Below are 72089 nucleotides of genomic sequence, written 5' to 3'. Positions count from 1 at the left end.
CAAAAATGAACTCTTGGGATTTCATCAAGATAAAAGGCTTTTGCACAGCAAAAGAAACAGTCCACAAAACAAAATGACAACGGACAGAATGGGAGAATATATTTGCAAATGACATATCAGATAAAGGGCTAGTACCCAAAATCTATAAAGAGCTTATCAATCTCAACACCCAAAGAACAAATAATCCAGTCAAGAAATGGGCAGAAGACATGAACAGACATTTTTCCAAAGAAGACATCCAAATGGCCAACAGACACATGAAAAAGTGCTCAACATCGCTCGGCATCAGGGAAATCCAAATCAAAACCTCAATGAGATACCACCTCACACCAGTCAGAATGCCTAAAATTAACAAGTCAGGAAACGTCAGATGTTGGCGGGGATGCGGAGAAAGGGGAACCCTTCTACGCAGTTGGTGGGAGTGGATGCTGGTGCAACCACTCTGGAAAACAGTATGGAGGTTCCTCAAACAGTTGAAAATAGAGCTAACCTACGATCCAGCAATTGCACTACTGGGTATTTACTCCAAAGATACAAATGTAGGGATCCGAAGGGGTACGTGTACCCCAATGTTTATAGCAGCAATGTCCACAATAGCCAAACTGTGGAAAGAGCCAAGATGTCCATCGACAGATGAATGGATAAAGAAGATGTGGTGTATATATAGAGTGGAATATTATGCAGCCCTCAAAAGGAATGAGATCTTGCCATTTGCAAAGACGTGGATGGAACTGGAGGGTGTTATGCTGAGTGAAATAAGTCAATCAGAGAAAGACATGTATCATATGACCTCACTGATATGAGGAATTCTTAATCTCAGGAAACAAACTGAGGGTTGCTGGAGTGGGGGTGGGGTGGGAGGGATGGGGTGGCTGGGTGACACACATTGGGCAGGGTATGTGCTATGGTGAGCGCTATGAATTGTGCAGGAGCGTTGAATCTCAGATCTGTACCTCTGAAACAAATAATGCAATAAATGTTAAGAAAAAAAAAAGATTGCAGGAGGGGAAGAATGAAGAGGGGGAAATCGGAGGGGGAGACAAACTATCAGAGATGATGGACTCTGAAAGACAAACTGAGGGTTCTAGAGTGGAGGGGAATGGGGGGAGTGGTTAGCCTGGTGATGGGTATTAAAGAGGGCACATTCTGCGTGGAGCACTGGGTGTTATGCACAAACAATGAATCCTGGAACACTACATCAAAAACTAATGATGATTAAACTATGGTGATTAACATAACAATAAAAATTTAAGGAAAAAAAAGAGGTATTACAGGTGCCCAAGGGGAAAAAATAAATAAATAATTAAAAAATACACTAGAGGAAGTAAACAGCAGATTAGAGGAATCCAAAGAACAAATCAGCAACATGGGAAAAAGAGTAATGGAAAAGAACCAAGCTGAACAGCTAAAATAAATAAATAAATAAACAAACAAACAAACTAACTAACTAAAAGAATTAAAAATTGAGAATAGGTTAAGGGAATTCAGTGACATCATTAAGCATAACAACATTTGCATTATAGGGTTCCCAGAAGAAGACGACAGAGGAAAGGGTGCAGAAAATTTATTTCAAGAAATAATAACTGAAACGTCCCTAATCTATGGAAGGAAATAAACATCCACATCCAATAAGCAGGGAGCCCCCAACAAAGTCAACCCGAGGAGGTATAAATCAAGACACATAATGATTAAAATGGCAAAATCAGCAAGAGGTAACAGTTATATGCAAGGGAAACCCAATATGGCTATCAGCTGATTTGTCAGCAGAGACCTTGCAAGCCATAAGAGAGTGGCATGATATATTCAAAGCACTGACAGGAGAAAACCTGCAACCAAGAACACTCTTCCTAGCAAGATTATCATTCAGAATAGAAGGAAAGATGGAGTTTCCAGGGCAAACAAAAGTTATAGGAGTTCATCAGCACTAAGCCAGCTTTACAAAAAACATTAAAGGAAATTCTTTGAGTGGAAAGAAAAGGCCATAATCAAGAGTAAGAAAATTATAGAAGGCCAAGAAACAGACTCTTTAACTATTATAAACAAACTGATGGTTACCAGAGGGGCGAGCGGTGGGGGGGTGATGGGTGAAACAGGTGATGGGGATTAAGACGTGCCCTCGTGATGAGCACCAGGTGTTGTGTGGACGTGCTGAATCACTATACAGTACACCTGAAACTAATATAACTCTGTGTTAACTAACTGGAATTCAAATGAAAACTTAAAAAAAAATTACTGAAGGAAAACATTTCACAGGTAAATGTAAAATAAAAGTAGATTAATCACTTATAAAACCAGTATGGAGGATAAAGCGCAAAAGCAGAAAAATAAAATAAAAATGTATAAAAATCAGTCAAGGGATTCACAAATAAAAGGATATAAAGTATTACATCACATATACAAAACATGAAAGGGAGGGAGTAAAAATTTAGTGGTTTAGGATGGGTTCAAACTTAACCTAATATAGATAGCTATATGCATAAGATCTCCAAATGGACCTACTGGCAACCATAAATCAAAAGGAATCCAAGTATATCACTAACGGAAATCATCAAACCACAAGGGAAGGGAGCAAGGTAAGGAAAAAGTACAGAAAAGAACTAAAAAAACAAATGTAAAACAACTAAATGGCAATAAGTACATATCTATCAATAATTGCTTTCAATGTAGATGGACTAAATGCTCCAATTAAAAGACCTAGGGTGACAGAATGGGTAAGAAAGCAAGATGCCTCTATATGCTGCCTACAAGAGACTCATTGCAGACCTAAAGGCACATGCAGGCTGAAAGTGAAGGGATGAAAAAAACATTTATCATGCAAATGGAAGTGAAAAGAATGCTGGGGTAGCAATTCTTACATCATGCAAAATAGACTTTAAAACAGACTGTAACGAACAAAGAAGGACACTACATAATGATAAAGGGAACAATTCAATAAGAGTATCTAACAACTGTATATATTTATGCAACCAACACTGGGGCACCTAAATACATAAAGCAACTATTAACAAACATAAAGGAAAAAACTGACAGTAATACGATAAAAGTAGGGAACTTTAGCACCCCCTTACATCAATGGATAGATAATCCAGACAGAAAATCAATAAGGAAACTGTGGCTTTCAATGACTTACTGAACCAGATGGATCTAACAGCTATATTTAGAACATTTCATCTGGAAACCGCAGAACATTCTTTTCAAGAGCACATGGAACATTCTCCAGAATAGATCGCATGTTAGGCCATAAAACAAGTCTCAACAAATTCAAAAAGATTATCATATCATGTATATTCTCTGACCACAACTTTATCAAACTAGAGATCAATCACAAGAAAAACCTGGAAAGAACACGATACATGGAAAGCTAAATAACATACTACTAAACAATGAATGGGTAAACCAAGAAATCAAAGAGGAAATTAAAAAAATACATGAAGACAAATGAAAAATGACACCACAATGTTTTAAAATCTTTGGGATGCAGCAAAAAACTGTTCTAAGAGGGAAGATTATAGCAGTGCAGGCCTACCTGAAGAAACAAACAAAAATCTCAAATGAACAAACTAACCTCACACCTAAAGGAGCTACAAAAAGAAGAACAAAGCCCCAAACTAATAGAAAGAAGGAAATAATGAAGATTAGAGCAGAAAGAAATGAAAAAATGACTTAAAAAACAATAGAACAGATCCATGAAACCAGGAACTGGTTCTCTGAAAAGATTAGTAAAAATGACATGCCTTTAGCCACACTCATCATCAAAAAGAGAGGCGGGGGGGGGGACTCAAATAAAATTAGAAATGGAGGAGGAGAAATAACAACCATCACCAAAGAAATAAAAAGGATTATAAAACAATATTATGAAAAATTACATGCTAATAGATTGGACAAACTAGAAAAAATACATTCCCAGACACACATAACCTTCTAAAAATGAATCAGGAAGAAAGAGAGAATTTGAACAGACTGATCAGTAGCTCTGCAACTCAATCAGTAATCAAACAATTAACAAAAATCCCAGAACAGATTGCATCACAGGTGAATTCTACCAAACATTTAAAGAAGACGTAATACCTATTCTTCTGAAACTATTCCAAAAAAATAGAAGAGGAAGGAAAGCTTTCAAAATCATTCTATGAGGCCAGCATTATCCTGATACTAAAACCAGATAAAGACATTACAACAAAAAACTTACAAGCTGATATCTCTGATGAAAATCCACGCAAAAATTCTCAACAAAATGCTAGTAAACCAAGTTCAACAATACATTAAAAATATCATTCATCATGATGAAGTGGGATTTATTCCTGGGATGCCAGGGTGGTTCAATATTGGCAAATGAATTAAAGTGATACATCATATCAATAAGAGTAAAGGATACAAAACATATGATCATTTCAAGAGATGAAGAAAAAGCATTTGACAAAGTACAACATGCGCTTATGATAAAAGGTCTCAACAAAGTAGTTTTAAAGGGAACAGACCTCAACTGAAAAAAGCTATCTATGAAAAGCCCACAGGTATCATGGTACTCAATGGTGAAAAACTTGAGAGCTATTCATTTAAGATCAGGAACAAGACAAGGATGTCCACTCTCACCACTTTTATTCAACATAATACTGGAAGTCCTAGCCACAGCGACTGGACAACAAAAAGAAATCAAAGGCATTCAAATCGGTAAGGGAAAAGTAAAACCTACATTATTTGCAGATGACATGATATTATATATAGAAAACCCAAAAGACTCCACCAAAAACCCGCTAACTGATGACTTCAGTAAAGTCACAGGATACAAAATAAATTTATAGAAATCTGTTGATTTCTATAAACTAATAATGAATTAGTAGAAAGAGAAGTTAAGAAAACAATCCTATTTAAAATTGCCGCAAAAGGAATAAAATGCCTAGGAATAAACTTAACCAAGGAGATGAAAGACCGGTACTCTGAAAACTAAAAAAACAACGATGAAAGAAATGGAAGAGAACACAAACAAATGGAAAGATACTCCATGTGCATGGATTGGAGGAACCAATGTTGTTAAAATATCCATACTACATAAAGCAATATGTAGATTCAATGCAATCCCTATAAAGGTAGCAATGGCATTTTTCACAGAACTACAAAAAATAATACCCAAATTTTTATGGAATCACAGAAAACCCCAAACAGGCACAGCAATCTTGAGAAAGAATAACAAAACTGGAGGTATCACAATCCCAGATTTCAAGATAGACTACAAAGCTGTAGTAATCCAAACAGTATGGTATGGGCACACAAATAGACATGTAGATCAATGGAACAGGATAGAGAGCCCAGAAATAAACCCACACTTACATGGCCAATCAGTCTATGACAAAGAAGGCAAGAATATACAACGGGGAAAGGACAACCTCTTCAACAAATGGTGCTGGGAAAACTGGACAGCTACATGCAAAAGAATGAAATTGGACGACCTTCTTACATCATACACAAAAGTAAACTCAAAATGTGAGACTTGAAACCACAAAATTCCCAGAAGAAAACATCAGCAGTAATTTCTTTGACGTTCGCCATAAAAACATCTTTCTAGACTTGCCTCCTCAGGCAAGGGAAACAAAAGCAAAATTAAACTGTTGGGACTACATCAAAATAAGCTTTTGCAGCATAGTACAGGAAACCAGCAACAAAACGAAAAGGCAACCAACTGAAAGGGAGAAGATATCTGCAAATGATACATCTGATAAGGGGTTAATACTGAAAATATGCAAAGAATTTAACCACACACACAAAAAAACAAACAATCTGGTTAAGAAATGGGCAGAGGATCTGCATACACATTTTCTCAGAAAAGACATTCAGACGGCTGACACATGAAAAGATGCTCAACATCACTGATCAGCAGAGAAATGCAAATTAAAATCACAATGAGATATCACTTTACACCTGTCAGAATGGCTTAAATAAAAAACACAAGAAATAAGTGTTGACGAGGATGTAGAGAAAAAGGAACCCTCGTGCACTACTGGTGGGAATGCAAATTCCTGCATCCAACGTGGAAAAAGTTTCCTCCAAAAATTAAAAATATACGGGGCGCCTGGATGGCTCAATCGGCTGAGCATCAGACTCTTGATTTTGGCTCAGGTCATGATTTCAGGGTCATGGGATCGAGCCCCATGTCAGGCTCCAGGCTCAGTGGGGAGTCTGCTTGAGGATTCTCTCTCCTCTGTCCCCCTCCCCCCCAGCCTCTCTCTCTCAAATAAGTAAATAAATCTTAGAAAAAAAACAACCAAAAAACGGAAATACCATAGGATCCAATAATTCCACTACTGCATATTTACCCAAAGAAAACGAAAACACTAATTTGAAAACATATATTGACCCCTATGTTTACTGCAGCATTATTTACAATAGCCAAGATATGGAAGCAACTCAAGTGTCCACTGATAGCTGAATGGGTAAAGATGTGGCACGCATATATATATATATGATATATATATATATGTGCAAACACACACACACACACACACACACACACATAAATTACTCAGCCACAAAAAAGAATATCTTGCCTCTGCGACAACATGGATGGACCTAGAGGGTGTAATGCTAAGTGAAATAACTCAAAGAAAACACCATATGATTTCACTCATATGTAGAATTTAAGAAACAAAACAAAGAAAGAGACCAAAAAAAGAGACTCATCTACAGAGTACTGGTGGTTGCCAGAGGGTAGATGGATAGGGGGATGGGGGAAATAGATAAAAGGGATTAAGAAGACACTTTTCTTAACGAACACTGAGAAATGTACAGAACTGTTGAATCATTATATTGTCTATCTGAAAATAGAAGTGTGTTAATTATATATCAATAAAAATCTTTTAAATGTTAAAAAAATAGAAGCTATGCTGTTTTGTAAATCAAACTAAGAATGCTTACATCTTATTTTATGATTAGTAACGTGATAATGTGGGGTGCCTCAGTGGCTCAGTCATTAAGCGTCTGCCTTCAGCTCAGGTCATGATCCCAGGGTCCTGGGATTGAGCCCCAACTGGAATTGGGCTCCCTGCTCAGCGGGGAGCCTGCTTCTCCCTCTCCAGCTCGCCCTGCTTGTGTTCCCTCTCTCGCTGTTTCTCTCTGTCGAATAAATAAAGAAAAGCTTTAAAGAAAAAAAAGGAATGTGATAATGTGGCCTTCTAATAGAAATACTAAACTCAGCAGTAAAACTATCGCGCTCATAAAATAGAGAAAAATAAAATCAAAGATTGTCAACTCATCGATTCCCTAATACTTTGTCATTCTGTAAAATTTCAAAATGCATACTTGGATTTGTCTAACTTACCCAAGAATGTAGGCTACCGTAAATCTTAATAAATGGCATACCATATTCACTGGTTCATTTATTCCCTTAACATCAATTGAGTATCTATTTGGAAAACACCACGGTATTGCTGATGTTAGGATTTAGGATAGGAGCAATTTCCAGTTGGTGGCATATCATGGTAGCCCAGAGGGACAACGAACAAAAAGGACTGAGGAAGTGGATTTCTAGTGTAAACACCCTGAGACACGTCTATTTGGGCATTTGGAAAACTACATTTCTTTAGTGGTACCAAAGTTCAAGAGTAGCTAGCTATACAGTGGTTGGTAAGGTTGTGGGAGGGGTAGACAGGTGAAAGAACCTTAGATGATGGCGCTTGCATATTTGAGAGACTAGAGCCTGGAATATAAAAGTGAATCTTAGCAGTTACTAAGGAATTCCAGATAAACTAGAAAGGAAGTTTCCATTGGAGAAGGCAAGGGAGGTGTTTTGAGTACGAATCCCAGTGCATTTGATCACTATCTGCAAAGTAATTGCTTTACAATGAACACATGTTACTTTTCATTAAAAAAGAAGGATAACACAGAAGTTGAAACTAGGAACCCACAGAATGAAGCTGACAGCCAGAATTATTCTCGAGCTTCAAATCTTATCAAGAAACCGACAACTTTTGCCTAGTCGAATTTCAAAACAACTATTTGACTCTTCTGTACCTCCCAAGACACCTGTTTTACACAGGAATTTCTGTAGCTGTTATCCCATTCCTGTCCTAGCATTGTACACTGAGTATGTTAGAACACGTGACTTTTTGTTTAACAGGTTCACCAACTCGAGAGATATGGTGTTGAGTTGGTGAGTAGATAAACTACACAGCAAAAGCTTCATCATCTGCAGCTGGACTTTATTTATACACTGAGGTTTGAATATTGAATTCATGTTGTCATGGGATCAGGCCTTTTGGGGTCTTGGGATGGTGTGGAATAATTCTGTATAAGGCAGGGATATGAAATAATGGGGCCTAGGAGATAGAACGCGGCAGACACAACTGTACTGGGCCCTCATCAAGTACATCTCCTATAGTCATAGCTTTGTGTACTTCTAAGCTGAAGCGGGGCTAGGGCCTGGTGGCTTGTTTCTAATCAACAGATGATGTTGAGGTGATGGGTGTCATTCCACTTACTACATTACAGTATATGCTAAAGGTATGACATCACTCCTTTAATTACAGGCATTACATAAGATACTGTTTTGCTAGCAAATAAATTCTTGCTTCCCTACCTGCCTTGAATAAAGAAACCTGCCAAGTTTTAAGCTGCTTATGGACAGGGTTATGTGGCATGGAGTTGGAGAGTTTGGGAACCAAGTACTGCAAAAACTGCTGGCATGAATGACTGTCTAAACCCCTGCACTAAGAAACTTGACTGAACTAAAGCATGGCTTTTAGCAGCCTAAGGCTACATCTTAGTATATGTGCTGCCGAAGCGAGCACGAGCCTAAGGCTACATCTTAGGACAACCCAGCTGCCCTTGAGTTCCTATTTGGAAAATATCAAGTCTACCAGAAGAATTACCATTTGTTCCAGCCAACATCTGATGATAGGCCCCCCGATCTTCCTTTAGAGAATCTATTTAAAAAACAAAGGAACAACAACAATAAAACTTTTAATTATAAATCCATCCTTCATCCCGTTGAGGTGTACATGTATCTCAAACAACCCAGGAGTATCTTTCTCAAAGATCCGAAAGGCTTTCCATTGAAATGTAAAAAACAAAACAAAACAAAACAAACAAAAACTAATGATATAATGTATGGTGATTAACATAATAAAATAAAATTAAAAAAAAAAAAGAAGAAATGTAGTCGACAGGAAGGATAGGGCATGTCTCTCAGTCACTGTGGGAGGAAAAAAGCCAAAAAACAAAGACCAACAACTCAGCTAAAAAAAAAAAAAGCAAAGAAACTGAATACACATTTCTCCAAAGAAGATCTACAAATGGCTAACATGAAAAGATGCTCAATACCATTAGTCATTAGGAAAATGTGAAACAAAGACACAATGGGATAGCATTTTACTAGGGTGGTTACAAAAATGGGGAAAAAAAAAGTGCTCGCAAAAATGTGGAGAAATTGGGGCCCACATACGATGCTGGTCGGAATATAAAATAGTTCAGGCTCTTTGCAAAACAGTTTGGCAGTCTCTCAAATTTAAACAAAGAATTACCAGATGACTCAGTAATTCTACTCCTAGGTATATAAATAACCAACATAACTTTCAGAGTATTCAAAGAAATATTTGTGTACAAATATTCATAGAAGCATTATTCATAAAGCCCCAAAATGCAGACAACCCCAAATTTCCATCAAAAGATGAATAAACAAAACAGAGTATATCCTTGCAATGTAATATTATTTGGTCATTAAAAGGAATGAAATACCAATACATGATAGACCATGGATGAACCTTGAAAATTTTAGGATGGGTGAAAGAAGCCAGACAAAAAAGGTCACATACTGTATGACAACACGTATAGGACTTACCCAGTCTAAGCAAATTTACAGAGAGGGAAAACAGAATGATGACTGCCAGGGGCTAGGGAGAGCAGTGAACAGAAAGTAACTTTTTGAAGGTTAAGAAGTTACTTTTTGGAATGATGATTGTGTTTGGAACTAGACAGAGGTGGTAGTTGCACAATGTTATGAATGTACCAATGTCACTGAATTGTTCACTTTAAATGTTATACACACACACACACACACACACACGCACACATATATATAAAATACACACACAATCAGTGGAATGATAGAGGATACCATTCTGTATCCCCTAATGGATTTATAGAAAAGGATGAAGATCTCAACAACTGTCAACATCACCACAAAGCAGAAAACAGACATTAGGTATCTTTGAATGGTATAGCTTTGTCTCAGAAATGGCCATGCCAATAAACTGATAAATAAATAAATCTTAATTTGAACAATATTTGTCCTGTAACTATTGAGGATTATTAATGCTACGTTTCAGGTACATTGGGTTCATTATTCTCCTGTAATGTTGTGCATGATTGCTTTAATTATAAGTATCATGCCTTTAAATTTGATAATCTGCATAAAACAAAACAAATTCTACAAAACATAAATCACTATACTGAAGATAGAGTCAAAACCTATAGCACATCGAAATTTTCCAGGACAAGTCAGGTTTGGAGACCAATTATGCCAAATGGTTAGGGAAAAACTAATCACCATCTTATTTAAATTCTTCCAAATCATACAAAATGATGGGAAATGGATCAACCATTTTAACAGAGTAGCTCTCCTTGATACAAATGCCAGGTAAGAATGCCCAATAAAAGAATACTTGAGCAAAGATCACTCACATGGAGACAAATAATCTTTAAATTTACAGATATTCAATATAAGCATGAATTAAATGAATAAACAGGGTGACTAAGAAACACAATGATTATATCATAGAAGAAAATACTGACAAATGGAAATCACTACATTCACAGAAAAAGAAAATGCATTTGTAAAAGTAAAGAATATTTTTCTCTACACTTCTACAATCAGCACTGCTGACACCAAACGTATGGGTTTTTAGGTTTTTATCCCCCACACCAGCTAGGTATCCTATGATTCAATTCCATTCTGACAATATTTACCTGATATTAGCATCAAATCTCACGAGTTAAGGGCTCATTCCCATAAGACTATCCTTACTTAATCACAAATCTGGGCCTCCCAATACTTCTGACTGGGTATAAATCAGGGGTTCCCACAAACCCCTCCTTGGGTTTCAAAATTTTCTAAAATGGCTCATAGAACTCAGGAAAATGATTTACTTACTAAGTTACTAACTTATTATAAAAATGGAATGACCCAGTGACACCCAAACGTAAGAAATTCATAAAGCATGGTGTGGGGAAGGGGCACAGAGCTTCCCTGCCCTCTTTACAGTGGCACCACCCTCCCAGTACCTCCACGAGTTCAGCAAACTGGAAGCTCTCCAAAACACTTTGGTTAGGTTGCCTTTTTTTTTTTTTTAAAGAGAGAGAGAGAATGCGGCGGCGGGGGGGGGGGGGGGGGGGGGGGGGGGGGGGGGGGGGCAGAGGGAGAGAGGGAATCTTAAACTGGCTCCAAGCTCAGCACGGAGCCCAGTGCCGGCTTGATCTCACGACCCCGAGATCACAACCTCAGCAGAAATCAAGAGTCTGAGGCTTAACCGACTTAGCCACCCAGGTGCCCCCGGTTAGGGTTTTTGTTGAGAATTCATTACATAAGCACAATTAATTAAATCACGGGCCACTAGTGATTAAGTCAATCCCCAGCCTTTCTCCCCTCCCTGGAGGTCAGGAGGTGGGGCTGAAGCTTCCAACCCTTTAAACATGCAGCTCGTTCCCCTGGCAGCCAATGCCGGTATTTAGTGGCTTTCCAAAGTTACCTCATTAACATAAAGTCAGGTATGGTTGAAAGGCACTTGTTTTGATGATACAAAAAACACTCCTGTCACCTTTACTGCTCTTATTACTTAGGAAATTTCAAGAATTTAGATGCTCTGTGTCAGGAAAGGGGACGAAGACACAACACGTATTTCCTATAATAAATCACGATGTCACAATTTATTTATATGCAGGAGTAAGGAAAAGGCCTTTGATAAAAATTCAGCACCAGTTCAGGTTAGGGAGTTTTAGCAAACTTACATTAGAAGGTAATTTCCACTTTGTATAATCTATAGTAAACATACGTAAATGTGGCATGCTATAAAAATTTCCAATAAAGAATCAAGATATGGATGTTTGGTACCAACTCTACTATTTGAAATTAAACAATTTTCCTGCTCTGACATGTAAAGATGTTAGAAGTCATCACTACCATCCTCACAAGAAAAAAAGCTGAACTGAAAAGTCAGTAATTCTTCTTAGACCTATTAAGAGAATTGAAGTTACAGGGCAAACTAATGCCCCCCAAACTGAAGAGACAGGCAAATACAGGGAATCACAGCTTCCTGGGAGCAGAAGCCCCTGGATTCAGGAAGGGGTAGGAAAACTTAAACTGTATACATCACCTGGCATCAGGGAAATACAAATCAAAACCACAATGAGATACCACCTCACACCTGTCAGAATGACTAAAATGAACAAGTCAGGAAATGACAGATGTTGGTGAGGATGCGGAGAAAGGGGAACCCTCTTACCCTGTTGATGGGAATGCAAGCTGGTATAGCCACTCTGGAAAACAGTATGGAGTTTCCTCAAAAAGTTGAAAATAGAGCTACCCTACGACCCAGCAATTGTACTACTAGGTATTTATCCAAAGGATACAAAAACAGTGATTCGAAGGGGCACATGCACCCCAATGTTTATAGCAGCAATGTCCCCAACAGCCAAACTATGGAAAGAGCCCAGATGTCCACTGACAGATGAATGGATAAAGACGATGTGGTATATATATACAATGGAACTCAGCCACCAAAAAGAATGAAATCTTGCCATTTGCAATGATGTGGATGGAGCGAGGGGGTATTATGCTAAGTGAAATAGTCAATCAGAGAAAGACAATTATCATATGATCTCACTCGTTTGTGAAATTTAAGAAACAAAACAGAGAAGCACAGGGGAAGGGAGGGAAAAATAAAATAAGACGAAATCAGAGAGGAAGACAAACCATAAGAGACTCTTAAGTATAGGAAACAAACTGAGGGTCGCTGGAGGGGAGGGGTGTGGGGGGATGGGGTAACTGGGTGATGGGCATTAGGGAGGGCACGTGATGTAATGAGCACCGGGTGTTATATGCAACTGATGAATCACTAAATTCTACCCTTGAAACTAGTAATACACTATATGTTAACTAAATTAAATTTACAGAAAAAAATTGAAATTAAAAATAACTTAAACTGTAATTGAGGCAATACTAGAAGGAAGCTGTACATGGCAAGCTTCAGAACTAAAAACTCCTAGGTACCTAATCATAGGGGATCCCCCACACTTTTCTAAGTTTTACCTTCTAGAGCTACACCAAGTTCTCATAGTAAAGATCCGTGAAAAATTTCCTCATGTTTCTGACAGGAAGAGGGGGAAAACCCTTTTGAAATACACCTAGGAAAAAGTTACCATTTTCAAAGACGGGCACAGACAGTTTTTTTCTACTTTCTGAAACCAACAAATCTGGGTCAAGTAAAAATCCTAAGTCCAGCCCCCTCTTGCCACCCTGTCTCATATAAGAGGGGGGTGGAGGGAGAGCTGAGAAGCATTTGTGACGCTAACAGCCCAGGGGCACAGAATCAGTAAAATATGACGAACTAATAATAGGAATACAGAACACTTCTCCCCGCACACCTTAGCACCACATCAGCAAGGTTCCAATATAATACAAGAGAATTATGGCTAAAAACTGCAAGGCTCAGACTATTTACGAAGGAGTTTCTAGAGAGAACCAAACACAACACTCATGGAAATGGAAACCTCAGATACCAACAGTAACAGCAAACAGTAAACACAGTGTAACTCTTATTCAGATAAACGTATACTCTCACACTAAGGACCAATTTCACTCAGTTCCTATTATCTAATAAATCATGTCTAGTTTCAACAAAAAATTACAAGGTATGCTAAGTGGCAGGAAAAACAAGTCTGATGAGACAAAGCAAGCAAATTAACCACACTGAGATATGGAAGATAATTTGGAATTATCAGACTAGAATCTTAGACTAGCTATAATTGAGATGCTAGGTCTCTAATGGTAAAAATGAGCGACATTCAATAAGAGTGGGTAATGTAAGTACAGAGATGGAAACTCTAGGAAAGCATCAACAGGAAAGGTGAGAAACCAAAACCAGTGTAACAGAAATGAAGAATGCCTATGATAGGCTCACCAGTGGACTAGACATGACCAAGGAAAGTACCAGGAAAATTAAAGGTATGTCAAGGTAAACTCCCCAAAGTAAGAGTCAAAGAGAAAATAGGGGAAAAAAGAAAAGCAGAAGAAAATAATCAAGAATAGTGGGACGATTATAAAAGACATAACCTTTGCCTAGCAGTAATAAGACAAGGAGAAGAAACAATATTTAAACAAATAATGAATGAGAATTTTCCAAAATTAATGAGAGAAAATAAGCCACAGAACTAAGAAGATCAGAGAAAACCATGCAGGATAAATACCAACCAACCAACCAACCAACCAACAAAAAACAGAAAACTACACCCAGATATATCAAACACTGCAGAAAATCAAAGAGAAAGAATTCTTGGGAGAAGCTGGGCACCGATGGGACTTAAAGACACAAAGGTAACAGTTACATCCTATTTCTCTTCACAAACCACGCAAGCCAAAAGAGAGTAAGTTTTTAAAACATCAAAAACAAAACAAAAAACCTAATACCTACCGCCCAACTAGAATTCTGTAGCCAGTGAAAAAACCTTAGAAGTTAATGAGAAACAAAGACCGTTTCGGCCAAACAAAAACCAAGGGAATTTGTCACAAGTAGATGTACTATATAAGAAATGTTAAAAGAAGTTCTCAGAGAAAAAAAATGATATAGATCAGAAGTTTGGAAGGAGCTGGGGAAGGAAAACATGAAGATAATAAAAAGCCTTTAGTTTTCTCCTTTTTTCATTTGTTCAAAACCATATCTATGAGTTCAAAATAACATTAAAACAACAATGCAACCAGTGACTATACCTTATGGATAAGCAAAATAAATGGCATCAATGGTATGACCTATAGGAAGGGAGAAATTGGGAATACTCTGCTATGAGACACATGTACTAAGAATGACAGTATGGTGTTATTTGAACAGGACTTGAATAAGGTGTAAATGTCTAATAAAAGCTCTGGAAGGAGTGGCCAGATGAGGAGTACCTGCACTATTTATCAGGAGGAGTCTCAGGGAGTTTAAGTCATTGGAGTGAGGCCTTAAGTCAGCACAGGGGAGGTATCACAACTCCTACAAAGAGTCAAGGAAAGACACTGAGAGACGATGGAGGGAGTTGAGGTTGGGGGTCGACGTCCCAGGAGTCCCGGGTTACAACCGTGGGGACAAGCCCCCGACAGCCCCCCAGCCCCCCAGCCCCATCTCCCCTGGAAAGAGGGGCCCAACAGACCCTGTCCCGCTCCGCCCCTGCACTCGCGGCTCGGAGGCCCCAATATGGCCGTTAAGCCCCAAGGCCCTTCACTTACCTCGCGGGGTCTCGGGGATCGCAGGCCTTGGCCGGGGGATGCGGGACTCTGGCTCGGCTCAGCACAGGCAGAGATCCCAGGCCGACTGGCGGGAAGGAGAGGTCCTTCGTGAGGACTGGGGAGACTCCCTACCCCAGAACAGGGGCCACGCAGGGTCCCCGCTCCTGGCCTTGGCCTGGGAGGGTCCGGGCGGCTCTGAGGACTGAGGTGCTCCCTCACGTTGTGCTGCGGAGACTCGGAGAGGTAGGGGCCTTGGTCTAAGGGGCTGGCAGCAGGTGAGCTGAGGGAGGATTTCCAGGTCCTGCCGGACTCAGGCTGAGGACTGTCAGGCTCCTAAGGAGTCTCCAGGCCCTGCTGCCATTAGCGTGAGTGGCCAGCCGCAGGGCAAGAGACAGCAGCTCCGGGCTCTGCCAGCAGTCAAGGGAGGACCCTGGGTGAGGACCGGGGGAACCACCCCCCTGAAGGGAGGGGGACCAGAGACAATATGGCCTGTCCCCTCCTGCGGACCCTTAAGATCCCAAGAAAGGAATGTCAGGCTGACACATCCCATCATTTCTCCTATCAGGTCTCAGGCAGGTTAGAGCTTTGATCTGCAGGTGCAGCCCCAGTCAGAGGAAGGGAGGGTCCCAGGTCCTACACGGAGTCCAAGTGGGGATTCTGCATCACTCTGAGGACCCCACGAACTCTGGGCAGAGAGGCCCTCCCATAAGTGTTCATCAGTAGGTGCCCCCGGACTCGAGGGGTGGGCTGAAGTGCTCCCTGCTTTCCTCCTCCAGGGTACCCTGGAAGATCACAGCGTCTCCTTCAGAGCAGGGGAGGGGGGTGGGGGCGCGGGTCTTGCCAACAGTTATTAACAGGACGATCTTGAATGTGAACTGCGAGGACCCCCCACCCGGACACTGGGATCTTCCCTGTCAGGAACACTGGCGTCACCCCAGTAACCCCGGGGCAGGGCTGTCTGCCTGGGGACCCGAGGCTCACACCCCCTTCCTCCACCGGGTGCTCAGGGCCCAGGCTGACCAGGGTAAAGAGAGGCCTGTGGGGGTCCTAGAGCAGTGCCCTGGGGGACCCTGCAGGGGCGGCCGTGGTCAAAGCCAGGGCGGGATCTCTCCGCTGAAGGGGCTCCCCCACCTCACCGTCCCCCTCTCCAGGTGCCCTCGCCACCTACCAGCCCTGCCCAGTGTCGCCATGCCTCGGGGCCAGAAGAGCAAGGTCCCTGCCCGGGAGAAACGCCACCAGAGCCGTGGTGAGGCTCAGAGTGTCGGGGGTGCTCCTGCTGCGGCAGCACCAGCCGCCGCAGCAGAGGAGCCCCCCCGCTGCCCCCCACCCGATGTGGGGGCGATGCCCCCGGGCTCCCCCGAGGCGGGTCCCGCCCCGCAGCCCCAGGGCGCCCCCGCCCCTGGGTCTCCTGGCGCGGGCCCTCCAGGCCCGCCACGTGACCAGGGCGCTGAGAACGCGGCCGCCCCCGCGGCCCCCCCGGCCACCCGCAAAGACCCCCTCACCCGCAAGGCCAGCTTGCTGGTGCAGTTCCTGCTGGAGAAGCACAGCAGCGGGGAGCCCATCACGCGGGCCGCGATGCTGAAGATGGTCAGCAGGAAGTACCGCGAGCACTTCCCCGAGATCTTCAGGCTCGCCTCGGAGCGCATGGATCTGGTCTTCGGGCTCGAGCTCAGGGAGGTCGACGCCTGCAGCCAGTCCTACACCCTGGTCAGCAAGCTGGCCCTCCCGAGCGACGGCAACAAGGGGCTGCCCAAGACCGGCCTCCTGATGGCGCTCCTGGGCCTGATCTTCATGAAGGGCAACCGCGCCACCGAGGAGGAGGTCTGGGAGTTCCTCAACATGCTGGGCATGCACCAGGGCAGGAGGCACCTGATCATCGGCGAGCCCCAGAAGCTCATCACCCAAGACCTGGTGCGCCAGGGCTACCTGGAGTACCGCGCGGTGCCCGCCAGCGACCCTCCGCGCCACGAGTTCCTGTGGGGCCCGCGAGCCCGCGCGGAGACCAGCAAGATGCAGGTGCTGCAGGTGCTGGCCAAGATCAACGACACCGTGCCCAGCAGCTTCCCCGCGTTGTACGAGGAGGCGCTGCAAGAGCAGCAGGAGCGCGCAGCGGCCCCTGGCTGGCGCCGCGTCTAGTCAAATCAGCTGGGGCGGCTGCTTTTCCTTGCGGTGGAAGAGGGCAGTCGACCTTCCAGGTCGTGCAGAGTCCTAGGGGTTGGAGGGGACAAAGCACAGGTCTTCTTCCTATTTGTTCGAAACGGCTAGCTTCTATAAACACATACACAGTTATATTTATTTAGGTGTTTTCCAATGTTTTTTCTTGGAATAGCTCATTTAGTTCGAGTATAAACTTAAGAATGACATGGCTCTCATTTATCGCTGTTTCACAAATGAGAGTTACAGCGTTGGTGTCTATCACAAAGAAAGTCACAAACCATCTATATTGTATTCGTGATCCAAAAGCAGGTAACATGGCACTGCAATAGGGATTTTCATGGAAATGTGGAAGAACCACACAGTAAAAGAGTTAGGAACACATAATGGAGAACAAAATAGTTAAAAAAAAATAAAAGGTGTTTAATTCATGGTTTGCCTTTTCCTTTTAGTCTTAGTAAAAATATAAGATACTTTAATTTTTTTTAGCTTTAGAACATTTGTTTTTGTCCCTGTGCACTGTATATTCTCTGCTATCTACTGGAGTAAAAATGAACTTAAATGGGAGGGTGGTATTTTGGGGGGTTCATAATAATAACTGCCATTCATTCAGACCCAATATTTCTTAATGAGTATGCCAAGTGCTTTACATAGTACATAAATGCCAACGTTCCTATAGGATAGAGCTTAGCGAAGTTCACTTACAGATAAACGGCTTGTAAATATCTCAAGTTCACACGAGTGGTGAGTGACCTCCCTGGGACTGGATCCCTGGTCTGGATTGGTCCGGATCAGTCTAGAGACCCATGCTCTTCCTTTCTTCCCAGCCTGAGCCAGACCTTGTAGCTTCTATTTCGTTTTTCTTCTCATTACTCCAAGATATATGTCATGGGATAAACAAAACCCTGACCCAAAGCAGTGTTTTGGAATACACAGCCGCAGTAATAGTAATGCTGAGTAAATGTGTGAAGAAAGAAAAGAAAAAAATTATATTCAGTGACAATATGATCATCTATATAGGCAATATCAGATAAGCTGAAAAGATCGGGGGCTCTCCAATTTATCCTGCTCTGCCCTTTCTGTGTAGGAAGGAAATCTGTCAGGAGTGAAACTGTGTAAGATGCTGTCTAGCTGGCGCAGAGAAGGAAGAGATCAGGGTGAATCCTCTCTGACAGCTTAACACCCGGGCAGCCCCCGGCCTTGTGTCACAGCTTCCCCATCTCACATCTTCCTAGGGACAGTGTCCCAGTGTCTGCAAGGTTTGCAGTCAGGAACCTGCTCAAGTGTTTGCAGGGATGAGGATTTGCCAGCAGCCTTTCATCAAAGAGACAGAAGACAAAATGAGAACCCTGTATGAATGGGGGGCTAGGCACCAACGGCACAGAATACAGGGAGTGCTGAGAGACCATGCCTTAGCTACTCTCAGACCTAGAGGGCCTCAGGTAGAGCTGCAGCCCGAGCATCCCCTAACTCATTCTTCAAGGTTCTCAGGGATATAAGAACCATGGTTTAAGGGTTGTGTCCTCGGGTCAGTGGGCGGGGGGGGGGGGGGGGGGGGGGGGGGGGGGGGGGCCCCGCCCAACAGGTATCATGGTGAGGACCCTGAATGAGGAATGAGGAACTGCCCATCCCAGAACAGTCGGGGCTCCACAACACATACCCTACTTTCTGCCTTGTGTGGCTATGGTCACCCCTCATTTCCTCTGGTGGGGAGCAGAGGAAGTGACTTCAGAGGGAGGTGAGGTCCTTGGGCCTGTGCAGCAGCTCTGATTCTGCCCACGTACGAGACCCTCATAGGCCTTCATTGTATTTAAGGTGAGGACAATGAGTGCTGGTGAGTGGACCCCCGTAACAGAGCAGGGCACACAGAGGCCTCGGGCAGGGGTAAGCCAGCGAACCGCAGCCTGACTTCTCCCTCCAGTGTCCCCGGAAGGTGACGACCTCGGTGTAAGGCTGGCTGACTTAGTGGAGGAAGGAGCCCCACATGCCACCCAGAGTCAAGGTCAAAAACCTGAGCAAGGACTGAGGGGCTACTAGCTCCAGACGAGTGGGATGTCACAAAATTCTGCCCCTACTATCATCTTTCAGAAGATCCCAACAGCCCTGGACAGACAGGATTCATCCTGACACTTCCAGTCTGGAGCTTCCAGGCAAGTAAAGGCCTTAGTCTGAGGAGCACGGGTTTTTTAGGGGAGTGGAGGGTAGATTCCCAGGTCCGGTCATGAGTCAAGATGAGGACCGTGAATGAGGAGCAAGGGGACCACTCACCCCAGAATCGAGGAGAATGCCCAGAGTCCCACCCTTGCTGTCAGCCCTAGGAGGCCCAGGGCAAAGCTCCCCAGCTGAGGTGTCCCTCTTTCCACAGGAAGTGGTCTCCCGGAGGAGAGGGCCTTTGTCTAATGGGAGCAGCCTCACTCAGTAGAGGGAGGAAACCTACTTCCTAACTGGTGTCAAGCTGATCATTCTAAAGGAGGATAAGGGGACCCCAACCAGAACAGAAGGGGCCACACAGAGCCCTGCCACTGGTGTCTTCCCTCAGTAAAGCCAGGAATGGGGGCATGATGAGTCCCACTCATTTCCTTCTAGGGCCATCTCAGGGAGGTGAGGCACTTGGTCTAAAGAGGAAGCGTCAGGTTAGCAGAGGGAGAAATTCCAGGTCATGCCACAAATGAAGCACAGGGCCCTAAGCACAGAGGGAACCACCCAGATCATAAAAGTGGAGATGCCACAGAATACGTCTCCTACTGTCAGCCACGTGACCACAGGAAGTTTTGCCACGTAAGGCAATCCTAGGTGGTCGGAGGGAATTAATAGGAGTTAGTGTGAGAGAACAGGCCTCCAGGTCATAGAAAGGACCAGAGTGAAGCCTGAGGACTAAGGAAAACACCCAACGGAAAAGAGAGGAATAAACAGTCTCACCATCCTCTCAGACCTGAGAGACCCAGGTGTGGTAACAGGATGAATCATACTCACTTCATCCCATGGTGTCTCATGGAGGTGAGGGACCTCGTCAAAGGCGGTGACCTCAAGTATGCAGAGGGAGAATTTCTAGATTGTATTAGGAGTCAGGGTGAAGACCCTGAAGACTGAGGCAACCACCAACCCCTTAACAGTGGGGGCTGAGGCAACCGTCCAGATTCCAACCAAGTGAGATCTGAGGGGGCCACCAACCTCCGAACAATGCAGTTCCACAGGGCCTCACCCCTTCCACCAGTCTGGAGAGAATATGGATGGGGGGGGCAGATGTGGCTCTTGCTTGCTTCAGCTTCTGAAGTCTGGAGTGTGAGCTTCTTAATGTGATGTGAAGTATCTCAGGGGTAGCATTAGCAAGTTGTACAAGGAGTCCAGTTTTTTTTTTAACCTTCTATATTTTCTATTAAGCAGAACATGATAACATGTTATTGGCATAGGGACTGTCAGAAATGTGTAATAACTCCACGGGAAAATTACTTGGGAATTACGAAAAAGAGAAACAGGACAGTAAATGGTTAAATTCTCGGTGAGGCTGATTCTTTTAGTCTTTAATATGTATCTGTATCTATATATCTGTCTATATCTGTATAGAAGATGTATATGCAGATATTATATGTATATATATCTGGATTTTTCTCTGCTTATTCAGGAATGTGGGAGAAATGAAATCATAATACATTAGAAATCCCGCTTACTGTCTAATGCCCAAGCACTAATTCAGCATCTGCTCTTTGGAAGACTCCATGGTAGTATGAGGGAGTAGTAAGAAAAAGAAGACTGAGCCACTGCCCATAGAATTACAAGTCTAGGAGCAGCTACCATCAAAGGAAGATGGTGAGATACACTCTAAGACCTAAAGGTCAACAAAAAAGAAGGGCTGAGGAAGTTCCAGCTGAGAGCAGTCAAGTGTAAATTACCTGAGGCCAGGCGGTTCGGGGCTGGGACTGTGCAAGCCCTCAGAGGCAGAATACTGGGTTAAGTGAGGCTAAGCAAATCATAAAAAAAGGGGCAGACATCAGATTGTGTGTCTGGGAGTGGACAGACTGAAGCCTGGAATGAAACCTGCTCTAAACAGCTACCTTGGGAGTGTGGGAAAACCAGAGACCTCTCCACCTGAAGCAGGAACAGATGGGGTCCTACGCTCCTATCCTACTGCAGGTGAGCACAGGGTACAAACTAGGCGTTTCATGTACATCATAGCTAAGAAACCTCAAAGAAGCAGGGTGATACTCCCTTGAAGTGTGGTCAAGACGCCACCAAGTTCACACTCTGCTTTGGATGAGGAGAGCCAGAGCCCACTCCATTGAAATGGCATTGTAATTAGGTTTTCTTGAGTACAATTCTGTAAATTCTAAGCTGGGCACCACTGAGTTACCTCTAACTGGGTAAGACTCATAGTGAAATTAAACAACATATGCTCAAATAGGGACAATTTTCTTGCCAGGCAACATATTGGCTATTTTGGTGTTCTCTGTCCTGCAGTGCATATTCCCTGACATATGCTGGATCAAAGCAAACAAACAAAAATATTACAAAGGTGTGGGTGGTATCATCTGGGACCAAAATGATCAGAGTAATAATTGTCATTCATAAGAGACCCAATGTTTGCTAATCACTGTACTAGGTGCTTTATATACATTTCATACAGTTCCAAAAGTCCTGTAGGCTGGAGCTTATCCAATGCATTTAACAGAGGAAGAACTTGAAATACTCTCAAGTTCAGATGGTTAATGAAGTGACCAAACCAGGAATAGAGCCTGGTCTGATCTCTCTGGAGCCCACACTGTGCTACTTCTCCCAGCCTGAGACTGATCTTGTGTCTCTTGATTCATTTCTCTTCTCACTGTTCCACAATGGCTCCTAGGTGGTAAGTATGAGGACCCTGCAGCCAAAACATTACAAGCAGGGCCTAGGGAAGGAAGGTGAGTGTGATAATAAACCGCAACTGGGGGATTATCTGTGGGATTCTTCTACTTAGGATCCTGCTGTCCCTCACCCCAGGGTTTCTTGAGAGCCCAGTGCTGGCTTTTGTTCAATTCCAGCATTTTCCCACATTACAGTATCCTTCCCCCAGGTCATTCCTACTGTGACCTACTATCCAACTCTGGAAGCTCACCTGCTGGCCAATTCTTCACCGTCTTTTTCTCTGAAGGACATTCCTTGTTGCCAATGTAAAGACAGTCCAGAATCACCTGCCTTCCTCCCGACTTAGAACATTCCAGCTCCCTGGCAATCATTTTCTTCATGTGGAATGTCTATGACAGCAACAGGCCCTGGGATATAAAAGGTGGTTAAAGACAGGTTTGACACATCCATGTAAAAGATCACTTCAGAAACAGAAGTTTAGAACCCATGTATGTTTTCACTACATTCTCAAAATATGTCCCAAGTGGGCTCATAAGTAGAGTTTGCTTTGGCACAGCTACTAGTTTGGGGATATGATCCTGCAAGCAGAGAAGGTTTTTGAAATCATCCTGAGGTATGCAGTATAATTTTAACAGTGTGGTATTTGAGACTGGCCTCTGAACAAATACACTGATGAGTGAGCTTAACTAAGTGGTCAGTAACCAAAGCCTCCCTCGCAATTTGGGGATGAGGAATGACCAGGGATTTCACTATGAAGCAAACATCTAGTGAGGCTGAAATCCTCAAAACCCAAAGTACTTCTATGAGAGGAAAATGGTTCCTTGGTAGACATGCTATCTTTGAACAGCAAAGATTAAAATAGTTCCCCATCTTTCTGCTTCCTCTTACCTCAGTCCTTGCCACAGAATACCTTGGTTTTTCCTTGGGCCTAATGGCACTTGTAAACTGTCCTGCACATTCAATCATGCTGAGGGTTGCCTGGACTCATAAGTTAAGGTTTTGACCATGCTTCAGTAGAAAGAGAACATTCTTTTCCTATTGAGAATCTGGAATCTACTGCAATGGTTAGTCCAGAAAGAAGCTTTCATGAGAAGAAAATGATCCCTCCCTGCTGAAGTTTTATAGAATCCTTTGGATAAACCTCATGTGATCTTGTATTGTGAAGCTCACCTATCACAGGGTAGGCTCTCAAAAACGTAGAATTTCAAGGCAGACTTAGCCTTGCCAGAAACTCCACCAGGAATAGAGGAGATTGTTTTCATAACAATTTCATTTTTTCTTTTTAGATTTATTTGAGAGAGAGAGAGAGAGGGTGAGCAAGGCAAGGGGCAGAGGGAGAGGGAGAGAGACTTAAGCAGATCCCCAGCTGAGTGTGGAGTCAACATGGGGCTCAGTCTCACGGCCCTGAGATCATGACCTGAGCTGAAATCAGGAGTCTGGGTGCTTAATCGACTGAGCCCCCCAGGTATCCTGTGTTTTCATAAATTCTAATAATAGCTCTTTCCCTGAGTATCTACTATGTAAGTTTGTGGGACAGACTAGAGCTACTCACCCACAGGTGCCTTGCCCTCCTCTTTGACACACCAGTAGACTCTTCAGCCCAGTTCGCTTGTAGTTAGAAAGGGTCATGGGACGACCCTTGCCACTGAAAAGTAAGTGGAAGCATTTTTTCTCATTTCTGAGCCTACTGACAGACAGTATTCCACCTCCACACTTCCTTCTTCTGCTCTATAGCAAACACTGAAACCCGCGTTTAGATGATGGATGGAGCCTGAATCCCTGAGTCACGTGACAGCACAGACCCCCTTCCAACCCACATCCAGAAATGAGTCTTCATTCTGTGAAGCTGTTCAGATTTCACATTGGGTCTATTGCATCAGCTAGCAGTTACTTTAAAACACAGCTGCTATTTCTGTTGTTAGACTTATTTAAATATTTTAATTACCAAGATAATGGTGCATATATTCTTGCAGCGAAATAATTCAAACAATACAGAGAAATCACAACTGTCTGTTTAAATCATGCCTAATAAATTCAGCAACATCTTCTGTGGTGAATAAAATTAGCCCATGACAGGTATTATTTTAAAACTGATTCCGTAATTTTCTTTTTCTACCAGGACTTACTTTATAAACTGGGAGTTTGTACCTTTTGACCACATTCACCCATTTCACCCACCCCACTTTCTACCTCTGGCAACAACCAATCGGTTCTCTGTATTTATTCACTGGGAATTTTTTTTTTTTTTTTTTTTGGTGGTGGTGGTGTTTTTTAAAGATTCTCACATATTAGTGAGATCATATGGTGTTTGTCTTTGAATTATTTCACTTACCACAATGCCCTCAAGGTCCATCCACGTTGTTGCAAATGGCAGGATTTCCTTCTTTTTATGAGTGTATAATACTTTATAGGTATTACATTTAATTTATCCATTCATCCATCAATGGAAACTTAGGTTGCTTCCATGTCTTGCTTACTGAAAGAACGCTGCAATGATGGTGGAAGTACAGATATATTTTTGGCTTAGTGTTTTCATTTCCTTTGGATACACAGGTGTACTATAAAAATTTACTGTGACTTCAACATAGACTAATCTTTTCTTCTGTCATATCTAATCTGTCATTAGTCCAAAAGAGTGTGTATTTTTATCTCAGACATTGCACTTGGTACCACAAAGTTCATTTGTGTTTCTTTATATCTTAGGTGTCTCTATTTAACATGTTTTATTTTTATTCTTATTTTTTCAAAAAAATCAGATAGTTATAACTCTTTTGAGGTCATTGTCTACTCATCCTATTATATCATTTCTAGATAAATTTTGATCAGTTAATTTTTATTCCTACTAGTGGACATATTCTTCTGCTTCTTTGCATGCTTGGCAATTTTTTTAAATTAATTTTATTTTATTATGTTATGTTGGTAATCATACATTACAACATTAGTTTTTGATGTAGTGATCCATGATTCATTGTTTGCATATAACACCCAGTGCTCCATGCAGTACATGCCCTCTTTAATACCCATCACCGGGCTAACCCATCCCCCCACCCCCTCCCCTCTAAAACCCTCAGTTTGTTTCTCAGAGTCCATAGTCTCTCATGGTTCATCTCCCCCTCTGATTCCCCCCTCATTTTTCCCTTCCTATTACCTTTTTCTTTTTTTAACATATAATGTATTATTTGTTTCAGAGGTACAGGTCTGTGATTCAACAGTCTTGCACAATTCACAGCGCTCACCATAGCACATACCCTCCCCAATGTCCATCATCCAGCCCCCCCATCCCTCCCACCCCCCACCACTCCAACAAACCTCAGTTTGTTTCATGAGATTAATAGTCTCTTATGGTTTGTCTCCCTCTCTGGTTTCATCCTGTTTCATTTTTTCCTCCCTTCCCCTATGATCCTCTGTCTTGTTTCTCAAATTCCTCATATCAGTGAGATCATATGATACTTGTCTTTCTCTGATTGACATATTTGGCTTAGCATGATACCCTCTAGTTCCAACCATGTCGTTGCAAATGGCAAGATTTCGGTTTTTTTCTGATGTGCATGCCTGGCAATTTTTGATTGGATGCCAAACATTGTGAATTTGGCCTTGTTCACACTTATCAAGCCCAAGTGTGTCAGATACTGTTTCTCTCTCTCTCTCTCTCTCCACACACACACACATATATATTTAATACCTATATGTTCTTGGGCTTTATTGTGTAACTCAGGTAAGATTCTTAGAAACACTGTGTTTTTTCAATTTTTGTTTTAAAGGTTTGTTGGGTGTTGCCAAACCCAGATAAATATAGGACTAAGCCTGCATCATGACAGAAACAACTTTCTGAGTACTCTCTCTGATGCCCTGGGCATGGTATGGTTTTCCACTCTGACTTGTGCAAGTAGGAAATGCCCCATGTGGAGTCTGAAATTCTCCCCCCTGTGCAGCTCTCTCACTCTGGTACTTTGTCCTGTGAATTCTTAACTTCCTGGTCCTCCTCTGACCCTCAGTTTCATCTTCTCAACTCCTGAGCTGCAGGTTTTATGTTGACTACCAGTCTCTGCACTATGGACTCAAGGCAACAAGCTGGTGCAATTCTAGGCTTACTTTTTTTCTTTTCAATGCTTTGGGAGTCACTGTCTTTCCTTGCTTGATGGCCAATATATTGAAAATGGTTGTCATATATATTTTGGCACTTTTCCTGTTTTCTTAGTTGCTTCTGGCAGGTGGCTAGATCCATTTCCTATTATTCCATCTTCTCCAGAAGTGTAAGTAGTATAATCCAAATTTAAAACCTAAATTTTTATGACAAATAAATGCTTTCAAACTGCAAGCCATCCAACATTTGAAACACATTAGAATAAAAACTTGGATGGAAAGACTATGGAACACACACAAGTATGTTTGTGTGTGTATATATGTATGTGTATACATATATATATATTCATAGATACACATTTATAAATAAGTATTAGAGTATAAACATGCAGGGCAAAATATCAAAAATGTTCCTCTCCTCCTTGTGGAAAGGTATATGATTACTTAATTATTTATGGTTTCTATATTTTCCAACACTGATAAAACACATATGCATTTCTTTTATGTTTATAAAATTCTATAAATATTTAAAATATGATTTACATACCCTGCAGAGAAACTGAACCAATAGGATGCTTGTGTGTGTGTGTGTGTGTGTGTGTGTGTGTGTGTGTGTGTGTATACATCTTCATGTATCTATGTACCTATTGATCGATCTAGAGAGATTTATTGTAAGTAATTGACTCACATGATTATGGAGGCTGACAACTGCCAAGATCTGCAGAATGAGTTGACAAGCTGGAGACCCAGGACAGCTGAAGGTTTAGTTCCGGTATGAAGGCCAGCAGACTTGAAACCCCAGAAGAGCTAATACTTCGAGTCTAAAGATAGGGGAAAAAAATGTCCGATCTCAAAGGCAATTAGGCGGGAGGAATTCTCTCTTAGACCTTGTTCTATTCAGGTCTTCAAGTGATTATAAGAGGAGTACCCACCTTAGGGAGGACAATCTATGAATTTAAATGTTAATCTCATACAAAAACACCCTCACAGAAGCACCCAGAATCATGTTTGACCATGGCACCCCATGGCCCAGTTAGACTGACACATAAATCTAACTATCCTGACACTGAAAGGAAACACACATTCTCTAACTTAACCCTTTAATAATTAGGAAAAATATTTAAAATCTAAGTATTAGGCTATGTGCACTCAACCAGCTTAACGGGCTCCCTCCAGAAAGTTTTAAGTTATATTTTAAAAGCAGAAATATATACATACACACACACACACACACTCCTCCCTGACATGATTGGATTCATTCACTATTTTCAACATTTATATGAAGTGCTCTTATGCAACTAATAGTGGCAACAACAAAAGACATTGATTGCTTTCAGTATTACACGTTGTATTTCTATGTTTGTTACCCAAGCTCATATAAAGAAACTGTGCTATTTAAAATACATAGTATTTTCACTGCTGCCATTAATTCTGAGTAGTAACTGAAAATGTACTTCTTTTTTTACTTATTGATTTTCATGAGAACAATGTCAGATAAAGCAGATATTCCCTCACAGACTATTATTTAACACATTTCCTAAATTAACATGTGAGTATCTTTCACAAAGTAAAAACCACATAAACAGAACTGGGATTCATGACTTACTTAATTCTTCTCCCCTACTGTCAGTGTTGCTAACTTCCCAGTTGTTAGTTACACATCACATACTTATTTTCTGGTAAAGACATTCTTCTATTACAAAGTTTGCATTCATAAATTGTCCTGATAACAAAGGCACTAATGATTTTGTTCACATTGATATAAATTTGCATTATTTCATGCCTAAGTAATTTTCTCCCCATGGTATTACCTGCTCCATGTTATTTTCTTTTCCTTTATTAAAGAATTATATTCTCTCTTCTCCAGTGAGCATGTTTTATTTCTTTGCTTTTGAACCATGGCCCTCTTTCCAGAACTCATCAATTCCCAAGTTTTCCCACATGCTTTTGATCTGAAGGTGATTCTGCAGATTTTCCATTACACAGGGCATATACATATTAGTTGGCAGTGCAATTCTCATACTACTTTACTTTTTCTTTTTAAAAAATCTGCCCGTATTCTCCAAAAAAGGTAAAAAAGAATGACTAGACACCAGTATTTTCCCTAATACCATTTTATAGTCAGAGCAGCACCTCAATATTGCAAATCGAAACTCTTCCTTCTTTTTCCACTTTATCATCTTGTTTCTTTAGTATGCCTATGCTGCAGATCTAAATGATTTGCTGCCCCATTCTTGCTTTTAAGTAGTTATAAATTCCCACTGGATCATAAAGCAGTTGCTATTATTTTTTAAAAAAGATTTATTTATTATTTGAGGGGGAGGAGAGAAGGCAGAGGGAGTTGGGCTGAGCATGGAGCCTGACCTGAGGCTCAATCTCTCTACCCTGAGATCACAACCTGAGCCAAAACCAAGAGTTGGACACTTAACTGTCTGTGCCTCCCAGGTGTCCCAGCAGTTGCTATTATTTTACATGATTATAACATATGCTCTGTCATTTTTACTCTCTCTGCAACTCTTGTGTTCTATATTCCTTACTGAACATGGACACTTTCCTATACTTTCGCTGTACTGAAAACCACTTCTGCTCAATAATCTGCTTTGTTGGGGCCCCTGGGTGGCTCAGTCGGCTGAGCGTCTGCCTTCGGCTCAGATCATGATTCCCGGGCCCCGGGATGGAGCCCCACGTTGGGTTCCCTGCTCAGCGGGGAGCCTGCTTCTCCCTCTCCCTCTGCCTGCCGTTCTGCCTACTTGTGCTCTCTTTCTGTCAAATAAATAAATAAAATCTTTAAAAAATATATTCTGTTTTGTCAAACTGGCATTACATATTCCGATTCCATGTCCCTGAACACCCATCTCTCAACAAGCAAATTTCCTAAATCCTCTGTATTTTACTGATTGGAACATCGAGGTACGACAATCCTGTTATCTAAAACTGCATCTTTCATATCTATATTCTTTGAAAAATGTTCCTGTGTCATTTTCTTATATATTTTCATTTTCCTTCATAACACTGCTTGATTTATTCATCAATATAATTCAGTCCCATGAGTCCCAGTAACAATTTAAGGATATTTATGTAAAAAAGACTTTACAATAAAATAATACAATTTAAAATTTGAATGATTAAACCTAGATTTTTTTTTTTTTTAATAAGAATAGAAATGCCAAGTTGAATTCAACAAGGACCTAGCACACAACATGTCTGTTGTATATCCCTGTTTGGGAACAAAGTTTGGTCCTGTCCTTTCTAATAACCAATGTGAAAAGGAGATCAAAATACAATAAGTAATTGATAAGACCCATAAAATGAAAACCAAAGCCATTATCTGACACAGCTCTTTTTAAACTACCAAAAGTGAAGGAGAGAGAAATAGAAAAAGAGAATGATCCACTTCCCTTCTGTCCTTCAATGTCTGAGGAGGAAACCGTGTAGGTGGCTTACCTCCTCCTCCCTGTGAATGCGGCACATGTCATGGCAAGAACAATCTTGTCACACAAGATTATTAAATAAACTGCAATCTAATGCAGATTGTAAAGTTTTAACATGCACTTATTTGACAGGGGGATAGAGTTCCTTAAGTTTTGGGGTTTTTTTTAACCCCACATGTATTGATTCATGTAATGACCATAATCAGGATACAGAACTGTTCTCTCACCATATTAAATGTCTCCAACACTCCCCATCTGAAGTCTCACCTTTCCCCAAACCTTAAATCTTGACAACCATGGATCTATTTTCCATTACTATAATTTTGTCATTTTGAGAATGTTATAAAAATCAAAACCTACCATATGTAAGATTTCACATTCAGATCGGCTTTTTCTCTCAGCATACTAAATCTCAAGATCCACTGAGGATGTTTCATGTATCATTAATCGGTTCTCTTTTTAATGCTGAGGAGTACTCCACTGCGTTGATGTACCTGAGTCTTTCATACATTGAGCAGCTGACGTCCAGTTGGGTCATCTTAAATTCTGGGCTGCTACAAATAAAGCTGCTATGTACATTTGTTCGTGATTCTTAGCATTTCTTTTCTCTAAGTTCCTAGGAAAAGGCTGCTTGATCATATGGTAGGTGTGTGTTTAACTACATAAAGCTGACAAACTGATGTGCAGAGATCCTGGACCATTTTACTTTCTCACCATCCACGTATGAGCAATCCAACTGCTTGAAATCTTCACTAATACTTGGTATTTTCAGTAACTTCTATTTTAGCTATTATAGTAGGTGTAGAGTTGCATCTCATCACTGCATGAATTCACAGTTCCTTAATGGACCTTCGTGTGGAACATATTTGCATCTGCCTATTTCCCATTCATAGATCCTCTTTCGTGAAAGGTGTTCAAGTTCTATGCATATTTTGTAATTGTACTCTTTTTTTCTTATGGTTTGTTCAGCCTATTCTTTCTTATTTCATTTGGGTACAAGTCTTTTGTCATGTAGGTAAATTGCAAACATATGCAAATCTTCCTGTCTATGGTTTTTATTATCTGTTTTTAACAGTGTCTCTTGCAAAGCAAAAGCTTTTAGTTTTGATGAAGTACAACTGATCAATACTTTCTTTACAGATCTAAAGGTAGATCCCAAAACACTTCATGGTGGAGGGGAGGCGCATGCCGTACAGTTGTATTGGCTCTGTAGCCTGCAAGAAAAGGTGGATGATAAGATCAGAGAAGGAAAAGGTTTTAAAGTTCTGCCCCTTTTTCTTCCTGGGGAGTCTTGGAACCCTGACTTTCCACTCCTACACTATAGGGAGCAGATAAAGTACCTCAAGCCTATACATAACAGGGGTTTAGGTAGCTGTGGCACTGTGACTCCAGAGAATATAAAAACACCTGAAAAGTCTTTATAGATAAGTACTGGAATTTTTAATTATCATTTTAATAAACTATAAAGAATGGATGAAAATAGAATAGTTACTATCGCAGCAAATCACATGGTAAGACAAAATAATTCATGGGTTTTTTGAAATTGTGCCTATGTATATATGAACACAAAATCACTAACACACACAGATGGTAGGTGTTCTTACTATTCCATACACATCTTACTATAATTGAGGGTCAAAGTCACTGTGCCGGACATTGCAATGTTATGCAATGTCAAAAGATTGAGAGCTCACAAAAACATCTGGTTCAGCACCTTACCTTTAGAAAGTAAGTATTTTTTGGACAGAGGACACATAAAGTCTGGTTGGTGAAGAAAAAGAACAGTTAAGTCTGTTTATTATCTGACAGCCTGCGATGGCCTGAATGTTCATCTCCCCTCCACAATTCGTATGTTGAAGCCTATGTCATTAGGTCATGAGGGAGGAGCTCTCGTGAAAAGGCACCCAAGGGAACCCTCACCCCTTCTACCATGTGAGGACACAGTGAGAAGTCAGGAGTCCGCAACCCAGAAGAGAGCCTTCACCAAACCGACCACACTGGCATCCTCATCTGAGACTCCCAGCCTCTAGATCGGAGAGAAATTTCTGTTGTTTATCAGTTACCCAGTCTGGTAGGTTGTTATAGCAGCCCGAATGGACTAAGACACAGCATATCACCTGTCCCGGGCACTAGGCCTTCTGCTGCAAGTTCTCCATCCTACATCTACCCTAGGATCCTCACCTATTATTTATGAGGGATCTAGCTGGGCAAAATCTCAGAGCTTGTAGGGAGGTGACATTACTAGAGAGTCTTGGACAAGGAGCAATAATCACATATAAGGATCTGCCTGAGGGAGGACTAAAGTGACCACAAACATTAGAACGCCAGCATTACTACATCCTCCCCTCTGCTTTCAGACCTGAGAGGTACCAGGCAGCCGTATTAAGCTTCGGCTGAGTGGTACCCAGGATCTAGAAGGACGTCAGGTCACTGCAGCAAGAGAAGCGTCCTTCATCTCCTCCTCTCCTCTTTTCTGGGTATTGCCCAGATGCTGCCTGCCATTAGGACACAAAGCATTCTCCAGGCCTCTCGGATTCCCCTACCTCACCACCCAGAGTCCTGCAGACTTTTCACGGAGCAGAACTGAGGAAGATGCCAACAGCCAGGAGGATGAAAATCTAAGCACTTCGCAAGCCCCACCTGCCACAGAGAACTAACGCAGAGGCCCTTTAACCCAGAAGGCACCTTAGTTGATGCAGTTCCTTTTGCTCGTATATAAAATTAAAGAGCCCATCACAAAAGCACACATACTGAAAAAGGTCAACAAAATGTATAAGGGCCATTTTCCTGTGATCCTGTGGAAAGCCTCTAACATGTGGAGCTGGTCTTTGCCCTTGACTTGAAGGCTTTTGACACAACTACACATTGTTCTTGTCAGCAAGATGGATTTCACCCATCATGGGCATTAGAGTGCTGCCGGTGGTTGCAAAAGACTGGTCTCCTGATGACCTTCCTGGGCATGGCCTTTGTGAAGGGCAATTCACCACTGAGGAGAATATCTGAGAATTCCCGAACGTGATGTAGATATATGCTCGGAGAAAGCCCTTCATCTGTGGAGAGGCCAGAAAGCTCATTACCAGAGATTTGGTACGGGCAAAGTACTTGGAGCATCAAGCAAGCTCCTGATGGTGATCCTACATGCTATATAAACTCCTGTGGGGTCCAAGAGTTCAAAAGAACCAATAAGATGAAAGTCCTGAGATTTCTGACCAAGGTCAATGATACAGACCCATTTCTGCCTATGCCAATATGGAGTCTTTGTGAGATGAGGAAGGCAGAGCCTGAGCCAGAGTGGCTGACGCCACTGCTACAGCTCGGCCATGGTCCAGGGTAACATCCAGCAGCTTCATTACCCCTAGTACGGTCTTAGGCAGGTTCTTCACTTTCTGGTCGAAAAGGTCCATCAACCTTATAAGCAGTAAGGGCGAGGGGCTGCTGCTGGGCAGGAGGGAATATATTACGTATCATCGTCATATTCCTGTTTTACCGGGTAACTTGGAGATTTTCCTTCCTTCACTTCTTTCTTTCCTCCTTTCTTTCCACTTAGTTTCTAAATGTTGTTCCTTTAAATAGAAAATTTAAACAGCTTCAGAATGTAAGCTTATGAATCACCACTTTGATTATACATTTATTGTTTTGCATCAAGTTTAGGAGTAGAAGCTATGCTGTTTTGTAAAACCAACTGGGAAAATTTCCATCTTATTTTGTGATCTAAAACAGAATAATGTGGCAATTGAGTAATTGCTTCTTTGGAAATATGAACAGATTCAACAGTAAAATTGTTGTGCTCAAGAAATAGTGATGAAGTGAAAAACAAACGCTCAACTCTTGAATTCCCGAAACATTCAGTTTGTTGCTCTGAAAAATCTACACACACACAGATTTACTTAGCTTATCCAAGAATGTAGACGAAATTAAATTTTAATAAATTAGATACTATATTATGTTCATTGGCTCATTCATTCCCTAAGCATTAACTGAGTATCTGCTTTTTGGAAAACACCATGTTATTTCTGGGGATGTTAGGATTTCTATGATAGGAGCAGTTGGAAGTTGGTGGGGTATTACAGTAGTACACAGAGATAATTTAAAAGAAGAAAATAGGAGGTGGGATTCTAAGCAAGAGCAATTAAGTGTAAAAATCCTGAGACAAGCCCGTTCAGGATTTCGGTAACTGCAGTTCTTCAGAGGTACTGGAGTTCAAGTTTCGCCCTGTGGTCTGAGAGGTAAGGCTGTGGGACGGGTGAACTGGCGCCAAAACCTCAAATGATGTGTCTCAGAGTTGAGAGACTAAAGCCTGCAATGCAAAGTAGCTCTTAGCAGTAATACATGGATCCTGGATAAACTAGGGAGAATGTTTCTATTGGAGCAGGCAATATACATGTAATGGGTACTTGTCCCACTGCATTTGATAACCATTTGCAAAGTATTTATCTATATTCTCAACTGCAAACACAGTCTGCCTTTCATTTGAAAAAGTAAGGATAACATGTTTCATAGATCCACACATAAAGATGTAATGTGTCCAGCTGGTATACTTAACAACTACACCTAGGAATCTAAACGTTGGTAGGTGGACCTGATTTAAATGATAAGATTTGAAATCTGAGGTGATGTTGTACTTGGATCAGGCTTTTTTGAGGGTCTTAGATGGGGGAAATGTATTTTGTATCAGGTAGGGACATGAAACAATGGGGCCTAGAGGGTAGAGTGGGGCATATAGAACTGTATGGGGGCCCACGATTCCCTAGCTCCCAGTGATCATACCTTTGCATACTTCTACCCTCAAGTGTAGGGCCTACGGCTGAATTCTAAGGAAGAGATTATGACAAAGGTGTTGGGATGTCACTCCAATTATTATATTGCATTCCATGTTAAAGGTAAGACAACACTCCTCTGATAACAGATGCTATATAAGACACCATGTTGCTATCAGATATGCTCTTGCTATCTTGCTTGTTTTTGAAGAGGAAATCTGCCATGTTTGGAATGGCCTATGGATCGGGCCCAGTGGCATGAAACTGCAGGCTAGGTTTAGGTACTGAGGTTAGTCTCTAAATCACCGTCAGCAAGAAAAAAAAGCCCTCTAAGTCCTAGAGACAAAAGGAAATTAATTCTGGCAAACAAAATGAGCTTGAGAGTGGATTTTTCTTGGTCACTTCCAGTTTCCAGTCTAACATGAAAGGAACTTACTTTGTCACTCCCATCCTCACAACAAGAAAACATCTGAACCAACTGCAAATTGGCAATTCTTCTTATACCCATCAGAGGTCACAAGGCTGACTGCTGCTGCCCAAAATGGAGAGAGAAACTGTTGAAATGGAGAATTACAGCTCGCTGGATCATAAGTCTGGGAGCAGAAACCAGTGCTGGAGTCGGCACCGGGATTGGAACACTTAGAAATTACTGGAGACTCCCTGCAGAGTAGCCTCGAGTTAAAAACTCTAGGCAGGCCTAGTCTAATAGGGGCCCCTAAACTTTTCTAAGTTTTACTTCCAGGAGCCCTATTAGGTTCTTATAGTGACAATAAAGGTCAGACAACAATGCCACTGTACTTCTAGCAGGGGAAAGGAAAAAGCAGCCAGCTTGAAAAATGCCCAAAGTGATCTGTTCTTCATAACAAGGCTTGCCGACAGAGAAACTATTTACCAGAGCCTAACTGAGTGGGATTTTATTAGAGCCTAAGCCATCTGGGGGAGGGGAAATGCCAACTCTAGCCCCCTCTAGCCTTCCAAGAGGAGGAAGAAGGGAAATAGCCCCAAATAGGCCCTCTTTACTTCCTGTTCTACCTGAGGTGTGAAAAAAACTGAGAAGCACCTGTGAGGTCAGAGCGCAGGGGCATAGGCTCGCTACAAAACTGACACCTAATCATTAGATTACGGAACACTCCCTCATGCCCCACACCTCACTACCACATCAACAGGGCTCCTGTCCAATAACAAAAGATTGCAACTGAAAGAGCTGTATGCCTCGGACCTCATTTAAGAAAAGCAGAGAAGATGAAAAGGATACCAGAGAAAATGTAGTCTCTGACAGCTGCAGCTATAGCAAACAACAGACACTGCCTGACTCCAGGCCAGAAAATCATAAAATCTTTCACCCCGTACATTAGATCTAGCTTTCAATAACAACAACAAAAATTATAAGGCATACATACTAAAAGACAAAAAACATAGTTTGAAGCATCAGGTCCAGAATCAGATGTGGCAGATATTTTGGCATTATCATAGCAGGAATTTACAATAACTATGATTAACATGCCGTGGGCTATAATGGAAAAAGGGAAACTTTGCAAGAATAAATAAGGGGTAATGTGAGCAGAGAGATGTAAGCTCTAAGAAAGAATCATAAGGCGGGGCGCCTGGGTGGCTCAGATGGTTAAGCGTCTGCCTTCGGCTCAGGTCATGATCCCAGGGTCCTGGGATCGAGTCCCGCATCGGGCTCCCTGCTCCTTGGGAGCCTGCTTCTCCCTCTGCCTCTCTCTCTCTCTCTGCCTCTCTCTCTCTCTCTGTCTCTCATGAATAAATAAATAAAATCTTAAAAAAAAAAAAAGAATCATAAGGCAATGCTAGAAATCAAAAAGATTGCAAAAGAAATGAAGAAAGCCTTTGATGGGTTCATCAATAGGCTGGGCATGGCTGAGGAATGAAATCAATAAATTTGAAAACATGTCAACAGAAACTTCCAGATGAAATGCAAAGAGAAAAAAAAGAATGAAAAAGATGAAAGAGAAGAGCCAAAAACTGTGGGACGACAAAAGATGTAACATTAGTGTAACGGGAATACTGGAAGGAGAAAGAGAGCAAGAAACAGAGCAAACGTATGAAGTAAAAATAACTGAGAATTTTCCAAAATTAACACCAGATGCTAAACCACCAATCCAAGAAGCTCCAAGAATGCCAAGCAGTATGAATAACAAAAACTACACCTAGGCAGAGCATATGCAAACTGTAGAAAACCAACCCAAAGGAGAAATTCTTGAGAAAAAGGTACCTTGTGTAGAGACACAAGGGTAAGAATTACATTGGCCTTCTCTTCACAGACATGCAAGCAAGAAGAGAGTTGAATTAAAGCTTGGAAGATTGAAAAACAAAACCCTACCAACCTAGAATTCTATATTGAGTAAAATTCTCCTCTGAGGTGAAGGAGAATAAAAGATGCTCACAGACAAACACAAACTGAGGAAATCTGGTACCAGGAGACCTCCCTTGCAAAGAACGTTCAAAGAAGTTTTTTTTGAGGAGAAGAAAACTAATATAGGTCAGAAACTCCCACCTAAATAAGGATGAGACGAATGGCAGAGAAGGAATAAATGAAGGCAAATATTTTTTTCTTTATTTGAGCAAACAGATAACAGTCCAAAATAATAACAGAGATAATCTATTCCATAATTATACCTTACGAGGAAGTAGGATGAATGACAGCAAGGTTATAAGAAACAGGAGGGAGGAAGTGGCACTACCTGTGAGTCTGTAGCGCATTATTCGAAAGTGGACTTGGGTTAGTTTTAAATGCGTATTCCAAAAGTTAGAGCATCCACTGAAAACAAGTAAAAATAATTGCTGTGCCAAAGAGGGGAGAAAAAGGAATCATAAGATATTACGGTAAGTAAGTAAGTAAGTAAAAGTAAGTAAGTATAAATCCCCCTATAGCGATAATTACTTTAAAAGTCAGTGGTCTAAATACACTACTTAAAAGAATAGAATTCTCAGAGGGGATAAAAAAAAAACAACCCACGACCATATCATACACTGTCTACAAGAAATCCACCTTAAATGTAAGGACACCAATAGGTTAAAGAAACTAAAGAGATGGAAAAAGACATACCATTCTAATATAAATGAAAGGAAAGCTGGACTAACCAGTTTTCTTTCAGACAAAGCAGAATTCAGTTCAAGGAAAATTACCAGAGAAAAAGAGAAGTATTACATAATCACAAAGGGGTCAATTCTCCAAGATATGTTACCATCCTTAATGTGCACGCCCCCAAAACCACAGCGTCAACAGACATGAGGGAAACACTGATGAGGCAAATACACAGTTCTAATGAAGAGACTTCAGCACACCTCTCTAAGTAACTGACAAATGCAGCAGTCAGAAAATTATTAATAGTCTAATTAAACTGGATAGCACCATCAGTGAAGAAGGTCTACATGACATTTTTAGAAAACATAATGACAGGAGAAAACACACTTTTTTTGTTCCAAGTTCACATGGAACATACATCAAGATAGACCACATTCTGCGCCATAAAACACCATCCAATTTAAAGAACAGAACTCATACAAGCATACTCTAGGACCACAGTGGAATTCAACTAGGAATAAATAACAGAAAAATAGCATAAAAATCTCAAGTAGGTGGAGATTAAACCACATACTTCTACATAAAAAGATGCTTACCACTATATCACATTTGGAAATTGCAAATTAAAACCAAGAGATACCACTACACACCTGTTAGAATGGCTAAAATCTAAAACACAGACAAACCCAAACACTGGAAAGGATGCAGAGCAATAGGAATTCTCATTCAGTGCTGGTGGGAATGCAAAATGGTACAGCCACATGGAAAACCATTTTAACAGAATCCTACAAAAGTAAACATACTCTTGTCATACCATCCAGCAAATGCACTCCTTCGTGTTTACCTACATAAGTTGAAAGATTATGTTCACACAAAAAGCTGCACATAAAAGTTTACAGTAACATTATTCATAAGTGCCAAAGAATGAAAGCAACCAAGATGTCCTTCAACAGGTGAATGGATAAACAAATTGTGGTACATCCAGACAATAGAATACTGTTCAATAATATAAAGAAATGAACTTTCAAGCTATGAAAAGACATGGAGGAACGCTAAATGCATACTGCTAATTTAAAGTAGCATATATGAAAGATTACACACGCTCTTATTTTAAATATGTGCCATTCTGGAAAAGGTAAAACTAGACAGTAGAAAAGATTAGGGATTCAGGGGGATGGAGGGAGGGTGCCTCAGTGGAGCACAGGGGATTTTTAGCACAGCGGAACTACTCTCTGTAATACCATAATGATGGATACATGTCATTATATGTTAGTCAAAACCCATAGAACGCACAAAGCAAAGAGTGAACTCTAATGTATGCTACCTATTTTACTTACTAATGTACCAATATTGGCTTATTAACTGTAACAAATACATTAAACCAATGCAAGATAACATGTAAATAGTAGCAGAAACTGTGTGTAAGGGGCTGAGAGGGTGTATGGGAACTTGCTGTACTTTCTGCCCAATTTTTCTATAGACCTGTAATAGCATGAAAAAATAAAGTTTCTGAATAAATAAACATTCCCTCAGAGTTATATACTTACAGTAGTTTTTGTTTTCCTGGATAATCTGAATGTTGCAGTTGATCAATTATTTTTATTGATTTTCTCACGTGAAACCTTACTTTCTCTTCCGGGCGAAAAAAAAGCAACTCTTTTACTAGCAGTTAAGTTTGCTCAAATTTCTTCTACCATTAATAAGCAAAATGTAACAAAGCCAAATACTCCCAGGACCTCTGAAACTTGAAACTTACTCTAAATAACTCTGTTTTGGTCCTAGTGCTTCAATGCATAAACACACACACACACACACACACACATACACATATTCAAAAAATCATAAAAGCATTGAGAGATATATTCAACTTGTAAAAAATGTGAGCACTATATATAAAGCTCTATAGCATTCTACTGCTCAAAACGGCCCAAGGAGGTACTTACAGGGATATTTATTACATTAATTAGATTTATTACAAACATGTTTATTTTTTTAATTTTTTAAATTTTTTTATTTTTTAAGATTTTATTTATTTATTCATGAGAGACAGAGAGAGAGAGGCAGAGGGAGAAGCAGGCTTCCAAGGAGCGGAGAGCCCGATGCGGGACTCGATCCCAGGACTCTGGGATCATGACCTGAGCCAAAGGCAGATGCCCAACCATCTGAGCCACCCAGGCACCCTATTACAAACATGTTTAAAACATCCAAACAATTTAAGAAGCTAGAGAAAGAACAGCATATTAAACACAAAGAAGCAAAAGTAGGAAACAATACAGATGAATGCAAAAGTGATCAATTAGAAGACAGTAGAGCCTGCTAATGAAAGCTCGTTCTTTGAAAGGATTTATATAACAATTTTTATAAGTATTACAATCATAAATGAAAGAAACAGTTATACATGATATTAGGTAAATAAAACTGGGCAAAATTTAGGTGGAGAAGAGATATGGCAGTGATAAAATAACACTGTATTGCCAATATCTCAAGATAAGCGATAGGCAATGAAGAAGTTCTACCCAAAGAAGAATTTCAGATACAAAACTCAGGAAGTTTAGAATTAGAAATTGATCATCCTGCTGCCTCTAATGGATTTCATGGATAAAGAAGATGACTGCCAACACTACCATAAAGGAGACAATGGACATCATGTACATCCTGATGGAAGTGCACATTTTTACCCCTGGAGAGCACTTGCTAAGATACAAACACCTAAACTTTAATATGAACAGGATTCTACCTATAAAAATTGAGGATTGCCATTGATTAATGTTAGGTAACTGGGTTCATTATTCTAGTCTCCATACTGTTGTATATGTTTGAGAATTTCTAAAAAAAAAAAAAAGAGAGAGAGAGAGAATTTCTATAATACAAGGGCTTTTTTTTAAAAGATTTTATTTATTTATTTGAGAGAGAGAGAGAATGAGAGATAGAGAGCATGAGAAGGAAGAGGGTCAGAGGGAGAAGCAGGGAGCCCGATGCGGGACTCGATCCCGGGACTCCAGGATCATGACCTGAGCCGAAGGCAGTCACTTAACCAACTGAGCCACTCAGGCGCCCAATACAAGGGCTCTTTTTAAATATCCTGCCTTTAATATGAAATGTGATGTGGGGTGTCTGGGTGGCACAGTCAGTTAGGTGTCCAACTCTTGATTTCGGCTCAGGTCATTCTCTCAGTGTCCTGAGATTGAGCCCCACATTGGGCTGCATGCTCAGCGCAGAGTCTGCTTGAGATTCTCTTTCCCTCTCCCTCTTGCCCCTCCTGCTCGTGCTCTCTCCCTCTCTCTCTCAAAATATATAAATCTTAAAAAAAAAAGAGAGAGAGAGAAGTGATGTACAGGCAGTTCTCATTTTATGGCAAGTCTCAGATCATCATGTTCTCTGCCAAATGAAGGTTTGTGGTAACTCTGTGTAAAGCAAGACTATCAGTGATATTTTTTCAACACAATTCCCTTACTTTGTATTTCTGTTATGTTTTGGTAATTCTCTCAATATTTCAAACTTTTTCATTATTCTTATATGTGTTATGGTGATATATGAACAATGATCTTTGATGTAACTACTGTAATTGTTTTAGCTTTGCGCGGTGGCAATATCATAGCCAATGAGGTTTACCCAAGGCGCGATTATTGCTAACTGAAAACTACTGTAATTGTTTTGAGGTGTCAAGAATCACACCCATAAGATGGCAAACTTAATCAATGTTGTGTGTGTTCTGACTCTCCCACCGACCAGTCGTTCCCGCCGTCTCTCCCTCTCCTCCAGCCTGCCTATTCTGATGCACAACAATATTGAAATTAGGCCAATTAGTAACCCCACAATGGCTTCTTAGTGTTTAAGTGAAGGGAAGATTTCCACGTCCTTCACTTTAAATTGAAAGCTAGCAATTATTAAGCTTAGCAAGAAAGGCATGTCAAAAGCCAAGATAGGCTGAAAGCTAAGGTTCTTGCACCAGTTAGTCAAATAGTAAATGCAAAGGAAAAGTCCTTGAAGAAAATTAAAAGTACTACTACAATGAGCACATAAAAGTGAAACATGGATAAAGTTTCAGTGGTCTGGATAGGAGATCAAACCTGTCACAGTATACATCCCCTTAAGCCAAAGCCTAATCTGGAGCAAGGCCCTAACTCTCTTCAGTTCTTTGAAGGCTGAGAGAGGTGAGGAGGCTGCAGGACAGAAAATCTGAAGCCATCACAGGTTGGTTCATGAGGTTTAAGGCAAGAAGCCATCTCCACAACATAACAATACAAGGAAAAGCACCAAGTGCTAATGTAGAAGCTGCAGTAAATTCCGTACATCTAGCTAACATAATTCATGAAGGTGGCTACACTACACATAGATTTTCAGTGTAGATGAAACAGCCTTCTATTGGAAGAAGATGCCATCTAGCGCTTTCATAGCTAGAGAGGAGAACTCAAAGCCTGGCTTCAAAACTTCAAAGGACAGGCAAACTCTCTTCTTAGGGACTAATGCAGCTGGTTGAAACCAAAGCCCATTCCCATTCCAAAAATCCTAGGACCCTTAAGAATTATGCTAAATGTATTCTGCCTGTGCTCTGTAAATGGAAAAACAAAGCCTGGATGACAGCACGTCTGTTTACAACATTATTTACTGAACATTTTGAGGCCACTGTTGAGACCTACTGCTCAGAAAAAAAGATTCCTTTCAAAATATGACTGCTCATTGACAGGGTACCTGGTCACTTGAGAGCTCTGATGGGGATGTGTAATGAGATGAATGTTGTTTTCATGCCTGCTGACACAACATCCATCCTGCAGTCTGTGGATAAAGGAGTTAATTTCAACTTTTAAGTCTTATGATTTAAGAAATACATTTCATAAGGCTATAGCTACCATAGCTAGTGGATCCTCTGATGGATCTGGGCAATGTCAATTGAAAACCTTCTGGAAGGGATTCGCCATTCTAGGTGCCATTAGGGACATTCAAGATTCATGAAAAGAAGTAAAAATATCAATATTAATGGGGGTCTGGAAAAAGTTATTCCAATCCTCATGGATGACTTTGAAGGTTTCAAGACTTCAGGTGGAGGAAGCAATTGCAGATGTGGTGAAAATAGAAGGGGACTAGAATTAATTGGAGCCTAAAGATATGACTGAATTGCTGTGATCTCATGATAAAACTTGAATTGATGAGGATTTGCTTCCTACAGCCGAGCAAAGAAAGTGATTTCATGAGATGAAATCTACTCCTGGTGAAGATGCTATCAAACAGCATCGCATGCTACAGAGAAACTGTGTGTGAAAGGAAGAGTCAATCGACGTGGCAAACTTCATTGTTGTCTTATTTTAAGATATTGCCACAGCCACCCCAACCTTTAGAAACCACAAGCCTGATCAGTCATCAACAGAGAGGCAAGACCTTCCATCAACAAAAAGATTCTGACTTGCTGAAAGCCGAGATGATGGCTAGCAATTATTGGTAATAAGGTACTTCTTTATTACAATATGTACTTTTTATTTTTTTAAGACTTATTTATTTGAGAATTAGAGCATGTGAGTGCAGGGGAGAGGGGCAGAGAACGTCTTAAGTAGGCTCCATGCCCAGCACAGACCCCAATGTGGGGCTCAATATCACATTCCTGAGATCTCGATCTGAGCAGAAACCAGGAGTTGGGCGCCCAACAGACTGCACCACCCAGGTGCCCCATATTATGACATGTACTTTTTAAAGACATAAGGTATTGCACATTGAAAAGACAGAGTAAACATAACTTTTATAGGAACTGGGAAAACAAGAAATTCATTGGATTCTCTTTGTCACAATATTTGCTTTATTCTAGTAGTCTGGAACCAAATCTGCAATATCTCCAAGGTATGCCTCTATACCACATCTTATCATATATATCTCAGCTCAGTGTCTCACCATATAAAGCATCCAGTCAATTAATCCATCTAATATGTATTCATTGAGCACCAATCAAGCTCTAGTTTGCTCCAGAAATTATTAAAAACCAATTTCCTCATTTTCCTCACTTCTAGTATAACTGGTATTCTTTGAAAAGTTTTTTTTTTTGCCTACAAGTCACTATCTTTGATGACTATTTAAAATGCACTCACCTTTGAATATTTAGTACAACTTCTTAAGTCCTAGCAAGTTACATTATAATTTCATATGGAAACTACCATCTTCTCACTTTAAATATTTTTAAATGTACCTAAAGTACCCTTCATTCAAATTACATAAAAATAACACATATTTTATACATCATGAATAAAAACCAGTTTAATGCATTTATAGCTGAAAGGCATTTAGAAATTTAATCTGTCCCACATAAACAGAACTGTATGAACTTGGAGTTTTCATTAAGCTATTTTTATTTTTATTTATTTTTAAAGATTTTATTTATTTATTTGACAGAGAGAGACACAGCAAGAGAGGGAACACAAGCAGGGGGAGTGAGAGTGGGAGAAGTGGGCTTCTGGCTGAGCAGGGAGCCTGCTGTGGGGCTCGATCCCAGGACCCTGGGATCATGACCTGAGCTGAAGGCAGCCGCTTAACAACTGAGCCACCCAGGCGACCCTCATTAAGCTATTTTTAAATTAAGATGTGCATACTGTTTTTTTTTTGACATAATGCTTTTGTACAATAGACTACAGTATAGTGTGAGTATAACTTTTAGATGCATTGGGAACCAAAACATTCATGTGACTTGCTTTAATGCAATATGTACTAGCTTTATTATGGTGGTATGGAACTGAACCTGCAATATCTTTAAGATATGCCTGTAAAATGGAACATTTTATCAAAATACTGTGAAATTAAATAAAGGAAAATTCATCTAAAATGGAGTCGGGAGGCCAGAAAGGGGAGCTCTCATAACTTACCACTTGTCTTCAATTGCAGACAGGTAGAAATATATTCCCAATAGGAAGAAGCTCATACATACTTCACTACAAGAGCAGGAGGGAAAAAAAGATTTTTTCCTTGCCCAGTAACAGCCCAGCCAATGAGAGACTATCACAACTTAACCAGTGAAAAGTCATTTCAAACTCCCAGTTTACTCCAATGGACTTTTTAAGAGCTCCCCCAACTCCTCCTTCCATCTATAAAAGAGTATTCCTCTCCCTTGTTCTTGGACTTGCCTATGGTTGTGCCTAGCCTCCAAGTCCCAAACTGAAATTCTCTGCTATTTCCAGATAAACCCAACTTCCTGGTAAAATAACTGGATGCTTACTTTTAAGGTTAACATAATATAAATAAGTAAATAGGTCCATAGAGAGACAGATATCTTCAATCAACAAAATAAGAAACTGAAACAGCATTCCAACCCAAGGCAACATCAAAAGACTCCAGGGCCATTCAGGCTTTAGGGCTTGTTACATAAAATGATAAAGGTAAAAATAATCACCACCTCATGTAAACTTTTTTAATTATACAAAAACTAGGGAGTTATTCAACCATTAAAATAGGCTACCTCTTCTTGATACAAAGACCAGGTGAGAATCCCTCAATTAAACAACACTTAAGCCAAGCTCACTTGTGTAGAGACAAATATCCTAAATAAATTCATAGTATTTCCAATATAGCAGTGAATTAACATTAGAAAATGCTGCCAAATGGAAATCACTATTTTAGCAAAAAAAGAGGGGAAAAGGACAAGACTATGTGCAAGGGTAAAGAAAAAGCCTTTGACAAAATAAATAAATAAATAAATAAATAAATAAATAAATAAATAACACTTGCCAATGATAGTAAGTTTTCACAAGAAAAGAAAGAAAGAAAGAAAGAAAGAAAGAAAGAAAGAGGGAGGGAGGAGGAAGGGAGGGAGGGAGGGAGGGAGGGAGGAAGGAAGGAAAGGAAGGACGGACGGAAGGAAGGAAGGAAGGAAGGAAGAAGGAAAGAAAGAACGAAAGAAAGAAAGAAAGAGAATTTCCATTTTCTAAAATACATAATAAATATACTACATGGGAACTATTGCAAACATACCCAATAGTTTTAACAAGAAAACAAAGACATATGATATCAAATCCACTGTCTAAAACTGGATGAAAATACATACCCAGTACACAACTGTTATACAAGAATATGAATACCAAACTAAATAAAAGGAAAGAATAATGAAAAGAAAGAGGAAACAATGGTAACAATATGATCTCTTAATTAAAAAGTTCCAAGTAATTGGTACAGAAATTAAGACACATAAGCAACTTCAGAAAGATGTGGTATAAAAGATCAACATAGCAAATTAAGGAATCTGATAAAACAAAATCACTAAGAAATTACAACATATAATGGAAAATATATCACTGAAAACAACAATAATATCCAAGATATACCTAACACAAAACCAAACAGACACCTACAAGTTCTTTAGGAGATAACTATAAAAAGGTACTGATAGACTAACACAAATCAGAACCATAATGAGATACCACCTTAAACCAATCAGAATGGCTAAAATTAATAAATAGGAAACAACAGATGTTGGTGAGGATGAAGAGAAAGGGGAACACTTAACACTGTTCGTGGGAATGCAAACTGATGCACACACTCTGGAAATCAGTATGAAGATTCCTCAAAGAGTACAAAACAGAACTACCCTACGACCTGATATTTATCCAAAGGATACAAGAATAGTGATTTGAAGGGGCAGCCATGTCGACAATAGCCAAAATATGGAAAGAGCCCAGATGTCCCTCAACAGATGAATGGATAAAGAGGAGGTGGTATGTACACACACACACACACACACACACACACACACACACAAAACAGAATATTACTTAGGCATCAGAATGAAATCTTGCCACTTGCAATGACGTGGATGGAGCTAGAGTGCATTATGCTAAGTGAAATACGTCAGAGAAAGACAAATGCCATATGATTTCACTCATATGTGGAATTTAAGAAACAAAACAGACAAACACAGGGTAAGGGAAGGAGAAATAAAATAAGATGAAAACAGAGAGGAAGACAAACCATAAGAGGCTCTTAACTCTAGGAAACAAACAGGGTTGCTGGAGGGGAGGTGGGTGGGAGAATGGGCATTAAGGAGGGCACTTGATGGAATGAGCACTGGGTGTTATATGTAACTGATAAATCATTAAATTCTACTTCTGAAACTAATAATATCCTGTATGTTAAACTGAATTTAAATAAAAAAAATAAAAATTATTGAAAGACTTATGAACAAGAATTTTTGAAAAAAGCAGTTTACTATGTTTATTCATATGAGAGAATATTGTAAAGATGTCAATTCTCTTTAACATATTTATAGTCATGGCCTTACCTATAGCTACAAATATGTCACCAATTCAGGCTGCTTTGCCCATAATCAAAATAAACCCTAAAAAATTTAAAGAGAAATAAAAAACCAGTATCAACAAGAGCAAAACAACAAAAACGATAAGCTCCTGAGGCATACTAACTCTGTGTTGAACTAGAGCCTCTGTGTGGGCAGGTGGAGGCCTGCTCTGTGATTGAGAATGGTACTAGCTTGCAAGGGAGGCCAATGACAGGACTGACTAGAGAGAAGTTTTTAAGGTCAGCCCTTGGCTCTTCCAGTATTCACTGGGACAGTGAATTTCTACGGCTTCAATAAAGGTACCCGAGGGAGCTCCTCAGAGCCTAAGTGCCAGGACCAAAGGATAATATTAGGACTACATTAAAGAATGGGTTGGTTGTAGCAGTGTGAGTCCACAGGCTGTGCTGTTAACCACTTGAAAATTTGCCATTGAATGTGGACTGGCGTTCATTAACATCTTAATAGAACAAAAGGTACAAGGCACAAACTAAAATAGACTAGCAAGTATCACAGTAATTGCACATAAGGATGGAAATTCATTCCAGAAACTTTGAGTGATGAGAATACTGTCAACTAAAAGAAGCCCCAGGAAGGTGGTCAGGCTAAGGAGCATCCCATTTTCCCACGGGATTCCTAAGGCCTTGATGGGGCTGTGGGGAGGTATGAAGTGTGAAAAGGAGGGAATTCCAGGCCTTCTAACTCACTGGAAGTTCCCTGAATGAAATCCGATGGACTCCTCCACCCAGAAAAGGGACCCCACAGGATCTGCACGCTAGGACAGCCATGTCTGGGAAGCTTCAGGCAGGAGCAGCCTGATGAGGTGTACCTGGAATTCACATCAGGAGGCTCACAGATCTGAACGCTTTGGTGTGAAGAGTCAGTCTTAGGTCAGCTGACTGGAGGTAGCCAAGGACCTATTAGAAGTGAAGTGAGACACTGAGAGAGTAATGAGGGGTGCACCGACCACATAAGCGGCACTCCGAAGAGTACCTGTGGTATCATGTGTGGAGGGCTCCGGGGATGGCAGCTAAGCTCAGGCCCCCCAAATACTTCCTACCAGAGGCTGGGAACAAAATGAGACCCTTGGTCTGAGGCCAGCACACTCAGCAGAGCAGAGGGAGAATTCACACAACCTGCTGAGAGGCAGTGACAACACCCTCGCTAATCCAGCGGCAGCCTCCCCTACAATCCAGCACAGCACACACTACCCCCCCCACCCCCCACCCCGCCCACAGAGCCCACCCCCACCCTCCAGGGTCCTCCTGGGGGCCCAGACCCACATGACCGGAAGTGGACCCGTGGCCCTCGAGAACGTCCTCCAAACCACGCCGTGGGCGCTGGGGCCTGGTCGGACAGCTCCTGCCTGGGGTGAGCACAGACAGCGGTCCCACGGGCGGTTAGGGGTCGACGTCCCAGGAGTCCCGGGTTACAACCGTGGGGACAAGCCCCCGACAGCCCCCCAGCCCCATCTCCCCTGGAAAGAGGGGCCCAACAGACCCTGTCCCGCTCCGCCCCTGCACTCGCGGCTCGGAGGCCCCAATATGGCCGTTAAGCCCCAAGGCCCTTCACTTACCTCGCGGGGTCTCGGGGATCGCAGGCCTTGGCCGGGGGATGCGGGACTCTGGCTCGGCTCAGCCCAGGCAGAGATCCCAGGCCGACTGGCGGGAAGGAGAGGTCCTTCGTGAGGACTGGGGAGACTCCCTACCCCAGAACAGGGGCCACGCAGGGTCCCCGCTCCTGGCCTTGGCCTGGGAGGGTCCGGGCGGCTCTGAGGACTGAGGTGCTCCCTCACGTTGTGCTGCGGAGACTCGGAGAGGTAGGGGCCTTGGTCTAAGGGGCTGGCAGCAGGTGAGCTGAGGGAGGATTTCCAGGTCCTGCCGGACTCAGGCTGAGGACTGTCAGGCTCCTAAGGAGTCTCCAGGCCCTGCTGCCATTAGCGTGAGGGGCCAGCCGCAGGGCAAGAGACAGCAGCTCCGGGCTCTGCCAGCAGTCAAGGGAGGACCCTGGGTGAGGACCGGGGGAACCACCCCCCTGAAGGGAGGGGGACCAGAGACAATATGGCCTGTCCCCTCCTGCGGACCCTTAAGATCCCAAGAAAGGAATGTCAGGCTGACACATCCCATCATTTCTCCTATCAGGTCTCAGGCAGGTTAGAGTTTTGATCTGCAGGTGCAGCCCCAGTCAGAGGAAGGGAGGGTCCCAGGTCCTACACGGAGTCCAAGTGGGGATTCTGCATCACTCTGAGGACCCCACGAACTCTGGGCAGAGAGGTCCTCCCATAAGTGTTCATCACTAGGTGCCCCCGGACTCGAGGGGTGGGCTGAAGTGCTCCCTGCTTTCCTCCTCCAGGGTACCCTGGAAGATCACAGCGTCTCCTTCAGAGCAGGGGAGGGGGGTGGGGGCGCGGGTCTTGCCAACAGTTATTAACAGGACGATCTTGAATGTGAACTGCGAGGACCCCCCACCCGGACACTGGGATCTTCCCTGTCAGGAACACTGGCGTCACCCCAGTAACCCCGGGGCAGGGCTGTCTGCCTGGGGACCCGAGGCTCACACCCCCTTCCTCCACCGGGTGCTCAGGGCCCAGGCTGACCAGGGTAAAGGGAGGCCTGTGGGGGTCCAAGAGCAGTGCCCTGGGGGACCCTGCAGGGGCGGCCGTGGTCAAAGCCAGGGCGGGATCTCTCCGCTGAAGGGGCTCCCCCACCTCACCGTCCCCCTCTCCAGGTGCCCTCACCACCTACCAGCCCTGCCCAGTGTCGCCATGCCTCGGGGCCAGAAGAGCAAGGTCCCTGCCCGGGAGAAACGCCACCAGGGCCGTGGTGAGGCTCAGAGTGTCGGGGGTGCTCCTGCTGCGGCAGCACCAGCCGCCGCAGCAGAGGAGCCCCCCCGCTGCCCCCCCCCCCCTGCGGGGGCGATGCCCCCGGGCTCCCCCGAGGCGGGTCCCGCCCCGCAGCCCCAGGGCGCCCCGGCCCCTGGGTCTCCTGGCACGGGTCCTCCAGGCCCGCCACGTGACCAGGGCGCCGAGAACGCGGCCGCCCCCGCGGGCCCCCCGGCCACCCGCAAAGACCCCCTCACCCGCAAGGCCAGCTTGCTGGTGCAGTTCCTGCTGGAGAAGCACAGCAGCGGGGAGCCCATCACGCGGGCCGCGATGCTGAAGATGGTCAGCAGGAAGTACCGCGAGCACTTCCCCGAGATCTTCAGGCTCGCCTCGGAGCGCATGGATCTGGTCTTCGGGCTCGAGCTCAGGGAGGTCGACGCCCGCAGCCAGTCCTACACCCTGGTCAGCAAGCTGGCCCTCCCGAGCGACGGCAACAAGGGGCTGCCCAAGACCGGCCTCCTGATGGCGCTCCTGGGCCTGATCTTCATGAAGGGCAACCGCGCCACCGAGGAGGAGGTCTGGGAGTTCCTCAGTGTGCTGGGCGTGCACGAGGGCAGGAGGCACCTGATCTTTGGCGAGCCCCGGAAGCTCATCACCCAAGACCTGGTGCACCAGGGCTACCTGGAGTACCGCGCGGTGCCCGCCAGCGACCCTCCGCGCCACGAGTTCCTGTGGGGCCCGCGAGCCCGCGCGGAGACCAGCAAGATGCAGGTGCTGCAGGTGCTGGCCAAGATCAACGACACCGTGCCCAGCAGCTTCCCCCCGCTGTACGAGGAGGCGCTGCAAGAGCAGCAGGAGCGCGCGGCGGCCCATGGCCGGCGCTGCGTCTAGTCAAATCAGCTGGGGCGGCTGCTTTTCCTTGCGGTGGAAGAGGGCAGTCGACCTTCCAGGTCGTGCAGAGTCCTAGGGGTTGGAGGGGACAAAGCACAGGTCTTCTTTCTATTTGTTCGAAACGGCTAGCTTCTATAAACACATACACAGTTATATTTATTTAGGTGTTTTCCAATGTTTTTTCTTGGAATAGCTCATTTAGTTCTAGAATATAAACTTAAGAATGACATGGCTCTCATTTATCGCTGTTTCACAAATGAGAGTTACAGCCTTGGTGTCTATCACAAAGAAAGTCACAAACCATCTATATTGTATTCGTGATCCAAAAGCAGGTAACAAGGAAGTTTGCCTTTTTTCCCCTGTTGCACATAAGTAATTTGTAGGTCTATTTTTTCTTTAAGTTTTCAGATGTTGTTCATTTTAATTGAAGATTTTGCTTCTGAATCTAAGTTTATTAATGCCATAGATAACACATTTATTACTATTCAGGTTTAAGATTGAGTTTTGTTTTTGTAAACAAGCTGAAAAACCTTCAATATTTTCTTTTTGCTACAGAGCAAAGTAACATGGCACTAGAACAGGGTTTTTCATGGGAATGTGGAAGAACCTCATAGGAAAATATTTGGGATCAGAACTAGTGACACATAAGTAAAGGGTGGTTAACTCATTGCCTTATTCTCTTCATCTTTGCTTTTAAAATCAAACAATATATACCTGGATATTCGTAGCTAATTCAAAGTGTATGAGAAATTAAATAAATTAAACTTCTTGCTCATTCCCTCTTTTCCTCTAGCATTAAATGAGCATCTGCTCTTTGGAAAGCTCCCTAATAGCACCGGGGATAGTAAGAAAAATAAGACTGAACCACTGCACACAGAATTGTAGACTTTAGCAGTAGTTACCATACAATGAAGAGGGTAAGATACATTCTAAGTAATAAATAAATGACAAGTAAAAGAAGAGGTGCATAAGTGGAGGTCCTCGAGGAGAACAGTCTAGTGTAAATTGCTTGATCAAGGCTGTGTTGCCCTAGGTAAAAATGCCAGTCCCTTGTGGGGGGGGTGTCTTTTTAAGCCGGGCAGTGCAGTGGGCTGGATGTGGCTGTGGGAGCACTGGGCAGGGAGGGACCAGGTCCTCAGTCGGTGGTTCTGAGTTGAGAGACTAGGCCTAGAACGGAAAACAGATTTTCACAGTTACTTTGGGAACGTGAGAAAACCAGTGACAGTCCCTGGCTGGGGCTTGAATGGAAGAGGTCCTATGTCCTTGTGACAGTGCAGGTAACACAGCGCACAAATGTGTTTTAGGCATAGAATGTCCAGAGAATTTCTGAGTAATAAGGGTAATACTCCACTGAAGTGAGATTCCAAGAAGCCCCTGGACTTTACCAGTTGTCATGGGATAAGTGAGAGCTCACTCCATTAAAAGGGCATTTTTAACTAAGTTATTTTGAGTATAATTTGTCAAACTCTTAAGGGAGGGCTCGAATTTTGGTGGCGATAAGATGAATGAAAGAAGGGGGTGGTTTGGGTGGAAATGGACCTGGGAGGGAAGTTGTTGATTCTTGACACAAATAGGAACTTTTAGTTGCATCCAACTGGAGAAGACAATCCCATACCCACATTCAACAACAGATGCTCTGATGGAGAAATACTATTGCATTTTATTTGCCCAGCAGCATTTCAGTGGATTTGGATTTCTATATTGTTTGGAGTTGCATATTCTCTAATTCAAGCTGGAAATTAAATTCTGAGAGGAAAGTGTGTTACCACCTGGGGTTAAAATCATCTTAGCAATAACTGCCATTCATTAAAAGTACTGAACTTAGGGGTGCCTAGGTGGCTGTTGGTTAAGCATCTGAAGTCAGCTCAGGTCATGATCCCAGGGTCGTGGGATCGAGCCCTGCGTCAGGCTCCACACTCAGCCAGGTGTCTACTTGTCCCTCTCCCTCTCCCTCTGACTGTCCCCCTGCCCATTCTCTCTCTTTCAAATAAAATCTTTAAAAAAACAAAAATAAATAAAAGCACTGAAGTTTGCCTAACACTGTGCCAGGTAGGTTACCCACATCACATGTATGTCTATAGTCCTACATAATAAACACTATCAGACTCAGTTTTCAGCCAAAGAATTTAGAATATTCTCAAATTCCAGGCTGGCCAGTGACTGTGCTGGCCCAGACCCTGGCTCTGAATTCCTCTAGGGCCCACACTGACTGCCACTCTCCCCAGGCTGAGGCACACCTGTGTCACTTATTTCCTTTTTCTGCTCACTATTCCACAATGTAGTTCTGGTGTTAAAAAGCACAACTTCATACCCAAACTACAGTTCTGGAATACACAGCCCGAGGAACGAGCAATAAAAATAGCACAGTATGAATAAAGGAAGAGACAATATTCAGTGATAATTACATTATCAACAAAGGAAATGTCAGGAAACCTCAAAAGATCAGGGACTCAGCATCATGTGGCTCAGTCCCTTCACAGTGGAAAGTAAATCTTTTAGAAGTGAAATTATGTACGAGGCTAAGTCTGTGAAGAGAAGGAAGATCAGCTTGCTTTCTGTGACAGCACACCACCCGCTGTTGGCCCCCATCTTTCCTATAGTTTCTTCATCTCATGTCACTCCTGGGAATAAACCCATTCCCTACCAGCTTTGCAGTAGGGAGACTAAGCAAGAGTTTGGAAGGATGAGGTGTTTTTCAGGAAGCCTTTCAAAGAAGAGACAGGAGTCAATATGAAAATTCTGATGAATGAGGACTGAGGCAGCAAACCCCCCACAATAACTAGAATCACGGGAAAACTGGCCGGTGACTTCTTGGCAGAGCTGCCAAGAGAAGCATTCCATCACTTGTTTGGGGGTTCTCAGGGCCACGAGAGCTTTGGACTACATGGGTGATCTTAGGTTGAAAGAAAGTGGAAACCCCGGGCCTGCTGAAGTTACTCCTGCCTGTGCCTTTCCAGCTATGATATCAGGATTCAGGCTTCTTGGGGCCCTCTCTGATCCAGATGGGGGGTTACCCCTAGTCTTCACTTAGGATCTTTACCTTGACTCCCAGCAGTCCCTGAGTTGGCCTGCCTTGGCCTCCTAGGTCTGAGAGGGGTCACCAGCCAGTCTTCCCATGGTTCTAGTTTATGAGGTTCCCGTGGTGTAAGGGAAGGGACCTCAGGGAGGCGAAGGAAGGAGTCTCACATCCTCCCAATAATCAAAGGGAGGGTCCTGAGTGAGAACGTAGGGAAACCTTTTCCCTCAGAACTGAGAGAATCACACAGAACCTTGCCTTTGCTGAAAGCCCTTGGATACCTGGGCATTGTTGACATAGTATGACATATTCACTTCCTCCTATGATGTCACAAGGTGGTGAGAGACTTTGTCTAAGGCGTGCGGCTTAAGCAGCAGCAGTGGAAAGATTTCTTGGTTTTTCCACAGGCCAAGGTGAGTACCCTGCGGACTAAAGGAGCCACATACCCCGAACAGTAGGAGCACGAAAGCATTAGTTTCTTACAAGCTTCCAGCTTCAGGAGACCAAGCACAGCTATAGTCAGATAAGGAGAGCCTCACTTCCTTCTAGGGGTCTTAGGGTGGTACAAACCTAGATATGAGTGGCAGGCTTAAGGGTAAGGGAGGGAGGAATTCCAGACCATGAAAAGGGTCGGGGATCAAAGCAAGGACCAAGGGACTACCCACCACTAAATAGAAAGGGTAACCAAGAATCTGGCTCTGCCCCTGGTTTCAGCCCTAAGAACCAGGGCCAGGCTATCAAGTAAAAACTCCCCCAATACTTATTTCTATCAGATTTACAGGGAATGAAATCCTTAGTTTGAAGGTGCAGCTACCATTCAATGAAAGGGGTGGAGGTGCCAGGCCCTACACAGATCCTAAGTAAGGACCCTTAATGAGGACTGAGGACCCCAAAGAGGCCAGGATAGAAAACTCCCCCCTCAACATTCAGACCTAGACAGGAATTATAAGCTCAGGACCCCTTTCACTTCCTTATTGTGGGTGCCAGGGAGGCTTGTGATGTCAGTCTCAGGAGAACAGAGGAAAAAAATCCATGACCTGCCGCTAGTTGAATGATGGTCTTGCGTTCTTTGAACCACAAGACTGGCAGCCCCTGCGGTCACGCCAGTATGCCTGAGGCAGGTCTGGTAGGAAGCAGCCTAAACCTCACTCTACTTTCCTTCACAGGTTTCCCGAAGGACAGGCTGGTTAGGAGAACAGGAGTCCTGTGGGTTTTTAGAGCCGTGCCCTCGAGGAAAACTGCAAATGTAGCCTTCCTTATATGCCACCAGCCAAGGTGGCATTTTCATGCGGAAGGTGCACACGTCCCGTTAACCTTCTTCTTCCTCCAGTGGGCCCTCATCACCTGCACTCCCCCTCACGCTCCTGACCATTGCCCCGATCATACTCATTATGCCTCAGGGTCAGAAGAGTAAGCACCACACTCGTGAGAAACGCCACCAGTCTCGGGGTGACTCCCAGAGTCACAGGAGAGTTCAGGCCCCTGTAGCAATGGAAGAATGTCCCACCTCCTCTTCTCCTGTTTTGGAGGGTAATACTCAGAGTTTATCATCTACCGAGTCAACTAACACCTCCCAAGAGTCTTGGGGAGCCCCATCTACCACCATTACCTCTTCAGGTATCTCTGGTACAAGATCTGATGAAGGTAAGAACAGCCAAGATGAGGAACATCTACGTTTCTCTGATGTCTTACCTTCTACTGAGAGCTCATACACTGATATTCTAACTATGAAGGTGGGTTTGTTGGAACAGTTTCTTCTGTACAAATATAAAATGAAACAGCCCATTATGAAGGAAGACATGCTGAAGATTATTGGCCAAAATTACAAAAACCAGTATCCTGAGATCCTTAAGAGAGCCTCTGAATGCATTGAGGTTGTCTTTGCAGTCGACTTGAAAGAAATCGACTCAACCAGCCACTCTTATGACCTCATCAGCAAAGTGAAACTCCCTAACAATGGGAGGGTGCATGCTGGCAGGGGGTTACCCAAGACTGGTCTCCTGATGACAGTCCTGGGTGTGATCTTCGTGAAGGGCAACTGTGCTGCTGAGGAAGACATCTGGAAATTCCTGGGTATGATGCGAGTATTTGCCGGGAGGAAGCATTTCATCTATGGAGAGCCCAGGAAGCTCGTCACCAAAGACTTAGTGAGGCTAAAGTACCTGGAGTACCGCCAAGTACCCAACAGTGAACCTCCACGCTATGAGTTCCTGTGGGGTCCGAAAGCCCAAGCTGAAATCAGCAAGATGAAAGTCCTGGAATTTTTGGCCAAAGTCAGTGATACAGTTCCCAGTGCCTTCTCATCAAGATATGAAGAAGCTTTGAGAGATGAGGAAGCAAGAGCCCGAGCCAAACCTACAGCCAGTGGGAATTACAGGGGCACATCCAGCAGCTTCTCCCACCCCTACTGAAATCTGAGGCTTTTTAAAAAATCATCTAAATAAGAAAATATGACATCACAGTAGGGATTTTCATGGAAATGTGGAAGATTCCCACAGTAAATTTACTGAGATAATGGAATATAAAAAAATAATAAAACATATCAACTTTAGTGTTCTTTACTCCTTTCAGTCTTTTGTTTTATAAAATTAAAGGATTTATACTTTAATATGCTTAGTTTAATAAAGAATTTAGGAGACATTAAATCACAACAAGTTAGACCTCACACTCTCTCTTTTATTCCCCAAATGTCTACTGAGTAATCTGCTTTATGGAAGGCTCCATGCTAGGAATGGGGATGCTAAGATAAAGACCTAGCCTTTCCTATAGAACTTTAGAAACTAGTAGCTATGATCATAAGGAAGATACTGAGATACCCTCTATGTCTTATAAGAAAGTTAAAAAAAGAAAAACAGAGCGAGAAGGGAGGTGTCCTAGGGCAGAGCAGCATGTATATTCCCTGAAACAAGGCAGTTTAAGTTTTGGGATATTGCAGGTCATCTGTGTGATGTTATTTCAAATTAAACTACATGATGGACTAGACTGAGGTTATAGAAATGGTGATCAGAGGCCATACCCTAAGATGATGCATCTCAGAGATGAGAGAAAAGAAAAATCTTTAAATGGAAAACTACACTGTGATGCAAGGTCTAAAATTAAGGTTCAATATTATAGGCTCCTTGACACTTAGTGAAACCGACAGGGCCTCAAATTGCCTAAATGGAAGTTCCCCTCCATACTGTGCACCTGCAGCTAGGGTTCACTATCAAACAACCATCTCCATCAAGGCGACAAGGCACATACCTTGCTTATTCCTAAGTAGCATATTTCTGTTCCCTATCAGCTTGCAGAATTATTCAAAGAAGCTGATTACAAGGTACCATGGGAAATAAGGTCACCTCAACCTCTTGACACCAAACCCTGTCTCCCAGAGATGTGCTCATTCACTGTGTTCCTGGGTGTAACCCTCGTGTTGTACTATGTAGCACGTGGTGCCCCTCTCCCCCAGCCAAGTGAGTACACATGATTAATAACCAGTTGTTTGTCTTATCTCTACAGTGTCAGGTGGTACATGTTTGAAGTCTACATAACCATAGTGTGGAAGTTCCTTCCTCACCTCATGGGGTAAAAAGGAGGCCATTAAAACAAACTCTTATAAATTACTTTGGCATTGTAGATAATCCAGAAAGAAATCTCTACCTGGGGCAGTGTATTAACCTGTTAGGAATGCCCTAGCAAAATAACACAGACTGGGTGGTTTAAAACCAAATTTATTTTCTCATAGTTCTGGACGCTGGAAGTCCAATGTCTTCCAGCCTGATTGCTTTCCTCTGAGGCTCCTCTCCTTGGCTCCCATATGGCCACCCACTTTATTTGGTTGTCCTTTTGTGTGCATGAATCTCTGGTGTCTCCTTGTGGGTCCTAGTCTTTTTTTTATAAGGACACCAGTCAGACTGGGTTATGGCCCACGCTAATGGCCTAATTTTAATTTAACCATCTCTTTTATGACCTCATCTTCAACTATAGTCATGTTCTGAGCTACAGGGGGTCATGGCTTCCACATGCCTTTTGGGGGGACACAATTCAGCCCGAAAAGACAAGAATCAAAGGTGTCTTTGTTATTATCTCAATAAAGAAGAGTATAGTGCACAAATAGGCATTTCAAACACAATGACTCCGGGGAGTTTCGCGACAAAAGGGTGAACTCCCTTGAGGTGACACACACAGAAGCTACTGTACTGACACTTTTTTGCATTGAACTGGGGAAGTCAAAGTCCACTGCATTAAAAGAGCATTTTAATTAGATTATCTTGCCTATATTTTGGCAAATTCTAAGAGAAGATTAGATTTTGGTGGGGAGGAAACAAATGAAAATAAGAGGTGATTTGAATGGAAGGACAACTGGGAAGAACTTAAAGAGTGGCTCCTTGACAAAATGCAAGGAGTTCTAAGTTGCATCCAGGTGGGGAAAGAAAAAGCACATACCAAAATTAAATAATAAATACTCTAATAGGGAAGAGATACTTAACTGTACTTGCTAAAGTGAATTTTTGGCTGATTTGATGTTCTTTTGTCTAGGAGTATTACATTTCCGAGGACATATCCTGGATTTAAAAAAAAAAACATTCCTCCATAGGAGGATGATATTATCTAGGTAAAAGTCATCCTAACTGTCTTTCATTAAATGCCCAGTATTTGCCAGTATCTTGACGGATACTTTATATACAGTACCTACATTCCCACAGTCTTACAATGTAGTTTTACCAAACTATAAGTGTCAGAGCTAGACCATACCCCTAGTGTGAATTCATCCAGGGCATATAGCAACCTACCACTCCCACCCTGAAGCAGACGTTGTGAACCTTTATTCACTTTTCTTATCACTACTCCAAAATGTATCTCAGTAGATTAGAAAAAAAAAAAGAGGAATATATGGCCAGAGCAATAAGAATACCAAAATAAATGAGAGGTATGAATAATGAAAGGAAGGATATAATATCTGCTAACAATATGTAGTGTTGCTTAACTTCAAAAAATGGCGGTCTCATGAAATTATCTGGCTCAGCCTGTTTCCTATGGCAAGTACTTTAGAACAGAAGTGACCTAAGAAGCCAAGTCTGGGTAGTAAAGAGAAGGAATATATCAGCGTGGTTTTTGACTCTGATATTCCACCTCCCAAGCTAAATCTCTAAATTGTTTTTCACCTTCCCGATCTCGTATCAGTCCTGCAACACGGACTCATCCTCTGTAAGATTTGCACGAGAGAGATTACTCAAGAGTTTGCAGGGATGTGGCACTGCTCTGAAAGCCTTTCGTTAAAGAAACAGGAGCCAAGATGAGGACCGTATGAATGAAGACTGACGAAAGCAACATTCAGTCACATAGGCAGTCACACTGCGACCACCCCTCCCCTGCTCTTACATCTACGCGGTCAGACTGAAGGCTCTGCAAGAATGTGATGTCATCTGCAAGGATGTGAGGGCCTCGTAGATGTGGTGGTGGAGAGAAGGGCCCAAGGTCCTAGATGAGTGTAACTGACAACCCTGTACGAAACTGAGGGTCTTCTCCACGCCAGAACAGAGGGGGCACCAGAGATCCCACCCCTGCTGCCAGACTTGAGAGGCTCTGTCGTTGGTGACCGGAAGAACATCCCTCACTTCCTCTTGGGGTGTCTGAGGAAGGTGCGAGACTTTGCGGCGGCCACCTCAGGGCAGGTGAAGGAGAAATCTTCCAGACCCAAGCACAAGGTGAGAAGCCTGATTGAGTAATGAGAGAATACCCCTGCCCCCCAAAAGTGTCCCCCTTGCTCCTTCCGAGGCCCGGCTCCTCCTCTCCGTCCTAGACCCCTCCCTTCCCCTCCCCTTTCCTCCCCCCCCCCCCCACGCGCACGCGAGCGCACGCACGTGCCAGAGCGGTTACTCAGGCGGAGGCAGATTTCTGCCTGGAGGGTCGCAAAAAGGTGCAGGCTTTGGTGGGAGGCGCTAGTTCAGCAGAGGGAGGAGAAGACCCTAACAAGAATCAAGGTGAGGAAACTTAAATAAAAATTCTGACCAGAGCCATGCTAGCGGCTCCCGGGGAAAATAAACATGGCAGTCAGGCGGGCGTGAGATTTCCCAAAATATTTGAAGGATCAGGAAGCTGAAGGTCTTGATCTCAGGGGAAGGGTACCATTCCCTGAAGGAAGTCAAGGATGTGGAAGTCCGAGTTAGGTCTGAAGGGGCCAATAATCCTAGAACAATGAGGTGGCATAGAACTCGCCGCGGCCATCAATCCGGGGGAGCTCTGGGGTAGGGCTGTCGGGCTTACCTCGGCAAGGACGGACTCGGGGATGAGAGAGCCTTGATCTGAGGGCAAGGGCCTTAAGTTAGCAAATGAAAGCATTCAGCTGGGAATCAGGGTAAGGACTCTGTGAGGACTGAAGGAATCTCTGTCCTGGTGATATATTGACTGACACTCATTTTTCCCCTCTGGTTCATGCGAGAGTTGTGGGGGAGGAGAGTGTGTGTTGTGAGGGGGAGGCCGGTGAGAGATTTTGTTTAAAAGGGACTGTTTGCCCTCTGCAGTAGGAGGATTTCTAGATCTTTCCAAGAGTTAATGTGAGGACCATGACGTCTGAATGGAACAACCCCAGTGAGAGTACAAGAGAAACCATGTCCAATTCTTAGCCTTGGAGAACAATGGGCAGGAGGGACAACTCCCACATTCTCCCAGGTGGTGTAAGGAGATGTTGGCAGGGACAGAAGAGTCCCCAGGCTATGCCAGGGGCCAAAGAAAAGATGGAAGGGACCACTGAACATGGAAAAATAACAAAAACTCAGATCCCTATCTTTGCATTCAGAACTCGAGTTCTGAGCCTCACCCTCACTTATTTTTATCAAATCTGAGAGAGAAGAGATCTTTAGTGTGAGGGTACAATCACCAGTGAGCAGAAGGGAGGTATGCCAGGCACTACCTGGAGGCCAAGTGAGTACCCTGAATGAGCAATAAGGACCAAAACAACCCATGAAGGAAAGGGCTCCACCTAGCTCTCAGTTGGGGGCCCCTGACAGGGATAGGGAGTAAGGAACTACTACTTTCCTTCTTCCTCTGGGGTCTCTGGCTTTGGTTTGAGGTATCGACTTCACAGCAATAGAATAGAGGAGGCCCAGGACCTGCGGAGAGTTGACAAGATGATCTTGAAGTTGAACTGAGAAGACCTCTGCAGCCCAGAACAGAGGTTCACCACTGGCAGCCTCTGATGTCACCCCAGTACACCCCAGGCAGGGCTGACAGACAGCTGTCTAAGGCTCCCTTTAACTTCCTCTATAGGGTTCTCAGGGGACAGGCCGATTAGAACAGGAACCTTGTGTGTGGGTTCTTGGAGCAGTGCCCTCAAGTAAACCTGCAGAGGCAGGCTTGGTTTAAAGCCAAGGTGGAATCTTCCTATTGAAGGTGCTCACATCATCTCATTCTTTTTCCTCCGGGTGTCCACATCTCCTGATTTCCTGTTCATACTCCTGCCTGCTGTCTGTGACCGTAGTGCCATCATGCCTCGGAGACAGAAGAGTAAGCTCCGGGCTTCCGAGAAACGCCGCCAGGCTCGAGGTGAGGCTCAGGGTGAGAGTGTTCAGGCCACAGCAGCAGTGGAAGAGGAGTCCGTTTCCTCCACTTCTTCTCAGAGTGAGGATACTACCCAGAGTCTGCCTCAGGCTGGGTCAAGTAGCACTTCCCAGGGGCGTCGAAGAGCACAAGCCACCACCATTACTTCCACAGCCGTTTCTTGCACTAGATCTGATGAAGCTTCCAACAGCCAAGATGAGGATAGGGCAAACCCCTGTGAGGGCGCATACTACACTGAGAGCGCAGGTGAAGATCCTTTGACCAGGAAGCCTAGCTTGTTGGAGCAGTTTATTCTGTACAAGTATAAAATGAAACAACCCATTATGAAGGAAGACATGCTGAAGATTGTTGGCCCAAATTACCAAGACCGATTTCCTGAGATCCTCAAGAAAGCCTCTGAGCGCATTGAGATTGTCTTTGCAGTTGATCTGAAGGAAATCGATTCAACCAAACAATCCTACGACCTCATCAGCAAGCTCAAACTCCCCAACAATGGGAGGGTTCGAGCTGGCCGGGGGTTACCCAAGACCGGTCTCCTGATGAATATCCTGGGAATGATCTTCATGAAGGGCAACTGTGCTGCTGAGGAAGACATCTGGAAATTCCTGGGTAAGATGCGAGTATATCCCGGGAGGAAGCACTTCATCTACGGAGAGCCCAGGAAGCTCATCACCAAAGATTTGGTGAGGCTGCAGTATCTAGAATACCGCCAGGTGGCCAACAGTGATCCTCCACGCTATGAGTTCCTGTGGGGTCCGAAAGCCCAAGCTGAAACCAGCAAGATGAAGGTCCTGGATTTTCTGGCAAAAGTCAACGATAGCATCCCCAGTGCTTTCCCGTCCTATTACGAAGAAGCTCTGCAAGATCAGGAAGAGAAAGTCCAAACCAGAGCCATGGTCAGGGCTAGCACTATTGCCAAAGTCATTGTACCTTCCAGGGCCATGCCCCAGAATATCTTCCCACCCCTAGTGAAGTCTGTGTTCTGTAACCCTTCAGATAAGAAAATGTAACTTCAGGGTAGGGATTACAGTATTAGCAATGTGAAAGAATCCAATAGTATAGTAGTAAGGATAATGGAATAGAAAAAAAAGATGAAACACGGTTAATCCAGTTTTTACTTGTTCCCTTTAGTCTTTAGTTTTACAAAATTAAAGGATTTATAGTTCAGTTTTGTTAGTTTGTTCAAAAAAGAAATTAAATCTTAAGAGATTATACTTTGTGTCTGTTGGCTCGTTTGTTCGTCACACAGTGAGTATCTGCTCATGGGAAGGCTCAGCGTTAGTGGTGCAGACACAAAGATGAAGGAAATCCAGGCTCTCTTCTCAGAATTTTAGAGCCTTTGAGCCTCACGCATACAAGTTAGCTGCTGAAATATCCTCCATGGCCCACAGATGGAGCCAAAGGAATGGGTGAGCCAGAAGGGTAATCCTTGTGAGAATGATTAAGTGGAAATCTCCCGAGCAATGCTGTTTGGGACTTTAGGAACCTGCCAGCCCTCAGTGGGAATTGCGAGACACCACCCTGTGTTAGTCTGCTCTGGCTGCTCTAACAACATACCAAGGACTGGGCGACTTAAACAACAGATAACTTCACAGTCATGGAGGCTGGGAAGTTCACAATCAAGGTGCCAGCAGATTCAGTTTCTGGTGAGAGCCCTCTTCCTACCCCACAGATGGCCACATTTTCCATGTGTCCTCATATGGCAGAGAGAGAAAGTTCTGGTTTCTCTTGCTCTTAGGAGAACACTAATCACATCATGGGTGTGCTATCCTCACGACCTCACCTAAACCGAATTATCTCCCGAAAAGTCCACCTCCAGTTACCTTCACATTAGGTGTTAGGGCTTCAACAGGTGAATTTTGGTGAGTGGGGACACAAACATTTAGTCTATAACAGAAAACTGGTGCTACGAGTTACTTTGGGATTGTGGGTAAACCAAAGAGAAGTCACCACCTGGGCCAGGAAAGGAAAGTGTCCTTTGTTCTTAGTGCAGATGAATACAGCAGGCAAAGTAGGTAATCTATGGGCAACATCCTCATGGAGTTTCTCAGAAATAAGGGTGAGACCCCCTTCAGGTGAGTTGCCACTGTGCTGGCACTGCTTGCCCTGAGTTGGGAGAGCCAGAGCCTGCCCCATTAAAAGGGCATTTTAATTAGATTGTCTTGAATGTAATTTGGCAAACTCTGAGCAAGGGCTAGCTTTGGTTGAGGGTGTAATGAATGTTAACGGAGGCCATTTGATTGGAAGGGCACTTGGAAGGAATGGGAGGGCCTGTACCTTGACACCAATTGTAGGAACTTGAGTTGCATCCAACTGAGAAAGACAACTCCATGCCTGAATTAAATGAAAGATGCTCTAATGGGGAAAGTTTAGTTACTTTTATTAGCTAGGGCAAATTTTTGGCTGATTCTGTATTCTTTGTCCAAGAATACGGCATATTCTCTGGATTTAAAAAAAAATAACAAGAGAGGTGGGTGGTATCATGTGGGATCAAAATAATATCAGTTGCCATTTTTTAAATGTTGGGTAATATTTGCTAGTCATCTTGTCATGTGTTTACATGTATACATTCCAAATGACAGAGCTTATCAAACTCACTTGGATGATGAAGAACTTGCAGTTTTCTCAAGTTCACGAGAATGGTCACTACCACAGCTGGGACTAGACCCCTGGCTTGAATTTGCCAAAAGGCCACATGGTTCCACTTCTCCCAACCCAAGGCAGACCTTATACACTGACTATTCCAAAATTTTTCTCAGGCAGTGCAAACCAAAGTACTAAAAGCAGGCCTAAGGGCGCCTGGGTGGCTCAGTTGTTAAGCGTTTGCCTTCGGCTCAGGTCGTGATCCCAGGCTCCTGGGATCGAGCCCCGCATCGGGCTCCCTGCTCCGCGGGGGGCCTGCTTCTCCCTCTCCCACTCCCTCTGCTTGTGTTCCCTCTCTCGCTGTGTCTCTGTCAAATAAATAAAAAATAATCTTTAAAAAAAATTAAAAAAGCAGGCCTATTGAAGGGAAAGTAAACATGAAAATAAATCATAATTTGGAGACTGTCCTTGGTTTCCTCTTCCTAGCATCCTACTGAGAGCTAACTCTGCCTGGGACCTGGTATTTTGTCCAGTTCTAGCACCTTCCATCATTACAAAACCCTTCACCTGGGACTTCCCCTGTGTGCCCTCCTTCCAACTCTGGAACCTGACCTTCTGACCAGTTCTTCACTGTGGCCTCCTCTGATGGCTGTGCTCTATTCTTAGTGGAGCAGAAAACCTGTATCACCTTCTCTTGCCTTAACTTAGAGCATTGCAAACCCCTGGTAGTCACTTGCTTCATCATATCATCTTTATATACCTGTTTATGTGGTAATATGGAGATCTTCATTTCTTTCTCTCTCTCAACACGCCTGAGATTGCCTTCTCCAAATGTTAAACCTTTTAATAGATGGTTTAAATAGCTTCTGCATATAAATTTATGAATCATTTTCTTCACACATTTAATAACGTCTATTAAGTTTACAAGTAAGAGTTTTATATTTTGTGAATCAAATTGGAAAACCTTCCCAATTATTTTGAATCCGGAACAGGACAACAAGGCATCACAATAGGTGTTACTGTGGAAATATAAAATAACTCAGTAGCAAAATTATGTGGATCAATAACAAGAGCAAAATAAAGTAAATGATTAGCAATTTCTATCTTCCTTATCTCGTCTAGCCTGTTGTTCAGTAAAATTTAATGACACATACCTGGATTTGTTTAGTTTACTTAAGTTACAATAAATTAAATCTTAATAAATGGGAAAATATGCTCATTCATTTCCTTAATATTAATCAGGCATCTGCTCTTGGAAATACACTGTGCTATTGTTGGAGATGCTATGATTTTTTAGGGGGTGGAGGAGTTTATCTAGGAGCAGTAATCTTAAAAGGACGATAGTAAGATATAGTAAACTAGAGGGACAATTAAAAAGAGAGTGAAAAGGGGTACCTGGGTGGCTCAGTTGGTTAAGCCACCGACTCTTGATTTCAGCTGTGGTCATGATCTCAGGGTTGTGGGATTAAGCCCTGCATTGGCTCCTCACTCAGCAGGGAGTCCGCTTCTCTCTCTCTCCCTCTTCCTTTGCTCCTCCCCACACTCAAACATTTTCTCTCTCTCTCTCTCTCAAATATTTTTTGAGAGAGAGAGTGAGGGTGTTGGAGTCCAGATGAGCCCAGTGAGGTGGCAGGTAGGAGGAAATGTTACAAGTATGTTTGGAAAACTGCATGTTTTTCAGTGAGACTGAAGTTTAGGTTTAGCAATCTGGGTAAGACTGTGGGAGTGGGCCAGTTCTTCACATGATGTGATGAAGGATTGAGAGACTTACTCTTGCAGTGAAAATGGCTTTTGAATCCTGGATAAACTACAAAGAAACTTTCCTTTGGCAGAGGTAAGGTAGGTGTCCTGGACCCCTTTTCACTGCATTTGAATACAATGTGCGAAGTCCTATGTCGCACGCTCATACAAAAACCTGCACAATTTTTTGATAAGTTGTCTTATCATTTTACTTCATTCAAAATACACTTTTAAAATTTCTCTTGAGTTTTCTTTTTATACTCATGTGTAATTTATGAGTGTTTTATTTAATCTTCATGCTTTGGGGATTTTCCAGTCATCATTTTGTTAGTGATTACAAGTTTAATTCCATTATTGTCTGAGATAGAAACTACATGATTTCCATTTTTTAAATATTAGTTAGATGTGCTTTATGGCCCAGAATGTGGTTTATCTTGGTGAGTGCCCCATGTGAGCTTGACAAGAATGTGTATTCTGCAGTTGGATGAAGTAGTCTATCGATGTTAATCATATCCAATTGACTGATGATGTTAATGAGTTCAACTATGTCCTTACTGATTTTCTGCCTGCTGGATCTTTTCATTTCTGATACATAAAGTTGCAGAAGTCTCCAACTATTATAATGGATTCATCTACTTTTTCTCGCAAGTTTTGCTTCAGACATTTTGATATTCTGTTCTTAGGCACATACCCATTAAGGTACTGCTATGTAATCTTGGAGAATTAACACTTGGATTACCATGTAATGCCCTTCTCTATCCCCGATAACTTTCCTTGATCTGAGCTTTGTTCTGTGTGAAATTAATACACCTACTCCCATTTTCCTTTGGTTAATAATACCATGGTATATCTTTCTTCATCCCTTAACTTTTAATCCATGTGTCTTTATATTTAAAGTGGGTTTGTTGCAAACAATATGTAGTTGCGATTTGTTTCTTGATTCATACAGATATTCTGTCTTTTAATTGGTGTTTTCAGATTGTTGATATTCAATTCAAAATTATTATTGATATGACCAGATTAATATCTACCATATTTGTTACTGTTTTCTATTTGTTGACCCTTTTCTATTTTCTTATTTTTGACTTATGCTCTTTTTCTGCCTTTCGTGATTTTTAAAGTTAATGAACTTGATTGGGGGAATCATTACACAAGGTAGATGTATACCAAGACATCACATTGCACACATTAAATAAACACAATGCGTATTTGTCATTCATGCCTCAGTAAAACTGGAAAAATTTAGACATTTTATATGATCCCGTTTTCTCTTCTTTCTTAGCATATCAATTCTTCTCCATTTTTTAAACAGCTTTTCAGGGGTCACCCTAGTGTTGACAATATATATTTACAATGAATCCAAGCTCACTTTGAAATAACACTGTATGACTTTATTTTTTTATTATTATGTTCAGTTAGCCAACATCATTAGTTTTTGATGCACTGTATGACTTTATAGATAGTGCAAATAGCCTATGTAATCACAAAGTATTCCTAATTCCTTCCTCCTATCCCTTATTTCATTTCTGTCATTCATTTCACTTGTGCATAAGTTATAATCAGCAAAGAAGTTATAATCATCAAATAATGTTTACAACACATAGCATTTCTAAGTATTTTTAATAAGATCACAAATTCTACACTGTGACTTATTTTTGTCATCTTTTTTTTAACATTCCTGAGTTAGTGAAGCAAATTTTTCCCTATACAGACACAATAAATGCACAGCTAAGTGGTTTGCAAAATGTCACACAGAAGTAGTAATGACATTAATATTATAAATTTTCTCCATAATTACATAGCCTAAAAAATCGTGACCACATTCATTTTCCTTGGAAATCTAAGGATAGAGCTATGGTGTGACCACAGACAGATTATGCAACAAAAGTAACCTCTGCACAATGTAACTTATATATAATTATTTGAAAATACAACATTTTAAAATATTGATTTAAAAAAAACCTACTTTGGTACGTTAAGGTTTATGCATGCATACCAGATAATAAAATAGTAATGCCCATTCTTACAAAGAATTCATATAATGAATACTGATGGGAATTCCATGAGAATTAATATGTACAACTGTTTTCACTTCATGAAAAGCAGTTTGTGAAAACTGAAATTTAAAGCATAATGCTAAAATACTGCATGGGTCCAAGCCACCTGCTATCCGTTGAAGACAATACTCTTAAAACAGTATTTGGAAATTTAAAAGTTTGGCATATAAGTATTATTGGAATAGTTCACATTATACTAAGATTATATTTTTTAATTAAATGTGACTAGTTCATGATATTGTCCAGTGGTGTATAAAATTTCTTCAAGAGAAACAATGTTTTTGGACTAGTATATGATACAGAAACTGAAATTTCCTCCTTTGCCTGTCACTCATGTGATCATACTTATTAAATAGGCTTTCAGACCCTCAAAATACTCCTTTTTTAGCTTTTGCAAAGGAGGTATTATGTGTTTGGTAAATAGGAGTTAATCACTTTTTGATTTGCAGTTTGTCTAGCATAAATTCTTATATGAAGTGAGGTGGTAATTTTTTAAATGATTACAGCAAGCTAAGTGAATTCCTTAATTCAATAAAATCTTTAAAATAATATGCCACATTATTCCTTACAAAGTAAAAGTACTGCATTACATAGGCCATGCATTACACAAGATATTTTTATCAGACCATACGAAACATAGAGTACAAATATTTACAAAGATTATGATTATATTTGTCATTCAGCTAAAATTTTATCTGATTATTCAGCCTGAAAATAAAAAAGCATTAAATGACTAAAATAATAAAGGAAAGGATGACTTATGATCTTTTATTTTGTATTGACTTTGCTGTGATATTTTGAAAAATAATAGAAATACCACAAATTACTTAAAATAATTTAATGAAATTCTCATTAACTGTGGTCCTAATAGACCTCAAAGTGCTGATACTTAATGTGAACAACCAAAGGTTATGAAATAATATAAATTCCCCTTGGAAGGATACCTCTGAGTATTCAGTTATCAAGCATACTATCGATAGTCAATATATGTTTGAAAATAGGAATATCAGTTGATTAAATGCATTACGCATTCAATTATAGTTGGTATTACTGTACTGAATCACATTCTATTGGAAATAAGTTACTCCTGTATGGGATTTGTGTTAATTCTTTTAACCAGAATATCAACTTAATCATCACATCCCATTATCCTTCCAAGCCAGGTAATAGAAAAAATACTATGCAGAGCAAATGACTAAAATACCTTTGAACTTTCACAACAGATATCCATAGAATGTGAGAAGTGAAAGGGACCATAAAGGTACTAGAAGGTGTTTACATTTAAAATAGCCTCTTTGACTTGATGTATTCTATAAAATAAAGCTGTATGGGTAATGACAAAAACCCATTCAACAAGCTAAGCAAACAAATCATTTAGAAATTATAGCTCTGGACTGTGAAGTCAGTGTTCAGGTAACAAAACTGATGTTAAAAAAGCTTTCAACGTGAGACAAAAGTAATGACTAGTTATATCAATTCCACTTACTGCTTTAGAGTATCTAGTTCTAAAATGCCCAAGAGGTTTCTGCTGATGGACGTTACTTTCTTCTCCTCTTTTAAAGTGAAGGGGAGCAGAATTTGCCATACCAAACTTGTCTCTTTGTCAAGAAGATTATTTTGAGATTACTTTTTATGAAATTCAGAAAAAGAAGCTGTGAAAACCAATCTAAAGCTATGCTTTTTTGTAATAGACATTTATTTACAAGGGAAATCTCCATTTGTAAGGTTGTCTCCCCTTTCTGTACTTGGAAGAGACAGATGACATGATTCTAAACCTCTAGAAACTCTATCATTGGAGAAAGTGAGGATGTAAACTGACCCAGCAACCATAACCTTCATTACTGTTCTTTTCTTTGTAACCTCCCATTACAGGCTTCCCCTCCTCCACCCTTCACAACATGTTCTTTTGTCTTTAGCTGGACATGATATTTAAGGTGGTGATTTGAGAGCCATTTTCAAAAGTTAACTCAGTTTTCCTGGGTGTCTCCCATGTATACATGAGGTACACATGTTATTAAACTTATTAAAATATTTAATTATTAAGCTTAATTTTTCTCCTGTTAATCTGCTTTTTCTCCTGTTAATATTTTATTTGGTTTCTCAGCTAAGAACATAGAAGGACAGAGGGAAAGTCACTTTTCCTCTCCTGAAAAAGTGTATTTATTAAAACACTCATTTCATCACATACCTCATTTTGTTTTACTGTTTTACTGTTTTGGAAATAGTATTTAATTCTTAATTATTCTATAAATTGCCGAGCAGTTCAACAGACATCAGTGAAATCTAAAATACTCAATACATTAAAATCCAAAAAAAGTGCAAAAACGAGGCATACAAACTGCTTTGTCCAATCAGGCAATTGAAAGACAGTAACTAAGATGAATGCTATCAAAATTCCAAGATACTTTTTTTTAATCACCAAAATGAAGAGAACAAGAGGAAAGTATGAATCCTCATATTTTTGCTGATTTCTGGGATAACAAGGCTAATAGATTATTTAAAAAGGGAACTAACACAGCAGCTATATGAAGACACTACTGAAACGTGAAATCAAGAGTATCACCATTAGTCAGCATATGAAGAAGACCCATTACAAACATATTGCCACAGAGCAGACACAAGGAGTGACCAAATATTTTGTAATTAATGTTTAAGAAAATATAACCAAATATTCAAATATCTGACTGCCGACCCAGGACAGAAATACAATAAAGTAGGGAAGAAGAGACAAAAAAATGATAAGATGAAAATTAAGATGGCAAATCTGAGGAACATCATTAGGATGAAACAAACCGTCATAGAAAGGAAGATGTACTTTGGAATGAACCTGAGGGGTGCAGAACAGGTTTCCCCAAAATGTGCCACTTTGGCATGTGGACCATTTTGAGCTGAAGGCAATCAAACCCCAGCTGACTCAAAAAAACCTTTTACCTCTTCCTTAAACTACCTAAAAGAATTTATTTTTTGTTTATTTTTTTTTCAAGTAGGCTCTATGCCCATTGTGGAGCTTGAACTCAAGGCCCTAAAATTAATAAGAGTTGCTTGCTCTACTGACTGAGCCAGCAAGGTGCCCCATACCTAAAAGAATTTAGATAGCAATCCTGGCCCAGAAAAAGCTATTACCAAGAGATAACTTTTTTTTTTTATCTGAATGACCTATCTAGAGGGCAGGACAACCTTCTCATTACCAAACCTCTGCTTTTTTTTTTCCTTTTACTAATCATCCTATGAATGATCTTATTCCCCTGTGAAGGCCCAGACCTCAATTGCCTGACTAGTCCTTAAGTCCATATACTTATGTGGCCCCCATAGGTATGTAATTATATTCGTTTTTCTACTGTTAATCTATCTTACATTATTTGATTATTAGGCCAGCCAAAGAACCTAGAAGGATAGAATAAACCATTTTTTCCTCTCCAACAAGCCCAGTAGATAGTTTAGGAAGCACAATAAGGAATACTAAGAATATTAATGATAAAAGAGAGCATTATAAAACTGAGACCTATGCTAACATAAACCATGTCCAAAAGGGACAGTGACAAGTCCATTTCTGGCAGTGCATGGTTTCAAATAACCAAAGATGTTGTAAAGGCCACTTTTAGGCAGCAGGTCTGAGCAATGGAGACCTGAGTCAGCTGAAAGGGCCCAGAGCCACCACCAAGATGAATGCAAACAGGTTTATTAGGTAACCCACCTCAAATATCCATAGGCCCTAGCCGACCAATTGGCTACTTACACCCCAGCACAGGTACCAAAAAAGGAAGATCCCATATGTTCCCATACCTCTTCACTCTCCCCTTAACTGGAGTCCCCTGTCACCGCTGCCTCCTGGCAAACAGTCTCTCCTTTGCTGTCCCGTCCACTGCTTCTTTGCAGTGTATTCAATAAACTTCTATCTCCTTTGTTTTGCCTTGGGTCAACGTTTTCACTGCCTGTGCCACCAGCCTCCACCAGATCCGGTTGCCTCACAGATGCAATAGAGTATTGAAATATAAAAATGGGTATTTTGAAGGTTACTATATACCTAAGAACCAACTAGAAGGGGCTTATAAGAATTGGTTAAAAAAAAAAGAATTGGCTTACTTGTGTTATTGATATTCAAGTATCTTTGTACTTTTGTATTTTTAATTTTATTAAATATATGGAAAAAAGTGATTTTAAATATATGATTAAAATGGATATAGATATCTTATTTCTGGTGTAGCCTTTTTTTTTTTTTTTACATTTTAATTTTTGCTTGGCCCTCCTCTTCTCCCTCCCCTCAAATCAGTAAATGTCCCCTTTTCTGTCTTCAAGATGACCAATGAACCATAGTCTGCATCCTTACATATACTGTATAAATAGGTGTACATATCTATGTATATAAGGATAATATTTTTGTTACTCCTGATTTTATAACAG

The 72089-nt window shown here is 41.9% G+C and overlaps 4 protein-coding genes, 1 long non-coding RNA gene and 1 pseudogene across 6 annotated transcripts; 5 read left to right on the top strand and 1 right to left on the bottom strand.

Annotated features, from left to right (window-relative positions):
• The first annotated feature begins 15516 nt into the window (after positions 1 to 15516).
• Positions 15517 to 17605, top strand: LOC112812957 (melanoma-associated antigen B4-like). Its single transcript, XM_025857913.2, has 2 exons — positions 15517 to 15712; positions 16621 to 17605. Exon 2 carries the CDS (start codon positions 16658 to 16660, stop codon positions 17603 to 17605), a length of 948 nt encoding a protein of 315 aa, XP_025713698.2. The 5' UTR covers positions 15517 to 15712; positions 16621 to 16657.
• On the bottom strand, positions 17545 to 22862 carry LOC141374318 (uncharacterized). The gene is made up of 3 exons (XR_012381094.1): positions 22713 to 22862; positions 18329 to 18576; positions 17545 to 17677 (listed from the first exon to the last, which is right to left on the bottom strand). It is a non-coding gene; the product is annotated as an uncharacterized lncRNA (long non-coding RNA).
• Positions 22863 to 41354: 18492 nt separating this feature from the next.
• On the top strand, positions 41355 to 41484 carry LOC112813029 (U4 spliceosomal RNA; annotated as a pseudogene).
• A 6891-nt stretch (positions 41485 to 48375) lies between these two features.
• LOC112812956 (melanoma-associated antigen B4-like) lies at positions 48376 to 51501 on the top strand. The gene is made up of 2 exons (XM_025857912.2): positions 48376 to 48412; positions 49769 to 51501. The coding sequence occupies exon 2, from the start codon at positions 49806 to 49808 to the stop codon at positions 50751 to 50753; it is 948 nt and encodes a 315-aa protein (XP_025713697.2). The 5' UTR covers positions 48376 to 48412; positions 49769 to 49805; the 3' UTR covers positions 50754 to 51501.
• Positions 51502 to 54023: 2522 nt separating this feature from the next.
• On the top strand, positions 54024 to 56320 carry LOC112812784 (melanoma-associated antigen B5-like). The gene is made up of 2 exons (XM_025857747.2): positions 54024 to 54182; positions 54936 to 56320. The coding sequence occupies exon 2, from the start codon at positions 55161 to 55163 to the stop codon at positions 56178 to 56180; it is 1020 nt and encodes a 339-aa protein (XP_025713532.2). The 5' UTR covers positions 54024 to 54182; positions 54936 to 55160; the 3' UTR covers positions 56181 to 56320.
• A 3059-nt stretch (positions 56321 to 59379) lies between these two features.
• LOC112812814 (melanoma-associated antigen B5-like) lies at positions 59380 to 62502 on the top strand. Of its 2 annotated transcripts, none has more exons than XM_025857782.2 (2): positions 59380 to 59456; positions 61229 to 62502. In XM_025857782.2, exon 2 carries the CDS (start codon positions 61236 to 61238, stop codon positions 62316 to 62318), a length of 1083 nt encoding a protein of 360 aa, XP_025713567.1. In that variant the 5' UTR covers positions 59380 to 59456; positions 61229 to 61235; the 3' UTR covers positions 62319 to 62502. The 2 variants fall into 2 exon arrangements, with proteins under 2 accessions (XP_025713567.1, XP_073758304.1); XM_073902203.1 differs by lacking the exon at positions 59380 to 59456 and adding an exon at positions 59631 to 59732.
• The last annotated feature ends 9587 nt before the right edge of the window (positions 62503 to 72089 follow it).

This window comes from Callorhinus ursinus, unplaced genomic scaffold, assembly GCF_003265705.2.
Source record: "Callorhinus ursinus isolate GAN/ISIS: 27379988/994484 unplaced genomic scaffold, GSC_fseal_2.0 scaffold16, whole genome shotgun sequence".
In the NCBI taxonomy this organism is placed as follows: Eukaryota; Metazoa; Chordata; class Mammalia; order Carnivora; family Otariidae; genus Callorhinus; species Callorhinus ursinus.
Note: the sequence above shows the minus strand (reverse complement) of the source record. Positions and strands in the feature narration are given on the sequence as shown.

Bases quoted from the DNA above. Each gene is read 5' to 3' on its own strand.
- LOC112812957 (XM_025857913.2), top strand. From the start codon at position 16,658: ATGCCTCGGGGCCAGAAGAGCAAGGTCCCTGCCCGGGAGAAACGCCAC.
- LOC112812956 (XM_025857912.2), top strand. From the start codon at position 49,806: ATGCCTCGGGGCCAGAAGAGCAAGGTCCCTGCCCGGGAGAAACGCCAC.
- LOC112812784 (XM_025857747.2), top strand. From the start codon at position 55,161: ATGCCTCAGGGTCAGAAGAGTAAGCACCACACTCGTGAGAAACGCCAC.
- LOC112812814 (XM_025857782.2), top strand. From the start codon at position 61,236: ATGCCTCGGAGACAGAAGAGTAAGCTCCGGGCTTCCGAGAAACGCCGC.